Genomic DNA, 60948 nt, shown 5'->3' with positions numbered 1-60948 from the left:
TGATTTTAAAGTTTATTTTTAACATTAAAAAAGAAAAGAAAGCAGCAACAACAGACAATGAAAAGATTGCTCAAAAAGGAGTGGAAAGAAGTCAAAATTTCATCCCACCCCTTCATAAGAAAGAAACTGATCATTTGCGGACATTTAATATATTTTAATAATAGATTTTGTTTTGTTGGAGGAAATGATCCCTGTTAAAGATAATGGGCCTAATTGTCAGCTTTGCTGCTGGAAATGTGGAAAGTAGCCTATCATGTCTACACTTCATGGTGTTTGAGGGATTTTCCTTTTTGTTTTTTAAGGAGGGAGACTAGGTATATTTTTGCGCAGCTGTTAATTTCTAACACAGCTCAATATCAGGATGATTTTATTCAGACTATCAGTTTGGTGTTGATATGATTTAATTGTGGCGTCAGCTTTAAGCTTTATTGTAGCATATATATAACGTTATGACAAAGAAGACCAATTTATCAGACGCAATGATGTTAGACGATAATTGTAATTACACGCAATTCATCTGCGCAGTATTGATTTCATGGGATTCAAGGGTGTGATCAGTGTCAGATGTACAGGTACAGGTACTGTAGCTACTTGAACCAGTGATGAGTAATTTAACCTACACATAATTTTATTTGCTACCTTGTTTTTTCTTGATTTTTCCCTCTCTCCTCCTGTTTCTTCTTTCGTTTTTTTTTCTTCTCTATCATGTGATTTCATTGATGTTTTGACGTTTTGACAGGGGAATTTCTTTGATAAGCTTTTAGTGGCTTCTAACCTCTCCGGTACTTTTCTTTTTTTAATCTTGTAGATTTTATACTGTCTGTTTTTAACATTATGTGCAAATAAACTAATCTAAACTAAAAAAAAACATTATTCATCCCGTTATGCATTGCCACGCATGTTTCCTCCTCCTGCAGCTGCCACGGTGTTGGCCTTTTCTGTAATGTTGCTTTTCTCCTCCTCATATTTTAGTAGAATAAATCTCTGATCCTCACGAGAAATACTTTTTTTCCCTCACATACGGCGCTCTGTGAGGATGCTCAGTGACGCTCAGTGACGCTGCGCTTCTCTCATGATTGTGATTTGTCTGCTGCGTGCGCGTTCACAGCTCGTCATAAAGCAACACTGGGTTGAGTTACCGAGTTGATAGCCAGTGTCGTGATACCGATTATCCTGATTGCCATTGTTAGGGTTAGTCAACCCAGGATAGGTGTAGGTAACCCAGGAAAGGTTGATCTCGCTTTGTGATACAGGCCCCTGCACAAGTCAGCTGTATGCAGTTGCCTTTCTAGGATTTATAGATATTAAGATCCCCCTTTGGCATTTTTTTTAAAATAAATATACGTGCTCTATTTTGATGTTTTTTGATGCATTCCAACACCTAATTTACAAACAAAGTACAAAAAAATCCCAGTGTGAAACAATTTATTTTCATTGTGATTTAGAAAATGGTCAGCGAGCCAGCAAGCACCAAGTGGCAACCTTCTGGGCTAAAAATGAAGCCAACACATAAATGCCATAAAAAAACTGCACTTCCTTGAACAGCCACTTCAGGCTGGCTCAATCACCATAGATCCCCATGTTAAAATATCAAACTTTACAGCAGAAATACATGTTTACAGCCTGGTACAAAAGACGATTTTGGCCTCTAAAGCTAATTTCCCCCTTCATAACAACTGTACAGGGGTTATTTTTTTCATAACTCACCTGTTTACATTTTATCGAGGCTTAAAGTTACACATAATTAAGGGCCTGCTGCTTTGAGAGACAGGCTGTCTGCCAATAATCAAATCCACCCCTCAGCCTCTCAGTCAAAGTAGCTACCATGCCAGCCTCTCAGTCAAATCCACCCCTCAGTCCTCCACAGTGTCAACCTCTCGCCCAAATATGGTCACTGCTTGCTCAAAAACAAAACAAGATTACGACACCCAAAAGTCCTGAAACCGGATTTAAAACAGGAGTCCATGAACCAATGGGCGACATCATGGTAGCTACTTCCATTATTTTTACAGTCCATGGCAAGCACTCTATCATGAGCCACAGGGCATAAGTTAAGTATCACTGGTCTACTCCATCTATATTCTGAAGTGACCAAAAGAAGGGCCACATTCAGATCATACTGAATGGACATGGATTGTAGGGATGGAATAGATTCCTATTTTTGGAACAAAAGCACAGGTGTAATCAATGAAATGTTGACTGAATTCCATTGATTTGCTTCAGTTACCCTAAAATGGTGATGTGAATGTTGCGTCACCTTCATGCTTACTGGGACCCATTGATATTGTTAATGTTATTAATAATGGCTGCACTTATCCTGCTTTGACAGGTCAAAATGTCTACTATGAAAAATAATTAGATAACCATATCATAACTAAACAACATTGTCTACCATAAGGTAGGTAGGTAGGTGTTTGTTTGACTTTTCAGGCTGTTACCTGATGCATCTGAGCTCTCAAACTTTCATAACTCTCGTAATTATGACTTGGGTGTTAACAAGAATGCTCTTTACAAGACATCAATAGGTTATGCCAACAACTTAATCAATAATTTTATTTGTTACATGAAATCATAAAATATGATTTCAGTAAAATGAATAGTTGTCAGTTCCTTCAATATTTCCTAGTGGTAGAAATGAATAAATGTTAATGTTTAGGATAAAGCAGTCATCATTCAGTATCTTTGTGTCCTGAGGGTAGAAGCTCCTCCTGAGCCTCTCAGTCCTGCCGGGTGTACCCGTACCTTCTTCTCAACCTCAGTAGGGTGAAAAGGCAGTTACATTTAAATTCTTCTGTTGGAATTTTCCTCAAATAAAAAGGAATGCACTTGCTGGGAATTAATTCATTATTGATACTCATACAAATACAGCAACACATCATGTGTGTGCCATGTATCCTGAGAATTCCTCCTCCTCTTCTTCCTCCCCCTCCTCTTTTGTTTCTTCATGCTGTCTCACACCATCACAGGTGTTGAGAAAGCCAGACAAAGTGGCTGCACATCTGCCTTCATAGCCAGCTCCAGTAAAGTTTTGTGTAGGTAGCATTAGTGCCATAGTTGTCTGATGATCTGACTCAGTCTGTGAATCTGTGTGCCTTGAGGTCTGTTTTGAGTCTGAGGGCAGTAGAAGTTCCAGATCAGAGAGTTTCAAAAAGTCTGTGTGAGACTCACTTGTATTCTGCGACTCTTCCTCCTCCCCTTCCTCACTTAGAGTCAATGCAGCGAGGGTGACTGAGAACAAATTGATATTGCATGAGCTGTCACACACTACCTCTTTATCTTCCTCCTCCTCTTGCACCTCATCTGTGACATGTCCCTTGACTCCAGTGTGACCCTCAGGCATGAAAGAAACATCTGCATCTTCAGCTTTGGCCCTATCTTGATCAAACCCCCCATGTGTGACTTCAACCTCAAACTCTGTGTCCGGCACCTCAGCCTCCACAGTCAAACCCCTAGAGTTCCCTGAAGCAGCTACTTTACTGCTCACACACGACACATCAATAGAGTCCTGGCAGGAACTGTCAAGGGAGGAAAGCTCTGCATCTCTTTCCATGTAGACGTTGACCCCTTCCTCTTCCTCCTCTTCATCCTCCTCATCAGAGTTAGTGCCCTTGGTGGCAGGTTGTGGAGTTGTGGGATTGTTGTGCCTCCTCTGTTTCTCAGTCTCTATGCTAATGCAGATTTTGTCAGGGACTGTCCTCTCTGGTGTCAGGGTGTAGCCTTGGCTTAGAGCCTCCTATAGGAGCAAAGAGGGAACAAAGAGACAGAGGGAGGGAGGAGAAGTTGGGGAAGATGACAGTGACACAGTATAATAGATATCCCAACTCAAAGATGCACCAACCCTGCGTAACACACTAGGGTATTGTCTATTCAGCCAAATCAAATTATGGTGCTGGGAGTGATCTAACGCAGCAAATGTTCAGTTTGAAACTTGAGGGCTTAATTTAAGCTGCAGTTTCTCCAGCAGTTCACCAAGTGTGATTCACCAACAAAAAGCTGGGGTATCAATCTGTACACTGTCAGAGTATGAAGTAAGGTTGCAACAGTATGAGATTCTCACAGTACTATAGGCTTCTTGGAAAATATCATGGTTTCAGCATATATCGTATTACACAGCTATTATTATCAGTAACAATGACCCTTAAATCAATGAGAATAAAAGTGTTTTTTTGTTTGAACAAACACTGTTTTAATATTTAAACTAGAAAGCATTTTTTAATGGAAGTATGTGTAAAATAGTTAAGGAGGACAGGAGATGTGCAGGTGAGATTCTCGGTCCGGTTGCACATAGTATTTTTTACACCATGGTATGCCATTAAACAAGTATACTGCTGCAACCCTAGTATAAGGCATTGTCAATTTTGGAAAATTGCAAAAATTGTTGCACACAGATGCTATTTGACGATCCAGATATACACTTAATGAGGCTGAGATAGTTCAGGAGTCACTATGCTTAGAGCAAATTAGTCTAAGGTCTTAGGTATTTGTACTGTTTGTGAATGGTATTCAAGGTGTTGCTCTCAAGTGCGAGTCAAAGGTGACAGAGTTAGTGTAAAGAACGAAGAAGAAATGTTCAAACCCTGCCTACTTTCTGATAGATAGATAGATAGATAGATAGACAGACAGACAGACAGACAGACAGACAAGTTTCTTACAATGAGCACTCTGGGCAGAGCTGCCTTCAGTTTACAGAGGAATCCAGTGTAGTGGAGGCAGAAGATGGAGCTCATCAGGAACCCGACAGCAAAAATCAGAAGAGCAGCAACTACGCCTAAAATAACAGGGTCTGAAGACACACACACACACACACACACACACACACACACACACACACACACACACACAAACACACACACACACATGAATGGATGCACACATGAATCCTTCAGGAAGTGTTAGAGTCTTGCTCTGTCTATTTACTTCTCTGGGCCATGTAACAAAGTGTAACCAACATATAAGGCTGTATTTTTTGCACACTGTTACTGCCACAGCTGACACCCTCCCCATGTGTCTAGACTTCTTTGTAGTATTTCGATATGTGTGCCACTAGGATATGTGGTCCCCTGCACCTAATTGGTTCCACCTCCTGAGTTGTTGCCCAACCCCACCCCTTGCTTCCTGTCTAATGAGCCGGGGATCCTGATTATAGAGGCACCATGTTTCAAGATGATGTATGTTAATTGGTTATTTAACTTTAGGATGAGGTACTTGGGGACTGGGCAAGGTACAGCTTCCAAAATCTGACTACACATGGATGGCAGTACCAGTACACAGACGTTTCGACAGTAAAGTCTTCTTCACACTGAAGAAGACTTTACTGTCGAAACGTCTGTGTACTGGTACTGCCATCCAAGCTGGATTATTAAACTGAACTAAAAGGACATTTGAGAGTGATGGCGTTTTTTCCATTTTTAACTGTTTTTGGCCATGCACCTTGCGAGTTTATTTAGTTTTTGAGAGTGCTTGCTTTTTCCTACGTGATTTTGATACACACACCTCCCACCTAACAATATAATGCCAGAAATGAAAATAATCACAATACTAAGATATTTGGAAAACTGGAAAAATGCAGAAGTGCAGCAGTAATGACTTGGGTTTATCTCAACCTTCCATCAGCAGAGTGATCACACTAACAATGAGATCACTTTCACAATCAGCAGTTTGTTTAATTTCCCAAGGTGTGTCCACACTTTTCAGGCTCACAAAAGGGTGTGTCTGTCACAACCAATCACATCTGTTAAAAGAATGCAACATACCTAGCAACGGGGTCAACCACACCTCCTCAATAAGGTAAAAGTTTCTGTCTCTTCCTTGCTCAGAGTTGCTCTGAAAACTTTTCTAAATCACTCCTAAGCCAGGTCTCCTTACTAAAAATGTTTAGGTTAAGTTAGGGGCTCTCTGAGAGGCCTTATGTATTTTCCCTTTCCCTTTCAGACCTGGGTCGTAGCACAAGAGCATGGCAAGGAGTGTAGCTCTGCACTGGCAAACTGACATTTTCCTGAGGTCATTTCCTCGCCTGTGATGGTGTGATAACTTTCAGTGCCTATTAATAGTCTACCCTTGTCTTCACCCAAAAGCACCCTGTAACCGCCTAGTATATGAGTGATTGTGAGTTTGTGCGTACCCGCTAATGCAACATACTGCCAGATCATATGGCAACATCAGGATTGAATAGACAACTGTAACTAGTCAAATGTAAATAAAATAAACTTAGAAAAAAAAGAAAGAAATACAACATGCAAAACACTGGACCATATTTTGTTTTTTTGCCTATGGCATTATGGCTGTATTTGGCTCCATATGGTTAATGTATGGATCATTGTGCCGCCAAATTAGTATGCACTTTGTAACATAAGGAAACACAGAGGCTGTCAGACTATTAACATGTCCAGAAATGTGAATTAATTTTAAAAGGAGACATCATCTGCTCTTTGCAGTACATCTGAGCTGCTGTAAACATGTTTGAAACTATACACGCCCTCAGCATGGCTGTAGCCAGCTATGAGGTCATCGAGGTCCGGACCTCGGTAAAAATTCAAGGAGAAAAAAAATAGAAGAAGCCCCATCAGCATGGTAAACATATTAACACACCAGACAGCTTTTATTTTGAAACGACACGCAGGAATGTATCTGATATATCGGCGGAACGCGGAAAACTTGAATTCAGTTGACATGAAGACGACGATACTGCTAGCTGACAGACAAGGTGAGTGAATGTTATATATATAATGTTATATATGAGACAAAAAATATTGAACTTATTATTCTAAATTATGGTGATGCACCTATATGTTGTACACTAGATTTGATTCAGGTGGGTATTTGATACATAATGCACTGGGCAATAAGAGCATCCCTCTATCTATCTGAACACTATTCCGTGGCTTGAAACCTTAAACCACATCAAATAATGTTGTTACATTATGCAGAGCTTTATTCACTTATTTGAAGAGCACATGACCTCACAGGTTTGTGTCATCTACTATTTATTTGTTGTTGCTACTTTACTCTTGCTAGCCTAGAATTTGATAATAATCACATGCAGTAATTCAAATCCTTCATTCCAAATTATCTTCAAGCATTATAATGTAATGTAATAAATAAGGTCTAATCAAACAACTCAGAAAGTGTCAGAAGAGGGAAAGAAAGATGTCAAAAAGAAAACATTTTCTCCAGAATACATCAGATTCATTTGTTAAAAAAAACCTAAGCCATGTGACAACGAGGAGAGAGAGGATGAGAATGGACAGAAGAGAGAGGAGAACAGAAAGAAGTGTGGAACTGCACAGAATGGAGAATGGAGAGGACAGAGCAGAGAACTGTGTAGAAAGGCAGGAGAACAGAGAGATCAGAGTGGAGAACGGAGAAGAGAAGAGACAGGGCAGAGCAGAGAACTAAGTGGACAGGGAGGACAGAAAGGATGACGGAGAGAACAGGGCAGAGAACCAAGAAGAGAACCGAGTGCACAGAGAGGAAAAGAAAGAATCCAGAGAGGATCAGCACAGCGAGGAGGAGAGAGAGAGCACAGACAGCAGAACAGAGAGGAGGAGAGAGAGAAGAGAGAGGAGAAGAAAGCATCCAGAGTGGATCTGCGCAGGCAGGAGGAGAGAGAGCACAGACAGCAGAACAGACAGGAGGAGACAGAGCACAGACAGCAGAACAGAGAGGAGGAGAGAGGAGAAGAAAGCATCCAGACAGGATCAGTACAGAGAGGAGGAGAGAGAGGAGAAGAAAGCATCCAGAGTGGATCAGCACAGGCAGGAGAAGAGAGAGCACAGACAGCAGAACAGAGAGGAGGAGAGAGAGGAGAAGAAAGCAGACAGAGTCAATAGAAAATCACTCTCCATCCTCTCTCTCTCTCTCTCTCTCTCTCTCTCAAAAGACCATTATTGTTGTACTAAACCTACTAGTACAAAGTAGCCTGCCATAGAAAAACTATCAACTCACTGTACAGGATTATGTACAGCCTACTCTAAAGTAGCTACAAGCTAGAGCGGTCCAAACTGATGTTAAAGTGCATTTTTTTAGTCAAATAATATGAACATTTTCTGCAGCTGGGCCAAATCACCCCCTTAGTAACAATACAGTTGTTTCCTTGGAGGAAAACATGCTACAGGATTTCCAAACTGTCATGGCAGGGGAAGAAGATGAAAGCAACAGCAGCCCCTAACACGGCCACCTCTACTGCATGAAAATGAATTCTTTCTGATTCCGACATGTATCCAAGTACATTACAAGTGTGTTACACATGTGTCAGGTGAGCCCCTTACCTTAAGATTTCAGTTCAGCGTCTTCATAATAAAACGGTCACTACATCACAAACATCAGCTCTGAAAGTTCAGCTCACCTCTGCTTGGTTCCACAATGCTGGTGAAGGTGCAATGCCAAGCGGATGGCACAGTGTGTTTATTCACGTTAATCTTTGTGTCCACCTGTACACAGTACTCTGCGCCAATCTGTAGGTTGTCGACAGTATAACTCTTGTTTTGTGTTACGAAGGACTTCTGCAGGTTAAATGTGGAGAAATAACTTGGTTAAATGATTTCCATTTGAGCCTCGTCTGTGACCTCAGCACTCCACATGTTACTGCCTGATTTGGTTTTAATACTGGTTTTAAATCTTGGTGTCCCCCTGAACAATCATTACATCTTTCCAAGCAGTTGAATGATACCTATTGGATCATGAAAATACTTTTGGAGATATAAGCCACTATGTGACCAAAGAGTAACATGCAGAGCGCTGACCTCACAGATAGCACCATTTCCAATTTGAAGAGTTTAGTTCTACTGTTTTTTTAATTGAGGCAGAACTGCTCTGGAAGCAGAAATTATCATATAATGTTCAGTTAAACCTGAGAGGCCAGAGAGATAAGTATCTTGAATCTAGGTAAGAGAGATAAGTATTTTGAATCTTAGACTCTAATAGACTCTTTTCACAGCAGACCAACTTTTCAAAGCAGGAAAAGAACAGGTGTAATTAATACCACTACAGCTGCAGTCAGTGATTTTAATTCAATACACTGTCAAATTCAGCAAATATCTCAACATAGTCCACCAGCTGTCTGTTCTGTTTGTGCACTGATTAAAAAAAAAATCCAGTGTTTATACATAGCCCTGGCTCTGAGTTGGTGTTTTTAATGACTCTTGCCCATTAAATAAAGGCTTTTTAATTTTTCCAAACCGACCTGAGTGCCTTGACTTTGATTTTTTACAGCGCTAGCTCTATTGGGAACAAATAATGTGACTCAGACAATACACAACACTATGCCAGCTACTCTCCCTTCCCCACATTCTCACCCAGCAGAAACACAGCTGCCCTATGACAGTAATGAAATGTTAATAATGTCAGAACTTCTGAGGGCGCACTGACCAAATGGTAAGGGGAGCCATGACTGTCATATGGGTGAAATTTTCCAAAGATCTGACCATGTCATGCCAAGTTACAGCAGTTAATGTTGTCTTGTCGAAACACTGAAATTTGCTACGCTGCCATGGCGACACCCTTTGACGAAAACTCACAGATTTCATAAAGCATCACAAAGGTCTTATGGCTGTTTTGGACAATTTTCAGGTGGATCTGGGGAACTTTGTAAACATAGAATGTGTGGCAGAGCTGTTGTATTGGATTGTATTAGAATGCACAAGTGTACCTGTGTACAAGTGGCCAGTGAGTGAGTGTATGTATGTATGTATGTATGTAATATATTTAGTAGCTATAATCCAACATACACATAGGAATAAACTGTCCTTGTGCAAATATAGAAAATACAAAATGATCAGGTTTATTACCAAAACAAACTTGTTTTGATGACGGGAGTAACTGCACTAAACATACGCTGTTTGAAATCACTCTGCCCAGCAAGTACTGTATGTCTGGAATGTAGATCCGGCTGTGCATTTGGCTTCAAAACAACTCTGTCTCATAATATTACATTATTATTTCATAGCATGGTGAATGTGTAAGCTACAAATTGTCCACAAGAGCGTTTTGGAGTCATTTGATGGTGTATTTGATTAGTTTTGAGGGAGAGAGGGGGCTGTACCGTTCACTTCCATTTTGTGTGCTGAGCAGCGGGCAGCTCTGCCCCACCGATCTCAAAACAGCAGGCACCGACAATTAAAGGTTATGTACCTACTCATATGACTATACGGATTACAGCAATAGACGAATTTGCCAAAATGTCAAACTATCCCTGTAAGGTATGGTTACAAGAGACATTTTTGTATAGCTTGGTGTGTTACATGTGCCTACCAAGTTTCGTACATTTAGGTGAAAGCAGCTTTGGGGGCTGTTTCTTCTAAATTTTGTAGGGGGCACTACTGAGCCATTTTTTGGCACCTGAGTATGAGACCCTTAAAATATAAATTTTTTAAAGCAGGTCTGATGTATGTGCAAAGTTTCATGACTATTTGAGTACATTACGTCAAAAAGGCAATTCGTTTGGAGAAGAAAGAGGAAAAAGAAGAATAGAAATTCCTTGCATTTCAATAGGGTCCGCGCACTGCGTGGTGCTCAGGCCCTAATAATTAAAGCTGCAAGCAGCGATGAATGGCCAGTTTACTTTCAAGAAAAATAATCATAATTCCCTCAGTTTCAATAGGGTCCATGCACCAAGGTTGGTGCTCGGGCCCTAATAGCAATAATTCCTTCAGTTTCAAGCGGGCCTTCGCTAATTCAAGTTGGCACTAAATTGTTAGTTGGCTCCGTCAACTGTAGTGCAGTTGCTCTATGAGCCCCGTGATGTGGAAGCAGCGCTAAACATCCAGGTAATTTTTATACTGCAGAAATAGAGCTTTTTCGCTTAATGCACCACTGAGCAACTTTCATAGGAATCAATGGGATCCCACCTTCAATGCTCTATCCAGGTCTCTCAATGCATCCATGATTTTCACCTGTGCTTTTTTGCTGCTTTGACAAGTCAAAATGTCTGCTGTGAAAAGGGTCTATTAGTAAATAAATATAACCTTAGATGTTTAATATTCAGGGGAACAATCACACTGAAAAGCATGCAAAAAATCCCCCAAAAGAATAAGAACAAAACTTGACGTGATTTTTAGGTAATTTACCTAAAGTGAGTCCAGTATTGTATAATATCAAATATCTAACTTGCTGTAATTCATTGCCTCTGTTTACTCAGGGTTTACCCTAACCTATAAAACTATTTCTAAGTTCTACAACTAGGATATCTGATTTAGCGGTTGTGTCTATAGAGCAACTAAATTAAATTTAACACTTCATCAGAACATAGTCATGTATAGTTCAGAATCATTACAAGAAAAATGTGCTTTGATATAGGTGAGAAATGGATTTCTTACCGTTGATTCGTTATGTTTCTTCCAATAGATTTTAAACTTAGCCCCATAGAATTCCTGGATATCACTGATTTTTGAGCTCCTGTCAGCTTCAGGGAGTGAAATGTTGATTTGAATGCAGTTGCCACATCCAGCCAGTGAGACTTTTGGAGGACCTATTATGGCTTGTCACAAGAAGAAAACACATTCTTTTTAAATTCAGGCAATTTCTGCTTTGCTAGAAACATTTGTATCATAAAGGGTACAGAGAGTGTAATGTAATGTAACTAAATCTGAACTTGTACATCAAGTGTATGGTGTGTTTTTGGTTCATTCTGCTGCATTTCAACTCTTTTTTTAATAAACTTTCAGACAATATTTTGACCAATGCTCTACAACAGGTAAAATAGACAATGTAAATACATCTGTATTAGGAAAGTCTTAAGACTAGATTTAAGACTTTCATTTTTGATAAAGCTTATAGTTAGGGCTGGCTCAGGCTTGCCTTGGACCAGCCCCTAATACACCTCCTACAACACACCGAGCACCTTGTCTCCTTCTCTCTCTCTCTCTCCTTTGCTAACACTCATGTCCTGTTACTGCATCTTGCTAACTTGGCTCTACTGCGTGTCATTAACTTGGCTTCTTCTCCAGAGCCTTTGCGCTCCACTGTCTCGCAGGTTAACTCATATCACCGTGGTGCCTGGATGGTGTGACGTGTGTGGTTGTGCTGCTGCCATGGTCCTGCCTGAAGCCTCCTACTGCTGCTGTTATCATTAGTCATACTTCTGCTGTCATTATACACATGATTATTGTCACATACATATACTATCATATACTAATATATACCTACAACATATTGTACCGCAATAGCTGTAATTATTATTGTAATATTATTACTTAAATTAATGTTGTAAGCCATTATCATTACTGTCTGTCCTGCATCTCTCTCTCTCTCTCTCTCTCTCTTTGTATCATTTTGTCATAGGGATTACTGTCATCTGTTGCATGTCTATCCATGCTGGAAGAGGGATCCCTCCTCAGCTGCTCTTCCTGAGGTTTCTACCAATTTTTTTCCCCGTTAAAGGGGTTTTCTGGGGGGAGTTTTTCCTTATCCACTGTAAGGGCCCAAAGAACAGAGGGATACTGTCGTATGCTGTAAAGCGGCAAGAGGCAAATTGTTATTTGTGATACTTGGCTTTATAAATAAAATTGATTTGAATTGAATTATTAAATTTGATTCAGCTGCTCAGAGGTGCTCCTTCTCCCTAAGTATTTAGTCCTTGCCTAGCATTTTGTGGTTGCATTTGGGTAACAAAATACTTCTCCATCCAACAAAAAATAGGATATTTTTCAACTTGGGCCGAGTTTCGACCCCCAGTAAACTCCTATGTGGTTTGCTGCCAGAGGTGATATCTGTGTTTACTTTTCATCATATCCAAAAAAGCAACTGATTTACAGAAAAAGCTTAGTTAGAAAGCTTCATGAGGCTCGTTTTGCTGGTCTTAGCATATGTATTTGTTGTTTTGCTGAGGTCACATTTTGTGTATCAATTCAACAGAGATGGCAGGCGCAAAGTTCACACGATCTAAAATCAGAACAGTCACAATCATGAGAAGAAGAAAAAAAAAAACTTTGCTTCCCTTTCAAGAGACACAGTGATAAAACAAAGATGATTTGGATTTTGTAAAAGTTGGCTATTATCCTACATTTCTACGATTCTGATGGTGCACAATAGTGCCAGTTTCCTCCATCATCTTAGTGTAACATGTCAGCATGCTAACATTTGCAAATTCATTCATTCATCTTCTAACCGCTTCATCCTCTTGAGGGTCGCGGGGGGGGCTGGAGCCTATCCCAGCTGACATCGGGTGAGAGGCAGGGTACACCCTGGACAGGTCACCAGACTATCGCAGGGCTGACACATAGAGACAAACAACCATTCACGCTCACATTCACACCTATGGACAATTTAGAGTTATCAGTTAACCTAGTCCCCAATCTGCATGTCTTTGGACTGTGGGAGGAAGCCGGAGTGCCCAGAGAGAACCCACGCTGACACGGGGAGAACATGCAAACTCCGCACAGAAGGGCTCCCACGCCCAGGATCGAACCGGCAACCCTCTTGCTGTGAGGCGAGAGTGCTAACCACCACACCACCGTGCCGCCCCATTTGCAAATTAACACAGAAATTGCAAATTAACACAGTACGGCTGAGGCTAATGGGAATATCATTAGTTTGCAGGTGTTTGGTCAAAAACCTAAGTATTGGACATTATGACCTGATGATGGTGCTAAATGAAAAGTCAAGGGATCATCAAAGTCCATAGGATTCATTCTGCGGGGACCATTAATGTTATTATGCTTATGGCGCCCCAGATTCAAACGTCCAAAAACACATAATTGAAACCACAAAATATCTCCATACTGCTCGTCCGTAGTGATCTAAGTGTCCTGAAGCCCCAACATAAAAAGTTGTTTGGAAAAACATCATTTGAGTTCTGTTTTTAGCTTCACTGTAGCCTGTAGCTCTAACTGCCTCTCTGGGCACCACGCTCACGTGTGCACGCTTGAGCGAGACCGTGACATAGGGGCACCACATTCATGTGTGTGTGCTTGCTTTCGCTCGGTCTCGCGCAAGCGCACACACGTGAATGCGGTGCCCAGAGAAGCAGTTCAGGACACTTAGATCACTACGGACGAGCAGTATGGAGATATTTTGTGGTTTCAATTATGTGTTTTTGGACTTTTGAATCTGGGGCGCCATAAGCCTCCATTAGATGGAGTTTTGTTGCTACCTCCTCTCCCCTTGGATCTCTGCAAGTGTCGTGAGGACTCTAAAACTTCATCTGATCCTCCATCGGCATGAGGGTGAGTAGATAATGGGTGAATTTTCATGTTGGGTGCACTATCCCTTTCAGGTAAAATGAGAAGTTGTTCACTATACTTTCTTAAACTAACCTATATTGTTTTTATATGGTGCTGCAGGGAGTGAACTTTCCCTGAAATGAGTCTTTGAGTCTCAAAAAGACTCAGTCCTATCTGTGAGCAATAAACAATAATATAATATGTCATTCATTAAATCCAAGGCAACAAGCATGCAACTCAAAGTAGGCTTATGTTGACGTACTGTCTTCGTAAGGAGTGAAGGAGTATCTGCTGGACTCTGGAGACAGACTTTGGTTGTAGAATGCCTGGACGTACAGGTCATACTTCTCTCTGTTGCGTGGAAGCTTCAGCCTGAATGAAGTTGTGTTTGAGTACCATAGCTTTTTTTGTTCTTTCTTGTTCAACCTGCACAAAGAGAGAAAGAGCACACACATTTTAGTTCACACTTGAAGTGCTCTGAGCGTGGAAGGAAAATTGCTCTTGTTCTCGCAAGTAACAAAGCTATCACATGCCAGTTGATAGCACAGTATGATTATTGGCCAATATTGGCTTATTACAGATATATCAGCACCAGTTATCAACAAGATATTGCAGTACAGAAATTCCAGTGTTTGAGGTCACTTTTGGATAGTTTGTGCACCCGAAGGCACTGACAAGTTTGTATTTCAACTGTCTAATGTCCTGTCTGGTACAAATCTTTATCATAGTTCTTTAAAAAGATTCTCTGCTTATTTTCACCTAGCTTTGTATCACAACAATGTGGGGAGTATGCGTAAATGAACTGTGGTAAACTTCTCCATCTTAACAGTGCCCAGATCTCTCTGCTCACTGGCACTGCACTGTCTATTTCTCACCTCAAATGTTTACAGAAACAAGAAGTGAGCACTATACTGTGTCCTGTATTGTGTAAATGGAGGCTAAAAAAAGAACTTAGACAGTAAAATAGAAAGGTGATCAAATATGAACAGATATTATGTCACTGTGTTGCCTATTTCTCACCTCAGATGTTTTCAAAACAAATTTTGGCTTACTGTTTAACTGTAAGGAGATTGTTTGTTACATGCCTGCTACAACATCATTTTTGGATAGGCTATTGCATTATGTCATCCAACAGCAGGAGTGTTCATTGGTCTGATGTGGCGCAGTGCATTCTGGTAGCTGCAGGTTTTCTACCTCTTGAACAAAAGAGAATGCTACGGCCCTTTTTCTCTGTTTCCTCTAGCCATGTGGCACCGATGTAAAAAGTATTGCATCTTTCTACTGCATAGACAGCCCAGTTTTATGAAAAGACCATGTTTCGAGAAGGGAGATACTTCTTAATAATAATAAATAACCAAAAGTATGGCCTTCTTCTCAAAAGTGTTAATATAATGCATTTATGGCTGCAAAAATTTGTCCTAAGGACAGAGGGATGTCGTATGCTGTAAAGCCCTGTGAGGCAAATTGTGATTTGTGATATTGGGCTTTATAAATAAAATTGAAAAAAAAAAAAAAAAACAGAACTGAAAAAATTTAAAAAAAAATTCTCAGGCTTTTAACTCTCAAACAACTCACAGTATGAGTACTGGCCTGTATTGATTGGGATCTAGTTTTAATAGCACTCACATTACAGACATTCTGTGTTTAATATTATCGTATGTGAGAGTTTCGGCTGAATACAAACACTCTTAATTCATAGATTTGCAGATTGCACAAACTATGTAAAACTCTCAAGTCCCACAAACAGAGCTCACTACACACTACACAAGTTGCGTATTCTCTGCAAATTATGCAGGAACCCTAGCTGCCCTCTGATCAAAGCATGTCGATGTTTACAACTTCAGTGAGAGGATGAAATGAATCGATCCTTCTGGACACAAACACACACAACACACTGTGTTCTCTCATCTCCAACTTTAATGTCACAAATAACAGTTACATTAAGTTGATGTGCTAACTGTCTTGGGAAGGCTACTTTTGAAATTCCATAGGTCACAGATTTAGTTACCCTGTTAAAAATGTAGTAAGAAATGTAACTATTTTAATTACTTCATCAAAGTATGACATTTGATTACTTCTTAACTGCTTTTTTAACAAATGTTTTAAACTGGGCAATATTGCGGAAAAGTCCTAAAAACACAAGTGCATAAATGTTGCACTCAAATTTGTCCCAGTGACTTTGCTGACCGGTGTTGTCCAGAAATAAGCCAAAAAGCATTCCTGCATGGCGAAAAGATGAAAAGCAACAGAATTAATGTCACATTCTACATATGAACCTCTTATGGATTGTTCTTTATTTACTAGGGGAGTGAGGTGGCTGGAGTGTGACTTTGTTTTTGTTTTTTTAATATGATTATTATTTTGACCCTCCCCAAAGCTACAAATACTTTCCTTGAGCCTCCCTGTGGGACTGGGGGAAAATGCATGACCCTCCCTCCACCATAAATTAGTCATTAGATTTTTAAAACTTATTCTTTGATGTTTTAAAGTTAAAAGTTTTAAGTTGAAGACAAATTCTATAGTTGAAAAAAGCCTTGTTTTTTCACTCGTGTTGTGCACGCTGGTTATTTCTTGCAAACGGTTTATTTTTTGGCTAAATCTTTAATGAGACGTAGAATAAATGATTTTGATGAAATATCACTATTTTAAACTTAGATTTACCTTTGTGTTAATTTTTTCTGATGGAAGTATTCAACACACATGATGTGCCCATGGACCATCAGACATTTGAAAAAAAACAACAACAGTAATTTCTGTTGTTACAGTTTCTGGCTATGATAAATGGTGTTTGGTTTGGCGATTTTCAAAGAAAACATGCCTTCCAAACCCATGGGCCATGTTTTCTTTAAAGAATCTGCAGTACATAAATACAAAATACAGTCATTAAAAAAACAAACAAACAAAAAAAAAACATAAGCCCCTCCCCAGTGCTTAAAAAACTATAATAAATAAACAAATAATGAACAGTCCCTTTCCTAAGACTATGGCCTCTAGTTTCGCAAACCGGGCGAGGCGGAGGCGCAGCGCACCTGCGCTTCACCAACTGGGTGTGGCCAGGCAGATTTTGCAAGTTTGGCACACCGTGCGCGCTGACGCAGCTACTCTTCTTTCCTACCTCTGTTCCTCCTACCTGCACAAGTCGGAAAGAGGGAGGAGAGAAGACGTGTAGTGGGTTTTACACACATCACACCAATCAAATGAGCCCCTCTCCTCGCCCTTAAATGCGCCACGCGAAGGCGTAATGAGAGTTTACTCAATTCGTCATGGCTGAAGAGAGCAGCAGCGTCAGACGGCCAAACTTCTCCCAGGAGGAAACTGATGTTTTGGTCCAGGAAGTCTGCCTCCACGGGCTGATGATGCAAAGGTAGCCTGGGAGGAGGTCACCACAATTGTAAATCAATGTTGCGTTTCTCTCGTGCGCGCACACGCTCTCTCTTTCTGTCTCGCAGTCTCACTCTGTTTCTTTTCTTTTGACTTTTCTAAGATGACAGATGCTGAATATATACTCCCTATCGGATGCTGTGGCTGTTTGTGGTTGGCTGAGAGGGATGTGAACTCATTAGTTTGCAGCTGTGTTAATCAAATCAGGTTGGGTTTCCATTACGTGTGCCAAACGTGCCAAACGGTGCCAATCCCCTTTGATCTGACGTCAGATGTGACGGGACAGTCGATATAGAGATACATTTATGTGCTGATTGCAGATAGTTGCATTGAATAGTGGTTTTGTGGCTATTTATTTTATTGTTAATCTGCCTGACATTCTGGAAACCTGCCTGTGAGGTTTTGGTGACATGTGCACACTGTCCGGTTTGACCGGTCAGTCAAACTTACACTTACACCGGCTGCGCTCCGCCTGCGCTGACAGTAGACCTGGTTTCAGCTGGCAAGCTTTTAGCACACCTTCGGCGAAGCCTTTTGGCACGAAACTGTCACTGCGCCAAGCTGGATCTGTCGACACCTCCCACTGCTACACCGCCACACCCATCTCAGCGCACCTCGGTCTGCCAAACTAGCAAACTGAGCGCACCCCGGGTTGTGCAGCTCGAAACTAGCTCTGCGCGGGGTTCGCCACCCTGCGCCGCGCCGGGAAACTAGAGCCAAATATATTCATATGATGAATATATATATATATATATATACTGTGTTGAATCGATGCTGTACCTACGGCTCTCTGTTGACGTAGAGCCTCCACCATACCCTATGCCGTAGCCTGATGTGCACCTCCTCAGAAATGTAACCAATGTAATGTAAAAAACGATTTCCCTCAGTGGAAAAAAAGCTTTCCTTTACTTTAATTTAAGGGATAAGAAACAATAAATTGTAAAGACAATAAAGCCCCCACAAAAATAACATTTTAAATATTATGTGAGATTTATACTTGGGGATTTATCCTGGCTTCATATGAGCAGAGGAAATCTTCGCTCATCACTAGGCTAATTTATATAATGTAAAATGCCATGGGCTTGTGCTAATAACATTAGCATATTATCTTTGTTTGGAAAATGTGTTTAGTATCAGAGTTACTTTGTCTGTGAGCTTTGTGAGCTGTAATAGAGCCAAATTTTGAAACGTTACCTTTGTTAAATGTTGCTGTTGTCCCTGGCTTCATATGAGAGGAGGAAAAGTTTGCTAGCTACTAGGCTTATTTATACAAAGTAAAATGCCATAGGCTTGTGCTAACAACATTAGCATGTTGTATTTAAGGGGAAAATGTTTTCAGCAAAAAACTACTTGTACTTGTGTTTGAAATTGTCTCTCCTAAGCCGTATTTGTGTTTTGGGTGTGTTTTTGAATCAACTAAACTTTACAGCACATCACAGAAACCCTGCTGCCAAATAATGTTTTTGGATGTGTAACTGCAGAGTGACACACAGACACACCACCGCACAAGTATAAACGCTCAAAACGGCGTAGGCCACGTACGTAGGCTACGGCGTAGGGTCTGCCGCACAAGTATAAATCCCGCTTTTTTCACCAAAATTTTGATTATAATTTAATTGCATTTTTTCAGTAGCTGTACTGATTACAGTCCTGATAACAATTACATTTATTTTGCAATTTAATTCTGTAACTCTAGTTAGTCCTCAATACTATGTGCTAAGTTAGAAAGTTAGCTTTCAGTGCATCTGTGACGCCCCTCCCTATGTTTTTGAGAATGTTTCAGCCAGTCTCATCAGGCAACTGGCTGACATGGGAGGGTCGTTACCAGATTAGGCTCACCTGGGCTTCCAAGCTATAAAAGCTGCCTAATCTGTTCACTTGGTCTCTCCCTTCCTTTCAGCTGACATCTACTGAGCATCTTTGGTTTTGGTTTGCACCTTCAACACCTCCACAGAACACCTGACACCCACCCATGCATGGCTTTCATGACTGACTTTGCTGATCTACACACTCCATTGATCATTAAGTTAATTTTAGTTTAATAAATTCGGATTGTTTTAAGTAAATCTTTTGTGTGGACTCCCTTCTTGTCACATACTCTGAGCCAGTTTGTGACAGCATCTCTCTCTGTTTTGCTAGTTTAGCTGTGCAGTGCATCTCTTGGTCTCTCTTGCTTGCACCAATAATATTATCTATGATTTGTCAGTAGAGGGGACACTGCATCATCCGCAGGTAAAAGTAAAGACTCAGTTGATCCACATCCAGCCTCAGTCAGTGCTAACACAGGTCCAGTACAACTGCTTTTAACAAATACTAATACTGTTAAAATGTTTTAACTGTTACTCAAAATGTTGCCCTTTTCGTGGACAATTTTATGCTAATATTCTATTTGTACAGTGCTTACTTTGTCTGTCTTGCTCATTTGATTGCTGTACCAGACCTTACAAAATATTATATGATATTTGTAATGATTGTCTTGTGCATCATATCCTTTTGGTCATGTCATATCCTTTATTCAGATATCTTACACATTAAGACAGGTGAGACTCAACCATTTTCAATTAGACTACAACACTAAAATGTGCATTAAACTTAAACTAGATCAAGCAAAGGGTCTTAAGAAGGACTGTTCATGAGGTTAGTAGGTAATAGACAAATGTATCTACTGTTTACTATTAATAGGTCCCACTTAGGTATTTACATACTTGTTTGTACATTATGCGAAACTGAACCAATAATACACAAGCTGGTTCAGTGCTGTGTGAAAGACAACATGTGACAGTAAGGGGGGGGCCAAAACCAAATCTGCTTAGGTCCCCCAAAGGTATAGGACCGCCCCTGACAATAAATCAAATGAATATGTGCAGAAGAATATAGTGGCAATCCCACAATAAATTACAGAATTCTGCTGTTGCCTTTATTTCTACTAAGCAATAGTGACTTAGTGACTACCTGGTGAACACAAAACATTTCATAGCTAAAGAGCAGTTGAATCATCGCTTCCTTTAAACCTGATTGGCAGGCCTCTCAATGAACACAACTGCATTGCACGCAATCTACATGCCACACTGGATGCCCAATGGATGGAAACAAATGCTTCAGCCCCAGCCAAAGAAAGCAGAGGTTAAAGGGAGAAAAAGTTCCTCACAGTCACATATTTCATCAAGGAAGATGCTAAAGGAAGCCACAGACTGTCAGACAGAATATGTACCGACTGAAAACGTGACCAAATTAAAGCTCACAGTTGTTCCTCATGGTTGCTCAGAGAGGCTGATTAAACCTGAAAAGACTAATACACCATGACAAATTCACACTGATGTAAATCAGTCGATTTATTTCTGTTTATATCACCAAATTTCTAGATCTCAGCCATCAACTTATTGAGTACAACATTATCATAACCAATAGAAGCAAGAGCTGGAGCTATGAAAATAAAACCCAAGTTGCAAAATGTTTTAGTTTTCCTTTAATCACCACAGGGAACTGTAGCTTTGCACAATTATTTAAAAAAGACCAGTGGTTCTGGTAATATTGTTGTTGGGATTCACTAGACCACAGATGATTCGTAATTTTTTAAAACCTAAAATGGACATGTGAAGGTTTTTCTTCTTGCCATATGAAATGGTAAGAGACCTCATGGTCTTTGTTCTTCAAGCAAAGACAGCTATTTGGCCCTTATCTCCACAGAATGCCCCGTTCTGTGACCTAAATGAGAGACTAGTCTTCATGCCTGATTGGAGGCAAACTCTAAGAAAAGTCCTGCATTTTTCACTCTCTCTTCCTCTTTAATGCAGGGATGCTGACCAGCTCAGACCCTTGTTCCTTGCCCCCGAACCATCGAAGGAGGGGCAATTGCTCACAGACTCTCTTTCTCCTGGACCATGCCTTGCCCTCACTCACGCCAGGAGCAACCCTGAAACCAGAGAAATTAGTGTGCAAACACAAGAGCCCCTTTTCCACCAACATTTTCAGGAACTTTTATTACCAGGAATTTATTTATCTGGGTAAAAGAATTCCTGGTAATCTGTGTGGTTTGCGTTTCCACCGCACCTCAAAGTTCTGGAAAATTTATTCAAATTAGCATGATGACGTAGATGATTCGGCGTGTGCCCTGTATTTGGCTCTGCCAGCTTGGCTGGTTACATGGTGGTGTAGAGAGAGGAGGGGCTGTTTGTCTCAGCCTGCAGCTAAGTTTAACCCTATGGGCCCTAGGCCTTTTTTGGGGTATTTTTACTGCCTTTACTTTTAAGCTCATATAACAGTCATTATAAAGGCTACATACACATGCTATATCTTGGCGGTTTTTTTCAGGACAATCTGGGCTATCCAGATTTGCCATCATTACATGTCCTTCTATGCACCTGTATTTTATATTAATTTTTATATCAATAAAAAAACAAATCCGTGTTACTAAATTCTTACATTTTTACATGTATCTCACCATAGCAAGTTGGAAGTTAACATATTCTGCCATATATGAAGAGGGGAGACTCTCTGGAATATGGCAAGATAAGAACTATGATGCTGGGACATTCTGTCACTTCACAGTTGTCCAAAACATGTGGTTTGTGCCAGGCGGACTCATTCACAAGTCAAAAATGTGTTTTATCTGAAAGAAACATGCAATATTTACATCTAAGATAATAGAAAAATAGTCAACCAAATGCAATGATGCCCTCCAAGATAATATTTGCCACTTTGCAGTAAAAAAAAAAATTGGGGGGCATTGTGGGGAGATGTGTCCCCCTCAATGTATATGGTGACTACTGCCCTGTCATGAATGCATAATTAGGCCTCAGTTGTCTGGGCGCGCAAAGATGAAGTGCGCTGGTCTTGTCATACAAAGTTTGATGAAGCGTCAAATAGACAATATGGAGATATCTGTATCTTGAAAGCTGGACTACAAATGTGGATAGACAGGAAGAAACACATGCAAGCCTAAGACATGGTAAGATACGATATTCCTCACTATATGAAGTGACTGTAAACAAGATCTGTATAATGGATTGTAAAGAAATTTGTCAGGTTTTTATTTAGTAGACAATTGATCTGTATTTATAGCGTGATGGGATGACAGCACAATGATGTATGTGGTATCACTGGATTCGCGAGTAATCCATCCAACTGTAATGTGTGTGCAAAGCTGTATGAAAGCTTTGTTATACATAATTTTAGTGTAATTAGGGGCCAGGCAGCCGAAGCTGCCAGGACCCTATTGTTATCCTGCATGTTCTTCTTCTTCTTCTTTCTTCTTCTTCTTCCGAGGAAATCATACTTCCCATGCGCGAAAAGTCACCAAACTTTGCACAAAGGTCCAGTCCCTTGCCAGATTGCCCCAGCTGCAAAAGCAGGCCAGTAGTCCTGATGGTGGCGCTACAGCAAGTCTCTAAAGTTCAAAATTTTGAAAATTCAAAACAAATCAACCATATGTGCTACAGATTGGCAACTTTCACTAAAATGTAGCCCCAATACTGAAGAAACTTTGTACATTTAAACCTATTGCAAATTATGAAGTCCAGCAAAAACTGTAAAACATATTAAACCTATCTCCTCCCACAATTTTTGCTCAATTGACACCAAACTTGCTACAGAGCATCTTCAGACTGTCCTACACAAACGATCCACACAGATTTTTGATTTATCGAAAATTGAGCCTACAGTGCATCAAAATGTTTGACTGTAAACGGTATTGTAAACATATACTTGCAGATTCTTGCTAAATACATTTTCAATGTTCATTAAAAAAAAATGACAAAATTTTGGTGTCATGGTAGATGATGTTTGGAAAATATCAGAATTTTATCTCAAAAACTGAATTTTTTACAGCATTTTGAATTTCACTCTCATGCGAACAATTGGAGTCAATGCAAAAATGGCATTTTTAAACATCAGTTTTTCACTTATGGAGCCAATAAATCATTGTTAAAAACAAATTACCAACATCTCCATGCTGTCTAGATGCAATTTGTGTATTTTCGGATTTTTGTCTTAATAACTGAATTTTTGAGAACCGTTTGAAATCTGCCTTTACACACTAACAGCTGCTGTCTTGCACACAGGTGACTGGCTTAGTCAATTTGTGAAGCTACATGTGACATTTCTGTTTGCCAATTAGCTCAGTGAGATAGAGGATGGTTCCTGGTGTTGAAGATTGCGAGTTCAAGCCTCAGCTTGTGCAACATTTCCATATGAGAAATCTACCTAAACTTTTCATAAAGGTCCAGTCCCATGCCAGATGTCCTCAACTGGAAACGAAAGACAATAGTCCTGATGGTGGCGCTACAGCAAGCTTCTAAATTTCAAAACTTTGAAAATTCATAACAAATTAAACATATGTGCTACATCTTTGGAACTTTCACTTTGAAATTTGCTTTTCCATGGCATGGATGGCTACTGTCTGGCACCCTGATGCTTGGCTTAGTCAATTTGTGAAGCCACACATGAACTGTCACTTGCCAATTAGCTCAGTGAGATAGAAGACAGACCTCAGTCTCAGAAGTTGTGAGTTCAAGCCTCAGCTAAGGCAGAACAGACATTCTAATGTGAAAGTCCTATGTTCAGGCATCACGCTATGTCAGAGACTACTAAGGTTAAAATAATTATGATCCAGGCAGTTTCGTGGAGAGACAAATACTCTTTATCAACACTTTTCCCTGTTATCCTTTGTCTCTTTTCCCTGTTTATTTGGCTTAGCTATCAGTCAATATGCAGAGTCTATCCAATAGCTACTTTTACATTTTAAAAAATGTTTTCATCTTTGTCACCATGGATAATGTTTAGCTTTAAGCTAGATCAGGCCAGTTTGTTCATAATTGCTGGCAGTTAATGTTATTTTTACTTTCTTGTTCTTGAGTTTTTTCTTTCCTTTGTATATTATGAGTCTGATCACTTCAGCCACTCATCCACAACTTGAAGGGCATGCCATATGATGTAACTTCTATGTTATGATATACTTTGTTTTAGTGTGTGTGTTGCTCAGAATTGACTAATTTTGCCTAAAATTGCCCAGCCCCGACCACTGCTGCACAGCAGCTATAATTTTATCTTTTTTTTTTTTTTTTTTTTTGCTGTGAAAACATTGGACTAGGGTGGCACGGTGGTGTGGTGGTTAGCACTCTCGCCTCACAGCAAGAGGGTTGCTGGTTTGATCCCGGCATGGGAGCCCTTCTGTGTGGAGTTTGCATGTTCTCCCCGTGTCAGCGTGGGTTCTCTCCGGGCACTCCGGCTTCCTCCCACAGTCCAAAGACATGCAGATTGGGGACTAGGTTAATTGGTAACTCTAAATTGTCCGTAGGTGTGAATGTGAGCGTGAATGGCTGTTTGTCTCTATGTGTCAGCCCTGCGATAGTCTGGCGACCTGTCCAGGGTGTACCCTGCCTCTCGCCCGATGTCAGCTGGGATAGGCTCCAGCCCCCCCGCGACCCTCAAGAGGATGAAGCGGTTAGAAGATGAATGAATGAATGAACATTGGACGACCGATAAGTGCTTGGTCTTGTCGGAAAGCTACGGTTCCGCCGTTTCACGTGATGGCTTCTCTCTATGACGCACGGTCGCGGAGAAAATCCATAGAGAAGAACAGGTGTGAATTTGGATGCACAATGCGTTGTTCGGGCCCATAGGGTTAAAAGAATTTTATGATAAGTGTCAAACTAAGTTAGTCTACATACAGACAGCTGTCATTTGAGCTTATTAGTAACAATTCGCTATCAGCTGAACTAGCGTGCAGTCCTTGTGTAAGACATAACGTTAGTGTCGGTGGATGAGAGACTATGGACAGAGCATATTGAATACCGCTGTCTACATGTTTACATGTTCATACTTGCTGAACACATGCATTGATAAAGTATTGGCTTCTTACTCGCAAAGGATTAATGTCACTTAGTAGCTGCTGTCAACTCAAGTCATTTTCGAGTTACCTTTACTTAGTTTCCAACGCGGCCGCTCGGCTGTTCGCCAGTTACAGTGTCGCGTCGGTGTGGATGTGTGTGCTTCCTCAAATCTGCACCTTTGGAACAAGGACACAACAAAGACTGCTTCTGGAACCAAAGCTCTTTCCAGCCTTCCTCTGCCAGCTAACAAAAACAGCACACCTCAAACCAACTCTTTCTTACATCCATTCAAGGATTGGTAATGTAACAACTAGGCATAGCTTTATCACAGCTATACAGGCTAAGCAAGACTGTTTAACTTGTTGAATGTGATGTAATGCTGTTTACTGAGTCACTGTCGTGATTATTGCAGTTAGGTTATTGGTTACTTGGCTTCGCCAAAGCTAAGTGATGTTAGTTTGCTAATGCTGTTCACAGACATGCAACTAAACATCCTCTGCATTAATCCAAACCCTTTGCAACACATATCACATTCACATAGACTCATCTACAAATTTGTTTTCAACAGAGCTACACCCAAAGAGGCAGCTCAAAGCTCTGCTTCTTTTCCTTTGTCTTTGTCCTGACCACACGGTCAGACAAACACCTCCCCCGATCTGAAACCAGCTTTGATTCAGCCATCTCCATCTCAGCCAAATGGCCCTTTGTTTCACACACCTGCCTTTGTCTGTCTGTCTGCCTGTCTGTCTGTCTCTCTTGCTCTCTCTCTCTCTCTCACACGCACACACTTGCTTGTATATAGTTAGTTAGAATTTGTGTGTTTTGGTTTTGCTTTGCTTCCTTTATGAATAAATATATATTTTTGGAAACATACCTGCTGTCTGTTTAATACTGCACTAAGGTGAATTAAAAGTCAACCTCTGCTACGTAAAGAACTCTGAAATCCTTTAGCCTTTACTATTAATATAGTAATTTTGGTTATAGTTATTAATTTAATTATCAATCAAAATATATTATTGATAGTTTTGTAAACTTTATGAGACTGATATATTTAACTGGCTATCATTTTTCCCTTTTCGGAAACGGTGCCCCACGAGGTGATTCAATATAAATTAAGTCACATTATTTCACATAATTAAGAATTATTATTAATAATTCTTAATTATTTCAGATAGCCAATTTAATACTTTAATTGGAGATCTATTTAGAGGTCAGGCCTGTGTTAAGGCTTAAGTCCCAACAAACTGTGCTGCCCACCATGTAAACCTAGCACTGGTGCCTTGATCACAACATTTTGGGTGTCCTCGAGTGACACATAGTATTGTTATAGACTCCAAACAAAAAGTATCCCCCGCCTAGTAGATTCCCTACATTTTTGGTGCCTCCGTGTGATGCCCAGTATTGTTCCCAACATTTTTGGTGTCCCCCCATGAAGCCTACTATTGTAATTCCCAACATTGTGCACATCTAAATGTTCCCAAATATGACAACACTTTAAATTACTTTAATTAAGGGCATAAAATAAAAGCAATTCAAAATATACTGAAAACATGTTTTATCTGGCAGATCTGGTGAAGGTAGGATGAAATTTGGAGAAAGGAGGGAAAATTCTTAATGACAGACAGACAGACAGATGGCAGGATCATTATGAAATGATATGGCATGAACCATGAAATTGAGGAAAAATGTTTTCCTACAGCTCATAGTAATGAGCCAAAATGTAAGGTCTTCATAAAATGACACATAGTGGTGTTAATCAAACACAAACATTATTTGTGTTTGTTTAATAAGAACAAACACAAACATTATATGTTCTATGTTCTAAGTAAACACACAGAACAGATAACCAAAACTCCTTTGTGGAAGTTTCCAAACAAATCAAATGTGTCATGTTGTAGAGTTAGTCTGAAATGATTCAAAAGACAAGTGCAGTTTTAAAGTAATAGTGCTCAACAAAAACTAAAACTTTCTTTCTCAGTTGCACAACAATTAATGCTCTGATGAAACAGAACAAGTAGACAGAGTATATATATGTGAAGTTACCATAAATTATGGAATAAAAAATAGCAATTATGAACCTGCTTTTTGGGGACAAAAAACAACTTTTTTCAATACTAGTGTCAACATGCTGCCCAACTTAATGATATCACAACAGTGTTTTTTTCTTTTGTCCAAAAAAACCCAAACAACAACAACAACAAGAAATCTTCCATCAACTGCATAGGGAAGTGAAATATGTAATTATCTAGGCTTACTTTAGGAAAGACTACACAAAATAAGCTTGTTAAATAACGGAAATTGTGGCAGACACTGGACAATTTTTTGGAGAACTGTGACAATAGGCTACTTAACTTTCAGGGGGTATCTAACATTTATTATTGTTATTACCAATATTATTGTGTTTTTTAGTTAGATAAATAAATAAAATTGAAAATTAAAATAGTGTGTTTGTTATTGTTTATTGTTATTTTGCTGCTTTGCCTTGATAACTCTTTCTGAAATGATAATAAAGAAATGTTTTAATAAAAAATAAGCCAAACTTTACATATAAGCAACTGTATAAGAACTTTAGACTTAAAAAGAAAAACAGTCAGCAGTTGGCTAAATTTGTAATGTAATCTTGATGGTGAGTAAAATTTAATTATGAGTTTAACCAGGCATCCCATGCCACCTTTGGGTGCTTGACAGCTTACCAAAGAAAATAGTTAAGGTACGATACCCAGCCCAAAGAAACACTGGAGCTCAAGTGATGAATATTGAATCTTCAGATTACAGTCTGATAGGACATTTTCTCCTACCTAAAGACAAACTGGCATTAGTCAGTGTCATTAGGCCATGTGTGTCAGGAAATGAGAGCAACCAACAAGATGGTGGACAGGGAAATTACCTCCTGATGATCTTGTATTGTGTTCCTGGAGGGGTGCTGGGCCCAGGATCCCAACGCAGGACATGGTGGAAATTGTCAGAGCTGACAGAAAGGTTGACTGGAGCAGGAAGGGAACCAAGCACTATGGGAATAAGTTAACACGTGATGCAGTCTGACTCAAACACAACTACGGAGACAGCACAAGGTACAAAGATACACCTGACAGGGAACTTTAATGAGTTGTCAGCTTGACAACAGTGAGTGGGTGTGGAGAATGGTATCTGAGGTATTCAACAAATATTACTGTAAAATGTAATTTTTTTCTGACTGAACTTGGATTACTCACCAGAATATATAAGAAATACGAGATAGAGGACAAGAGGCAGACAGATCATCCTGTCGTCCTTATAAAGCTCCAGGTAGAGTGTCTATCTCACCCTCTGCAGACTGCATTGTCACTGTCCAGAAACAGAGAACAGTATTCCCTATAATTATTAGTATAAATGAAGCATTCACACATAGGCTACTGCCTATTGCAAACGAAAGGTATGTTCTCCCTTCACGCTATTATCATAATGGAGTCAATTACGTTATTATCATGCTAACTTTACCATTTTTGAGCTGATATAGCTTAACCGTCGAGTTGACCAGTTTAGACGCTGTCAAAACTGACCCACGAAGAGTTTACTCTGGCTAAAGTTACTTAATTCTGACACCATGGTGTATTAATCCGATAAACAACAGACATTGTTGCTCTTCTGACAAAGCTGACTGCTAGTTGCTCATATTAACAATTGTTTTTCTTGTAATGGCCTAAGTTAATACTTACAGGTCAGTGTTCCCTGGCAATTTGTAACGTTAGCTAACAGCTAACAAACTAACAAACATCTCTTGTCATAACATTAAATGTTGCGTGACTTACCAACACACTTCGTCTGTGATCATTCTTTCAATGTCGGATAAGTAAAAGCGGAAGGCAGTCTGGGGTTGGTGGTTTCCCTGCGCTGTCAACAACACTTGTCGACTGTAACTGCACACTGACGTAAACTTCGATACAAGACACTGCTACTTCCTCTCTTACCTCCAAAGTAAAAGCCGTACTGCCGAATACCTTTTGCATCATTTGAGTGAATAGCAAATACAGAAAAGATAATCACCTTCTCGGCAAGGCAGAAGTCTTCTTTAAAGTGTCTCAACACCTTGTCATTGGTTTCACATATTTTCATAGGCTACTTTATAAAACAATTTACATAAATGCCACAGAAAGACCCACATAGCTCTGGTGGATGAATTTTGTTAAACAAAAAGAAAACATCTTTTCGCAGCTAATCGAGATTACTTGCATAATTGTAAATCTCTAAAGCACCTGCAACTGCTTTGCACAGTTCTGCTTGATCCTGTTTTTCACATAGTATTTTATATTTTATGTTATCTATTTTAGGCCTATCAGATCTTATCCCCCTAGGTTATCAGGGAAGCATGGATAATATTTTATAAAAATGTCTCTATTGGCACGAAATTTCCTTAACATTGTCACTTAATTAACGATTTTGAGGTACAATTGAAGCTGCGAAAATGTGATGACAAAGCCATGGGTGCACTGACCAAACGTCATTCGGTGTTTTCCAGGCTGAGCACCGTTTTTGTTTTTTTTCGGCTCTACTGGTTGAGAAGCCACTAGAGGGCGGTGAAAGAAAAGGTAAAAACTCGAGGCAGTTCTCTCTGACTTCCTGCAAAGCCATTACATAATACTGACTCAATACCTATGAGAAAATCAAATCGGTGAAAGATTCCTACCAAGACTTGCATTGGTCCAGTGGAATCAATGTGGTGATGTGTATCTGCTATTTGATATGTTTGCTGTGATGTTTTTTTCTGAGATATTAACTTTGCAGGATTCTGATCAGAAACTGTTGTATGACACATCTGTTGACTGCAAGAGTAAAACTGTTACAGTAAGAGATGAAGAGTCTGAGCATCATCAGTCCAGATATGCCAGCATATTCTGCAGTCCTTTTGGAGAAAACAACGTGAAAAAATCACAGTTCTTCCTTTTTTCAACATCTGTGTTGCTAAATGTTGCTGCTAGTGATTTAGTTGATAGTATTTGCTGATCTAAACAGCAAATAGTTTGTTTTTTTTGGCAATGTGTTGTACACCTGGAATTCAGGAAGTTTCTGAGAGCAACTCTGAGCAAGGAGGGGACAGAAACTTTTATCTTAGTGAGGAGGTGTGGTTGACCCCGTTGCTCGGTATGACGCAGTCTTCTAAAAGCTGTAATTGGTTGTTACAAAAAGGAAAAAAGAAAAGAAAAACAAATGCCCTCCTAGTAATGAATGGACAGTGAAATCAACCGATCATAGAACTTAGACTGTATTAAGAAATATGTAATCGTGAAAATAATTTTATGTCATGATGATGAAACTCAGCAAAATTAAATTAATTGTTACACAGTTTCAAAATGTTTGAACGTACCTCATTCACATGCCGATTATTATATTGATTTGTTATGTTTACTCACCATGCTGGTAATTTTACTATTTAATCTATTTGATATTAATGGTGGAGGCAGACTCAGCTGTCAGCAATCACTGTGATTGCTGGCCTCCTTGTAAAAAGCGGTTTGATTTGGCAGGATGACCAAAACAACGAACGAAATGGAGAAAAAAAGAACGAGAAAGCTGAACTGGACAGAAGAGCAGTGCCTGCTGTTGGCACAGCTCGTCCAGGAGAACAAAGGAGTTTTAAGAGGGAAATTCGGTCCCGGGATCACGGCACAAGGGAAGAGGCAGACCTGGGAGCGCATTGCCCGACAAATCAATGCGTTGTTCCCTCTCCTTTTACGCACAAGCGATGAGTGTGAGAAGCGCTGGTACGTGCTGCAATCCAAAGCGGGCGTTATTGCGTTACTGTGCTGGGTGGGAAAAGTAAGCTCATCCCTGATGAGGTCAACCACAAACATTATCCCTGCATGATCAAGCTGGTAGCGTCTTATTAAATCACCGTCGTTCAATAGGCCTATACGGAGAATATATCTCCTTCCTCTCTGTCTTTCCGCCATCTTCTCTGTTTAAGACACTCTTAGGCTTCTTAAAAGTCCTCCTCCCTCCTCTTAAGTTTTTCACCTTGGGAGCTCTCTTAGGGCCTAAGATGCTTTGTGAATAACTTATAACTTATTATCTTACCGAAGGAAAATTCTAAGAAAAATCTTAGAATTCGAGGAATTCTAAGATTTTTCTTAAAATGACGTCACTAAGAGCTACTTTTAGTCTTAGGATTCTTTGTGAATATGGGCCCTGATATTCTACACTTCATATTCAAAAACATCAAAGTTGTTGATGATGTCAGAGTGAGGGGGCTGCCCATGGACAGGCACCCCTTGCTCAAGGGCACCTCAGAGGTGCCCAGGAGGTGAACTGGCACCTCTCCAGCTACCAGTCCATGCGCCATATTTTGGTCTGGGCAGGGACTTGAACTGGTGACCCTCTGGTTCCCAAGCCAAGTCCCTATGGACTGAGCTACTGCCACCCCAGTTGTAATGTGTAAATAAGCTCATAGATCTGGGATGTCAGTCCTTTGCAGTCCAAGCTCAGTCTAAGAATATGGTCAGCTCAGTCTAAGAATATGGTCAACATGTGTTTTAGTGGGCTTATTTGGAAATGAAATGTTTTTTGTACAAAGCTCCTAACTTGTAGATAACGGAAAAAATGGCTCTTAGGTAGATCGTAAGTTTGTGATAATTGAGAAAAGGATGCAAATATGTCTTCTATGTACAAGTCATTGATTGACCTAATCCCTTTGTCAAACCACAAAGTGAAGGTAGGGTCTGTGCAGGAGGGAACAGTAGAATTAGAATTTTAACGCAGTACAATCACAAAACCAGTTTTCAAAAACTCTTTTATTATCTCTGACTATACAGAGGGACAAAATTTGTGGACAAAAGAAATAAATCCACTTCGTGTTTTCATGAGCAACAAATAAGAGCCAGGAATTTGCTTAATAAGTCAAATTATATACAAATCAAACACAATCTGTTCCTTAAACAGTACATTATTCACTCATGAGATGCTAAACATGTCGAAGTTTGTAAAAATGCAAATCTGCAATGTGTACAAATCATCTGAAGGCGCATAGCTGTGGGTTTTACATAATCATAACAAATCTTTACATTTGAATACTTATATTCCCTGATACAAGTACTTGAGGTGCTGTAATAAAGATTTAGAGAGAAGAAAAGAAAAAAGGAAGTTGAGGCTCTAACACAAGACAGTGATGTCAAACCCCAAAAACCCAGTGATCTCATTTTCACTCATATTCTGGTGGAATATTCCTGACATTTTAAGACTGTGTGATGTGAACTGATGAGAGCATTAGCACAAAGTCTCATGACCTGTTATAAACATCCTGTCTGCAAACCATTAGAAGGTGGCTTGCAGAGGTGTGTAATCACCCCATTCACCAGATGGCAGTGACTAAAGGCAGATTTCTGGCTGCACAAAATGCTCAGTGAGAGCCCCCTTGTTATGGGTGGATGAACTCCTAGTCTGTCCTGTGCTACATGCTGGGTGTGAATTTTGGCTTAAAGGTAACCCAAAGGTGGGCAGATGGCAGGACCAACTCTTTTAACCATACGGGGCAAATTGCTTTTCTAGCCCAGATGGTACTTGTAGGTATAAATGAAATTCAGCCTGCTGCATAATGAAATCTGTTCCCACTTAACAACCAAAGGGTGACAGTTAAGTCTTGTCTTAAAGAAAGGGGTGTTTTTAAATAACCCCAGGCCCAGGTGTCATAGTCACCATACTGTTTCCATCTTTATATTTTGAAGACACAATAAGAAAGTGCATTCAGTGCCAGAATGAAGCCCTGCCTGAGAGTCACAGGACAGAGAATAAAACAAGAAGTATACATTAAGTTGAATATAGATCTACTAACACAGAAAGGTCTTCATGTTGTTGCCAGCAGGTGATCAGGATCAGGATAAACTGCAGTTTCTGGCAAGTATCATCTTTAAAGGAATACTTCACCCCCCAAATGAAATGTTTGTCAGTTACTCGCCATTTTTTAAATTAAGTGAAGTAAACAGTGGCCGCGTTTATCAACAGCAAAACCATATCGAAACATCCATTTACAAACTCTTACCCAACTTGTGCAGTATAATCAATGTAATTATCCAGTTGTATTGTTGTATTGGTTGCCCCTTGTGTTCAGATTTCCATACTGCCCAGTGTTTGGTTATTACGTCCACACTTTATCTAGCTGCTCTGTAGCATACTCACTAATCCTGTTCGCAGTTCTGTCAGCACAATTCAACATGTCTCCTTCCATAGGGCAAACAATGGACAGTCATACAACACCTCATCAAACTCTACATAAAATGTACTATATAGAGCTTTTAGTGCACTGCCACCAAAACAACCACCACCTATCGCATTCATGACATAGTTCTATTTGGGGACACATCATTACACCTGTACTACAAAAGATATTGGGTCAAAAAATGCATCCCAGAAAACCTCGCTAAGTGGTTATTAGATGGATCCGATCAAAGTGCGTCTTGGTGGTCATTTAGACTTGTATTTAGAGCTGTTGATTTAAGATTGGATCACCCAAACCGAATGTTAATATCAGGTCTAAACAGGCTCAATAAGTGCACAGGTGTACACAGCAAATGCAACCATGCTATGGCGTATCTGCAATTGTTCATATCATTTGTTAAAAATGAACAATGATCATGAGTAATAAATCCACTGTGATGTTGGCTAAAGGGAGATAAATGAAAGCACATGCACACAAACACACACAAAGAAATACCCTGTGCTCACTCTTGCATGCTTATATGCGCGCGCACACACACACACACAAACGCAGATACCCAAAGCGCTCATTGAATGATCTGCGGAACATAAGTGTTGGCCCCAGACTGTGTTTGTGAGAGCAGTTTTAACAGTCTCCCACAGGATATGAGCTGGAACCAGAAAGAGAAAGAGAGTATGAAACCAGTGAGAGAGAGGAGAGTTGTTACTTATTCAACTTTTTCAAATTGTTCTCTAACTCCTCTCTCACTATGTAATAGTGTAAGTGTAGAAAATATCCAGAAAACAATAAAACACAAACCATTCAAGAAATTCAGACTGACTTCTGACAAACAGCCATAGTAACTGAATCAAATCCAACATGATTCTGACCAAATTTATTTTGGTCTTCCCCCACAGAGCCCTGCCAACTTGGCTTTGAGTGGGTACATATCTGCAAGACTCATCCAGCTAAGCTTAAGTCAAAGTAATTGTTTTAGTCCGAACAGAGTGTGATTTGTTGGCTGGTGAGAGAGGATCCTAACCCTGGGGCTCTTGTTCATTGAATGTCCATTTTGAACCCTTTTTTGAAAAAAAAAAAAAAAAAAGTTTTATTAGGCAATTTGCACTCAATTTTTTTATTATTATTATTTTTTATATATATACTTTATTAATCCCCGAGGGGAAATTCAATTTTTCACTCTGTTGTCAATTACACACAGGTCCGAACACACACATGCACAAGCAGGACCTATACATGCACTAAGTGGAGAGATGTCAGAGTGGGCTGCCCATGACAGGCGCTCCGAGCAGTTTAGGGGTTTGGTGCCTTGCTCAGGGGCACCTCGGCAGTGTCCAGGAGGTGAACTGGCACCTCTCCAGCTACCAGTCCACGCTCCATATTTTGGTCCGGACGGGGACTTGAGCAGGTGACCCTCCAGTTCCCAACCCAAGTCCCTATGGACTGAGCTACTGCCGCCCCATCATTTTATTTTCAAAATAAAATGATAGTATACACGGTGTGTTGCCACAGACAGTCTTCCTTATATCTTGACAACACACCGTGTATACTATCATTTTATTTTCAAAATATCCTCAACAAAGTGGCATAATGCTCAAAACTCCCTCCCAGGCACAATAGTATCATCCAGCTCTGGTGCAGATTTTGACCCTGCTCTGGATTGTTTGGACTGGTTCCAGTCAGTGTTCACTGCAGTCAGCTGCCACAGTACATCTTGTTTTTACGATGCTCTGTTGATCCCTGATGCTGGAATATTTTCTTTTGCTTTCGCCTTTCCCCATAGCCCCTCGTTCACTGTGACCGAACTGCACAGTATTTCAACACATAGTGAAATACAAGACCTGCTACATGTTGCAATCCACCCATAGAAATGCTGTTACATATTACGTAACCAAGAAATCTAAAAGCCTTTTAGATTTTGCCAAGTGTGGCCTGATTTTAGCCTAAGAGGGTAGACATCTTTTCACCCATAAATCCAGGACTGGATCAATCTTCTAAGGGCTGGGGCCCTGTCTTTTCTGTGCAGATGAGGCCAAAAAAAGGTACTATCTGCTTCACCCCCTTCCTTTTCATCAAGTACTGACACTTTGGCATGTGGTATCAACACCAAAGGCACCTTTAAGCATCTTTATGAGACACACCAGGCTTTCAACTAACTCTAATAGAAAGCCATCCGCGGCAATAACTGATGCTAATAAACAATGTAATATAAAAAGCAAGAAAGTCGGCACCACCAAAAGTCAACATAGTTTCAATGTTATGTTATGCAATTTACGACTGTTCACTGTAAGTGGTGAATGGACTGAACTTGTATAGCATTTCCTAGTCTTCTGACCACTCAAAGTGCTTTAACACTACATGTCACATTCAACCATTCACATACTGGTGGCTCAGGCTACCACACAGGGTACCACCTAATACTCAGTAAGCATTCAGTTGCACTCACAGTGATGGAACAGCCATTGGGAACAATGTGGAATTCAGTATCTTGCCAAAGGATACTTTGGCATGTGGACTGGAGGAGAGAGAGAGAGGGAGAGAGAGAGAGAGAGAGAGAGAGAGAGAGAGAGAGGAGAGTGGAAGAGAGAGGAGAGAGGGAGAGAGAGAGAGAGAGAGAGAGGGAGAATATTTAGAGCCCAGGTTGTACAGAGCCATACAAATGCAAGTACAACATTAGGACCATTTTTTTCAGTTTTTAATCGTGCTTTGGTGGTAAGTGTTGTCAAACAAATCTGTTTTTAATCAAATAACCCACAGAGCACACAGCTCCTCACCAACAGAAAACAAAAATCCTTTACAGTTAAGTTAGGCTGTCACCTTTGGGCCCCAAATTATTGAAGTGTATTCTGGTTTGGTCAGGCCAAGGAATCCCTGATCTCGACTGTTTACGTAATGGCCTCATCTGCTCCATGCAAAGGTGGGTGACAATGTGATAAAAAACATCAAAAAGTGTTTAAGTAAGGTGTCTGCCCGCCTGCCTTAAGGACAGCTTCAATGTTTGAACCTGGAAGCTCAATGTGACAAAAGAATCTAATGTCAAGGTAATGGTCTTCATTAGCAAGTGGAACTGGCTCAGGTGTCAAATATCAATGACATGTAAGACAAAGATTACATGTCCTGTCTCTCTCCCTTCACCTTTCTCTAGCCGTGCACTGACTACTGGTCACCAACTTTGACATCTCTCCAGTTAATGTTGTGACTGTTTTTTTTCCCCCTTACCTATCTTTAGGGTTTACCAGCAAAGATCTTATGTTGCTAAATGGCTTGTGGCAAGTGTTGACTTCCTGTTATTCACCCGTCTACGTGTATAACTTAAGAAACAATTGCAGCCAAGGTGGCCAAAGTCAAGTCCAGGGTCTCCACCCTACTGTCCATGCTATCCTGTTGCCCTGATATATCTGACAACACCTGGATGGGAGCAGATGATGAAGAGTTAACACCCACTTTGCAGATGGGAGTGGGATCTGGAACATCTCACCCTTCTCTGGGAGCAGGCGTGTGGTTTGTCTCCGACATTGTTCTGGCAGCAGTGTATCAGTCCACAATCTCTTCTGGACAGTTGTGGCTATGGTTACACTCCTCACACGTGCAGTTGCTGGGTGAAAGGTCGGGATTTGCAAACACCAGCTTATATTAGTATTACTCATTGGATCAATTGTGAAAGGTGGCAGATGTAAAGACGTTATGCAGAAGCAATATTTTCAGGGCTGGATGTGGACACACAGTTATATGATCTACATAACCTATGTTGAAATGTCTGGTATAACTGTAGTAATATTAGTGTTTTCCAGCACATCTGCAGACTCGTGATTTTGGGAGTTGCTAAGTACTCCATATAAGAGCTATGTATAAAAGGTATAAGCTATCTTCAAGACTATTAAAAACCTTGATATGATAGCTGGATGTGCCAACATTAGCTTGAATACTGAGCCATGTTAACAGCTTACTTTTACTCTACCTTTATAAGCTCTTTTTCTATTGAGTCATTAATCCCTATAGTATGTATTTAGGTGCCACTTTCTAAAAAGACACCATTTTTAAGGCTTTAAACGTAGTAATTAACTACTTTATTCCTGGTTAATAAATCATTTACTAATGCTTTCCATATCCTTTAGCTGGTGTTTACCTTTTCAATATCATTTTCTGAGCAGCCCGTTATTAGTTGTAACTCATAGTTTTAATATGAATGAATGAATTTTATTATATTATTATATTAGAAAGTAAGATGCCAATGAGCATTTATTAAAGGATTACCAACATTAAGATATGTATTATTAACAAACACAAAGGATAGGCTAAACACCAGCCAACACAAGGTTTCACAAGGTAATAACTCGTTACCATAAGATAATAACTTGTTTCACAAGATAACTTATTACAACAAGATAATAACTTGTTTCACAAGATAATATCTTGTTTCATAAGATAATAACTTGTTACCACGAGATTATAACTTGTTTCACAAGATAATATCTTGTTACCACAAGAAAATAACTTGTTACCACAAGATAATATGATTTTCAATAAGATAATTACTTGTTACCACAAGATTATAACTTGTTTCACTAGATTATAATAAAAAGACAATTAAAAAAACAAAATCACCTTTTTGGGACTTCAAAATTCAAACCCTTGTTGGATATCTTAAGAAATTAAATAGTCACACTGTTGTTATTTGTTTGAATTCAAAGTGCATGTTATTTGATCTGGTTTCACTGTTCACAACATTATGATCTATTAAGCATTAGCATTAAATGATTTGTTAACCAGTGATATAGCCATTACTTACTACTTTTAAGCCCTTTATAAAGAATGCCTTATTGCATTGAATTATTGGGTGCTTTAAGCGGTACTAATATTTGTAATCAGAATGTGTGTGTACATGTGAAACACTCTCCGTATTTTGGGATAACAAGGCTTTGAGATAATATTCAACATTTGTGAACACTGTGTACCCAGAAAATTAGCACAAGCAAAGCGTCACTTCTAGTTGTAGCATATAACAGTTTCCCTGGTTAGAAAATCTACAATACTTATGTTATAGGATAACACCTGAAATATACTGCAATTAGACTTGAAATTGTACCTGGTGTGAATATTCCCAAACCTTGTGTCTCTGCGTTATGAATGCAGAAATTGGAAAGACAACAGCAGAGACTAAGAAAAAAAAAAAGAAAAGAAAAAGGTTCAGAGAGAGAAAGATGTCAGCCACCTTTGGTTCAGACTGACAGTACAGCAGTCAGTCATACAAGAGTTACTTTATTCTACATGTGCAACTTTTCCTGTGCAAAAGGAGAACAAATAACATCTAGTTGTGTTGTATATATAACTCCCTCGCATCATTTGTTACTTGCACTGCAAACCTGACCATGCCCATAAATGAGAACTTGTTGTAGTTAGTAGACAAACGTAATAAGCAGGTTGTGTGAAGGCTCTGAAGCCTGCTCACTGGGGTCTGTAGGGTTATCAGGAGTAGCAGAGAATGGCAGAGCAAAGTGCAAGGCCAGGCAGGGGAACTGCTGGGACAGAGTGTGAACAGGTGGTCCCACCACACTATATACCTTAAGGGCAGAGAGCCCACTGAGAACTGCAACATCCAGAAAGGTCATGTGTAAGGAAGAGGAGAAGTCAAAGGAGAGGGCCTCCAGCTCTACTGCAACCCCTGCTGTTGGGGAGACTGTAATTTCCTGGTTGGGGTAGGGAGCTTCTGGTGCTGCACTGTGAATCCTGAGGGTCTGTAGGCCTAGCAGGGCCACGTACTGACTGTTCATTGGTTGTATTCCACAAAAAGACAACTGCAAATGACCAACAATGCTCCTGTTCAGCAGTTCCTCCAAGACCCAGAGTTCTTTCACCCAGACAGTGAGTTGCCCAGGCTCTCTGAGCCCAGCAGAGGGCAGAGCGGAGCGCAAAATGGTGTGGCATCTGCACAGTGAGTTGGCCAGAGCCTCGTTGCAGTCCTGGATGAGCGTAGAGCAGCTGCAGTTCCGCAGGTTGTGGCCTGGGGCGCCACTGTCAAACAAAAGCGTGGTATTGACCGGCACAGAAGTTTCAGATTTAGGGGCAAAGTTGGTTGTCTGGGTGACAGGGGTCTGGAAGAACAGCAAACACAGTGACCATGGCAACAAGACAGACAAGACTATATTTGGAGACATCTCCATGGAGACCAGACAGACTACATCTTCACCAAGTGGAGGGAGAGGATTGTAGAGAGATGGACAGAGCTGTAAACGGATAGAATGAGTAAAGTTAGCATACATGTACAATTAATAAATGGTGTACAGACAGAGAGTAGTAAAACTCTCAAAGAGCAAAGCTCAGCAGCATCACAAATGTAATCACCCCTCCATTACTCATTCCATTACTTCACTAAAAGCACATGACGCTCAAAGAAACTCTCTCTCTTGCTCTGTGCACTAGAGTAACCTGCTTCTGCTTTGCATCTGTTTTTTTTTTCTTTTTACAACATGTGGAGGCCAGCTTAAAACCAACAGCCAACTGAATTCAGCTCTTTACTTGCAGTCCAAACCTCTCTCTCTCTCTCTCTCTCTCTCTCTCTCTCTCTCTCTCTCTCTCTCTCTCTCTCACTCAATCACTCACTCACTCACTCACTCACTCACACACACACACACACACACACACACACACACACACACACACACACAAATTAAGTCACTGATTTCCTGCCCTGCAGTTTTACTGGGGAGACATCCTTCCAGGCCCCAGGCTACTGCAGAAGGCGCACAGCTGCTTACAAAAGTCCCTGGTCCAGAGACCATACTCTCATCTGTACTGCCTCCGCATCACTGGGCCCATACAGTATGTGCACTAGAGACTCAAAGCTGCCAAGCACGGCTTAGCAGCCAATTTCCGCCGGCTGCTTGGCTGACTTCTGAATTAGCTTTACGTTAACTTGAATGGAGATAAAATAATTTCATTGCACGACTCTTAGATGTTCCAAATGTTATCGGATTGAATTAATTAAATATTGATAGCTGAGCAAGTCATTTAGCAGGGGTTGTGAAGCTAAAAAAAATGTATCCATTGATTTACAGATGTTTCTTTCCCAATTTAAGTCTATTGGAAAAAGTCTTTTTGGGTCCAATGGCATCACATGATGGACCCACGTAATTGCAGTAACAACTACTTGGCAACTACAAAAATGGGCTCATTATCCACTTTATCAATGAGACTTTTCCTCGCTAATGTGAAACTGGAGTGAACCAGCAGGTTTATGAGGCACGAGCACATTTGATTCTGTCTGAAGTGCTTCTACACTTTGTTTCTCCAGGAAGCACTTCTCCTTTCACTACAGCCTGTTTAGTGTAGAATGTTATGTGTAAGATGTGTAAGAATGTTTCCTTACTTTGATGTGGAAATGCATAATGAAGAAAATCAACTCAAGCCCCAGAATACTCTTCAGGGATCATAGTGTGTTGTAACTGGTGTGTATAAATTGTTGCACATTTAAAGTGAATCCATCCTTTTTCTTCCAAAAAGTGGTGACTCTTACTAATTAACTGTAAGTTACACATTGTCAACTCTTATCATTGCAGAGTTAAAGGGGCAAAAAGCGAAATCGTTTCACCGCTAGGTTTGCTGTTGTGCACTGCCTGTAGACCAAAACAAAGTGTGTCATGAGCCACACCTCCCTCTGCCTCTGCTCTCCACCGGTTGGATCCAAACTGAGAGCTGGGGCTAGCTGGGGAGCTAGTGGAGGCTAACTGGAGGCTAACTGGCCATGCTCCCAGCTAGCTCCGGTTTGTTATTCAGGTTAAAGTGTGAAGAAGCAGCGAATCTGTCAGGCAGTTGAGTGAAGTGGAGCCTGAGGAGGAAGCACCGGTTAGCCCCGGTTTCACTACAGGCAGATTCACACGCTACAGGGGCAAGGGAATAAAACCTAAACAGCCAACTTAGTTTGGCTTAGTTTAGCAGTTAGCGATGTCTTTCACTCACTCTCGGTCTATGCTGTGTTTAGATATTCCCCTGCCTACTTCAATGATGACGGTACCTGTAATAAATCTAATATATTTGCTGAGATGGAGGCAAGGCTCAGTGACTAGAAGCGCTGGTAGAAGCGCTCCATAGCTGTAAGCTACTCCAGTAGCCAGTGGCAGCCGACTAGTGCTACCTGCTAACGCTCCCGGGAGCTAACGCAAATGTTCCTACTCTTCTCCGTGAGCCTGTGAGCCCTCCAGGCCCGTGAACCCGTGAGCCCACTCACGGAGAAGCGTTAGCGTTAGCTCCCGGAGTTAGCACTAGTCGGCTGCCACTGGCTACTGGAGTAACCTACAGCTATGGAGCACTTCTACCAGCTCTTCTAATCACTGAGCCTCGCCTCCATCTCAGCAAGTATATTACATTTATTACAAGTACCATCATGCCATCTGCCATTGCTCACTGGCTGTAGCCTTTTATAGGGAGGGAGGGCCAAGGGCTCCAAGAGGAGGGAGGAGGCAGAGATTTACATGAATGTACATGAACGCGCAGCTGGACCGGCTTGTAAACAAGGGGCTAGAGATCAACACAGAGAGAGGGTGTGTGAGGTCATGCTATACTCCAGATGAAATTACACCCCTAGTTCTTCACATAGCGATTTTTTAATTCCTTCAGTCTAGAAATGATGAATTTCACTTATTGCCCCTTTAACATTTTACCTTTAATCCTCTTATGTATTGTTTTATGAACTGTGCATTGTAAACCACCATATGTCAAACAGACTTTAAGTGTCCAAACTTAATTTTCCCTGTTTTTTTCTGAGGTGCAGATAACAGAGATTATGTTTTCTGTCACATTTAAATCTATTAAGTCCAAATAAGAACAGTATATTTTCCTTAAGAAATTTAATTAAGTTAACTTTTGCTAAGTGCTATGCCCTAAGTGCTACTGGAACCAAGACTCTGTAGCATTTGCTTAACATTTGCCACTGTGGCCATATGTTGCAATTGCAGAATAATGATCAACTAGTCCATACCCATTAGTAGCTTTGTTACCTTCTACCTATGCCAATCCTCAATGCCTATGTGCAGTTTCACACAGAATGACCACGTCAGTGAGTAGAAAAACGTGGGACAGAATAACTGACTGACAGAATGACACACTGACCAGTCATACCAAAAATTAGAAAAAAAAAACCCCAAAAACATTCGGCCACAAGGGAAGCCACAATGATCGGTTGCAATGTAGCCATTTTTAAGCATTTTTCTGTTATTATAGCGCCACCCAGTTGCCAATTAGAGTTAAATTTTTCCAGTCACCTTGAGGTGTCCTGTTCTACATATCTACCAAGTTTAGTAAAAATCGATATGGCAGTTAGGCCTAGATAAGAAATTAGCTCTCTAGCGCCCCCATTTTGTTTGATCGGGTCAATAATGGAGGGGTCCCCTCAGATTATGTGTGGTCATGTGCCTACAAAGTTGCGTGGTGATTGGTGAAACCCTTGAGATGTTATACACCTTTATGTGATGAGCCACGCCCTCCGCAATATTCATTGCCTTATTGAAGCTCAGTTTTAGTAAGTTTTCCAATTTTGCCAAGAGGGAACTTTAGATATTGGTCCCTAGATTATGTTCACTGAGTTTCATGCAGATCGGTCAAACTTCCTAGGAAGAGATTGATTTTAAGTGTTTTTCAAAAATTAAAAATGGCGGAAAATCTATATAACCGGAAATTATGGGTTCTTGGGGCAGATTTGTTCCTCATGAGAAGAGGCATCTCTGTGCAAAGTTTCATGTCTCTATGACATATGGGGCACGAGATATGCCCATTCAAAGTTTGCAATTTCAATTGGTTGCTATAGCGCCCCCCTTTGGCCAATTGATGTTATATTGCTTCATTTGCATCCTCTCATTACCCTCTACCACTGTGCCAAATTTCACATGGATTGACCAAGTCAGTCAGGAGAAAAATGTGGAACAGAGACACAAACAGACACAACCACAGACAGAGTTTTCGTCATTATATAGTAAGATGTAGTAGTCACTCCTGTTGCACAAGCAAGAACTGTTAAAAAGTCAGCTAATATAATTTTGCAACAAGGTTGGGGAGTAGGGTAATACAAGTAAGTAAGTTACCTATTTTGAACACTCGTTGGCAATATTGTATGTCATTTCCAGTAAATATCAATGTAATGACAATATAAAATGTGTGTTTTCTGAAGTACAAATGTTTAAACATAGAAAGCACTTGCCTATCTTTTTAGAGGTTAAGTCAAGTGCACATATTTAACAGATTCAGTGTGGACAAACAGCGATGCTCTTTTGCTATAAGGGCATGGTGTAAAATTAATGAAGAATGCATTTCCCATAAACAGACATTTGAAAAGTGTGTGCAGTGCACCTGCCACACGACAATAACAAACGAGATGCATGGCCAAGACACTATCGAGTGTTTTGGCATGGAAATATAAGACCCAGACAAATGAGCTCAGCAAGACCATTGTGAAGTTTTCCGAAAGTAATCTACAGTATTTAGAATATGTTATTTAATTTGAGCAATCTAATAGAATATGTTACGGATAACATTTTAGGTCAAGTATTCATTAATTTGTAGTGGAATTCATTGTAAAAGTAACCCTTTTAACACTGTTCAGCAATGCCAGTTACACAGCAATATCTCAGCTTTTCATCTGCCAATTTTAGCTTCTGGCCATAACAAACTGAGAAAGGCTGTAGCAGGGAAATCTTTAAGTGTATTAATGTGAGTATTTTATTGCTTGTGAATTTCATTTTTCATTTGTAAGAGAATGAATTTGCTATTGCCTATTTCAAAAATAATATTGTCCCACTTTCAAAAATTAGACGTGAATTTATAATATGCATTAATTGCAATTAATTGTATGGAAAATGAGGGCAACATTCTATCTGACTCTGATTGATGTAGCAGTATCAGATAAATGTGGTACAAACTCTGTCTTCTTGTTAATCCACAGTGTTTACAGTTCACTGCTGGTCCAGATTGCGCCTAGGTCTGGTGCCAGTACCACACATAAAAAGGAAATACATAACAGTGGTCAAGTTTCTATCCAAATCTTACAAAAGATGTAACAGAATATCCAGAAAAGTGGGAAAAATAACAATTTGATTTAGTTTGTGCTGTCATCCACTACTGTGATTTGAATATAAGGTGTTGAGGGCATTGAGAAAAACAGTGGTGCTAATTCTCTGATTGGGTGTCATTGAATCATTGCAGAAGGAGAGGGTGCAATGAGATAATGTATTTAAAAGAACATGAGCCAAATGACGGAAATAATGCATTAAAATATTTTTTTCTTGTATTAATTTGAAGAACCATAGTCTCCTCATCATTGCAGATCTGTTTGTGTAAAGTCTGTTTCCATTGCACTTCGTAGCATTTGATTTTTTTCATCTTAGCTAAATGGAAAAACCTTCTTGCAATGTTTTGACTTTTTTTTTTCTTTTCAAATTTTTGTGTTTCCACTCAGATTTTTTAATGCAAAAATCTAAAATGTGCATAAAAATTGGTGGATGGAATGGATGCAACTAAATTAGTTTCACTATTGTGATGTACTTCCAAGTCTGATAGGCAAGTGGGATATAATGTTGGGAGGAATTTGATTTGGATGGTCACAACAAACACGAAGAACTACAGTAGGTGAGGCCCTGACAGTGTACACCAAGATGATAGTTGTAACCATCTGGGTGGGAGAAAGAGAGACAAAGCCCACCATATGCTCCATGTAGTTGCTAAAGCTGTCCTCTGTAAAATGCCTTACACATAATCAAGAGATGAGGCGAAGAGAGGCACAATACCTGGAAAAACACAAATCACAACTGGTTTTATTGTTTGTTGGTCCTGAACAGTGGTTTGCAGCTTGGCAGGTGTCTTGCCTAGTTAACAACATTAACCACACCCTCCACCTCCAGATATCAAAGTCAGCTCACTATTTTCCTTTTCCTAAACCTAACCTCAGTAACTTAACTTGCTCAAACCTAACCTCTTTAACTTTAATTACATAACTGTACGTTAAGGACGTAATGTCATTCTTTAGGTGCTTACTTGTAGGATATCACACAAAGTGTTCCATTATGATTTGTTGCACTTGAGAAACCTTGATATGATACATATGAAACATGCAAATGTTAATGTATCTGTGGGTTGCAGAAAAATACAATGTCAACCTTTTCTTTTAGCGACTAGGCTGGTGATATTGTTAAATAGGTGCACAATATGACCACAATGTGTTCCGAAATGGATAAAAGATAAAATTTTTTATTTCATCTTGACATTAATCCACATTTTACCTTACTAGTTTCTTTGGTTTGTTTTTATTTTGGCATTTCAAATCTTCCATTTAATACACAACCTCCTAATATGGAGTATAAAAATAAAACTGTATTTTAACCTTAAGGGGAACCAAAAGCATTAAAAGTGAATGCCATGGGTTAAACTACAATTTGGCATTAAAGTGCCATTTTTGGTATCATGACTATGCTGCTATAAATACATTTGACTTCACTGTGGTTGGTTTACAGTGGCAGCTGCCCTCCATACACACAGCCTGTCCTCTCCATCCTCCACCGTCTTACCTCACTGCTAATATTAGTCATAGTCTTTATAGCTGTTCCCAGCGTCTGGCTCTCCCACACAGTATGTCACTCACTTTTTCTCTCTTTCCATCTGTCCTTGTTCTCTCTACCACTCCCTTTCTTTCTGCCTGTCTCCCTTCTCCTTTTCTCTCTATTGCTTTCCTTTCCTCCATCTCCATCGCTGTAATCCCGGCAACAAGCTCCACCTGCGGGACCGGATGCTGGGAGGGAGGGCAGAACAAAGATGAAAATCGACCACTGAAAACCCATTCCACAATACTGACATGGCAATGTAGTCTGATATTAAATTCCTAAGTATTTATTTTATTTAATCGATTATCAAGCATTTATGTACAGTATATATCATAGAAATGTACCTCATAAAGTTGCTTGCAGTTGTTTTTGTTGAATAAAAATAATTTGTTTTTAATGTTTTGTTTCACATTCTGATCCTGAGTGTTAGAGAGTTACACAGGGTGAAAATGTTAGTGTGTTTTTTTGTGTGACTGAAAGCTCGAGGTAGCCAGCGCTTCTACGGCTCCAGCTTGTTAAAGGAGAGGCTCAACACATTCCTCTGACATCATGCTCCACCACAGGCACCCACCCTAATCCTCCCTTCCTCTCTCTCCACACCTCCCACTTACAGTTCCTCACTTCTTCTATGTCACCCATCTCTTCTCAATGCCTCTCGCTCCTCTCCTTTTCTCTCAGCAGCTGTGGCTCCACATATGACGACAGAGAGCGAGTGATGGAGTTTCACTCAAAAAAGTGAAAATATATTTTGAAAAGTTTTTCCTATATCCTATGTCCTGAAATGTAGAGCCAATTATACTGTTAAAATATTTAAAAGTCAAATTTACTTTTAAACCCAGTTTAAAACAGCACAAGTGTATTAAAATGTTTCAGCATTGTCCTAGTGACTCAGTAGGCTACCAACTGGGACCAACATACGAACTTCTATTTATTGTAAGTGCTGTACTTCAAGGATAAGGTTGGTGTTATCCTATGTTAGTCCATCTCTCAACACACGCCTACCCTGTCTGTGGCATTCAGTCCCAAGTCTAACTGAAATCATTAGAGGGACCATTTTGGGTAATATATTCTTTTGGTGTTCCTTCCAAGAGTGAGATGTCAACGTCAATACCCCTCTTGTGTTTGTTTGTTAAGTACAAAGCTAGAGCTGAGATACAGAAAGCTTAGCTTAGTATAAACACTGTGAACAGTGAGAAAAAAATACCTTTTTCTTCCACCAGCCAATATCTAATCTCAACATTGTGAAATGACAATGTTTATATGGACAAAATGTTCTTTGCTCTTATTCTAAAGAAGAAAATATTCCTACTAAACTGTTTACATGGTTAAAGAATTAATATTCTACTTACATGCAGCCATGCACACTCCATATCATGTTAAAATATGGAAAAGTTGGAGCCATCTGTGCTACTTTGCTTCTTCGCATCAAAAATATATTTTTTTAAAGTTTTACAATGAATGGTGAATGTATTGGACTTTGAACACAGCCTCCCTATTATTTCTTCAACCACCTTCTTGAAAGCATTGTCATGATATTTGGGCATATTCAAAAACCTGTTAATAGCCAAGTCTTTCATATTGCTTAAAGTTTTTTCTTCCAATCAGAAATGTGGACCTTTCTTTAGGGCATGCATTTCTTCACTAGCCTCGCAAACTGTTGGCTGGTTGGTTTGTGTACAAGGCCTCCATGACAACATTAAGCTAAACAGACAAGAGGCTAAGGCTGGGCGATATGGCCTAAAAAAAAATCTATGATTTTTTCACAACAAATCCAATTCACGATTTAAATCGATTTTCCCCCCCTACTTAAAATCAATTATCAGAAAAATATTTGCGGCCTGGTAACACGTACCTGGGCTCCAAAACTTTCAGCATGTTACAACAGCAACGGAAAAAGGGAACATTGTGTAGAGGAAGACAGGGATGGTATATTAGCGTTTGGTGCACCATTGTGAGGGATGTGCATGGAAGTACACCAAAAATGCCAACCTGACAGCATCACCAGAGGTGCAAATCAATGGGACAAGGAAAAACAAACCAGAGCCACTCTCCTTATCCCCACAGCTTTCAAGCAGCCTTTAGATGGAGCAATTGTAGATTGATCAAATTTACCTGCCACCACCCAGTTCATTTGGCTGCTGGTGGTTGCCAATTTCCATTTCTAGAAAACAGTTAGCCAGGCTTGTTCCAAAGTTTAAAATACTGTCCACTATCAACATGTTGTTTCTTGTTTTTTATTATCTACATAAGTGATAACCTGTTGTTGTAAGTCTGACATGAAACATGTCGGACGTTTAAAAAAGAGTGTGCAAAAGTCTGTTTTTATGTCTATACCCAGTATATTCCAGTGTGTGCATGCCTCAGGCTTTCCCTAAACATGCATACAAATCTTGCAGCTGCTGAAGCATTTTTCCCTGCATTAGGACTGAAGGCGGATTATTTCTATTGACTGTTGTACAGTAGAATCAAGTTAGTAGGCTGTAAAACAAAACTCCAGAGTCTTATAAGCAGCTGATCTCCAGACCATTCTTGTTAGTTTGGTTGGATAGAACAAGATCAAAATTTGATTTTCCCAACCTATTTATACTGCGTATGACACACAGTGCAGCAGCAGTATTTCAGTAAAAAGCAGGACTTTTACAGCCTGCATGTGTCAGAACACAGCACAAACAACTAAGAATTCCCTTTAGATCACATTAGATTGCAATTTTATTGTGACAAAATACATTTGATGGAGGTATATGACATGTAGGTAAAAAGCCATTGATAGGTTGTAAACAAACTACGCTCAGGGTCACATGATATACCATGTTTACCACAAAAAAGCTGTAAAGCCTTGGTCACCGTAATGATGTTCTGTAGTCTAATTTAGCCACACTTTGTGTGTGTGTGTGTGTGCGTGTGTGTGTGTGTGTGTGTGTGTGTGTGTGTGTGTGTGTGTGTGTGAGAGAGAGAGAGAGAGAGAGAGAGAGAGAGAGAGAGGGAGATCAGGATGAACAGACCCTGAAAGGAATACATAAAATAGGCAGAGTGTGTGGTTTGAGCTGAGAGATTACATCATAACACAGCTGTCTGTAGGTTTATCTGTGACTTCAGTGACCATATATTTCTACTTAGAGAAATATAACCCGAATAATTTCACACACCAAATGTATAGCTGCAATTGAAGATCAGTTTGGGGCCACCAATTAATAGCACCAAAGCACAAACATCATCATTTAGAGAATGTGTGCAATATCAGCAACACACATGTTCTGTATATACAGCAGAAAAACAACTGATGAAACAAGCCTATATATATACATATGCATGAGAGTGGAGTGTACTTACGTGGACAGCTCAGCGCTGGTTAAGGTGGCACGCTGCTGTCATCTGGCTCCAGGCTGATCTATCCAGCAGATGGATAGATAGTCAGGATGGAGGGAGAAAGAAGAAGAAGGAGAGAGAACCAGAGAGAGATCTTACTTTCAGGAAACTGGATGGACAGCACAACACAGTCACACACTCCATTTTCTCTGCTACCTTCTCAGCTTTCTTCCCATTCCTTAACTTGCCAGCCCTGCTTTCCTCCGATTTTGGGACCCACCTCTCATTTTCCAAGGCAGCTATTTCCTGATCATAGAATGGCTGTGTGTGCTGCCATCTTGTGACATAAAATATTACTACAAATGATTTGTTTTTATCAAAGCAACATATATCAGCTCCCAGTATGTGTGTCTTTGCTGGGAGCAGTGTTTGTATTTGAAGATTGAGTAACAGTCGTAAAGATGACACACAGTTTGGCCTGATTTATTTTTATCATTTATTTTATCTCTCTTTTCTCTAACCACAAACTTTCTTAAAGGAGAGAAGCAGACAGTGTTATGGTGCTTGGGCAAGTGCCAGGTTACATATTTTTATTTGGCCATGGTCTCAAGGTTTGGTCCAAATGTGGGTTATGGTGAGACATTGCACATGAAGGCTGTCTGTGGCTCAAGAAGTAAAGCGCATTGCCAGTTGCCACTGTTACCATGTGTGTGTTGATTCCACAAAACTTTCAGTCAAGGATGTCCTCCCCCCATTCTATTTTGCAATATTAATTGAACCCCTAACAACAACACTCCAGCAAAATAGCAACGAAGAGATAAAGACATCTTCTACAGGATATAAAATTATTCTTTTTGCAAATGATGTGTTATTACTCTTTCAGGACCCTCACTCACCCATGAAAGAATGCTTTATGATTATAACATTTTTTTTCCAGAACTCTCTAGCTATACTGTGTATTGGTCAAAATTTACCATCCTACCATTCTGGATGGATGAAAGGGATGTGGCAACTCTGGCATCACCTTACCACCTCCCCACAGGCAATATCATATATTTAGGCATCAATATATCCCCCAAGCTGACAGAGTTCTTTAATCTAAATTTCACACCATTACTTAAATCAATACGAAATGACCTAAAAATGATGGGCCAACCTACCAATTTTCCTTTCTCGAAGAATAGAAACAATTAAAATGTCAGTCCTACCTAAAAAATCAGCTATTGTCAATGATCCCTATTTTCCCCAATAAATCCCAAAATTCAACCATTTCAAAATACTATTAGTCCATGAGCCAAGACCCCAAAATTGACCCACGACAATAAAATGGGCAATTTCTAGTTTGCTTTTTTGACTTGCTACACATCTCTAGTTCACAATTTCGCATGATAGCCATTGCAGACTTGTAGCTTAGTGATATTATCATGCGTTGAATATAGGGACTCCTGTAGCGGAAATCCAGTAACTGTGTATGGTGCCTGTTTGGTACTATGGTGTTTGTTAACTACTTGTTGACTACTCAGGCTGTCTAAATCAATCCAATACATTCTTAAGATATTTGAGAACTGAAAAAATGGTATTATTGGCTACCCAGATAAAAATTTAAAATAAAAATTAAGACATTAACTGGAGCCTTGAAGCTTATCACAAGATCAGAGCATTTCCAAGAAGTATTCCATGAGCTGGGGCAGTCCTGGGAAGTATCCCCTGACCTGTTCAAGAGGCTGCAAGCATTCTCATGTAAACTGTACTCAGCACCTGTGACGACAGAGGACATCAACACAGCCCGCTACCAACTTTTCTGCGCGTGGCGTTGGGAGTTTGAATCTAGCTAGCTACCACCATGCGAAGACTGCCTCTTTATGCATGCTATGCGTGCCAACGACCAGGCTGGCATTTGGAGAGGTAGTCTCCAGCAACAGCTGCAAGTCCCAAGCCCAGTTGAACATGACTGGGCCAGAAATGATGATGATGGTCAGCTCACCCTGGAATGGATTTGGGGATCTCCAGCCCCTGAGGCAGTGGTGCAGCTGCTGTCCTGCAACTGCAGTCGTAGATGCAAGCTTCTGGAATGCCAGTAAATGTACCAACCTGTGCAAGTTGCAAACATGTGACAATCAACCCCAAGAGGATGACCTTGACATGATGATCACAGATTAATGCTGCACGATTTGAGAAAAATGTGCGATTGCGATTTTGGTGGACAATATCGCCATTTGCAATTGCGATTGCAATTACAATATAATAAATAGGCCTAAATGGTATCATGAGTCTTCTTGCTTGATTCAGTGTTTCCCCTACCATTATATTAGGGGGGCCTGGCCTGACATAGTTATTTCATATGGACAGTGTGTAAATGACCATCAACAGATTGCTTTTAAGCACAGTGAAACAGCTGCTCACACAGCAGTGCAGCACGACACTGTACACACACTGAGCAGAGCCTGTGTTGCGTTCAGGTGTTGTCACGTAAATGACAAATTCCAGTACATGAACAGACAATTGCACAACACAGCAGCATGTCAGGTGGGCCGAACCCGAGCAAAACTGCGCTCAGTTTTTCATTTGTTATCATATAGTTTGTTACAGAGTCCGTGATTTTCCTGTGTCTCTTTACAAATGTTTGCGTAATTGTGCTTTGTTGTTGTTTTATGAGGCTCTGGCGGCTTTCAGTTGTCTCTTTGTCTCTAACATTACTTGGCTTGGCTTTCTCTTGCATGCATTCTTCGTACTTTCCTCTGTGCTGTCTCGAGTGTTGATATAGATTGGTCGTGTTGCCGCGGGACGTGGGGACTTTACCTCGTAAAGTTTTACACAGCACGTCTTTCTGTTCAACGTCGCCATACCTGAACTCAAAGTATTGCCATATAACAGACATCGTTTTTTTTTTCCGCCACCAACTCAGCCTGTTTTTGGTTGTGCTCATGCTCTTCTACAGAGGCTATGTTGGTCACTGCTGCACGCCTGGTGGTCACGTGACCATATGTGCTGCACACACCAGGATAGCTTGTGGGACAAACTCCGCACACTGTAGGAGAGGCAGTCACGTTCACTGACACACACATTAATATTTATTCACATTAAATTGCAAATCACAGCCTTTTATGCGGTTATGTAATCGCACAGCCTGACATCGCGATTGCGATTGCGATTACGATTACAATTGGGATTAGATTAATCGTGCAGCACTATCACAGATGCAGACCTGACTGACTCAGAAACTGACGACTGATCTTGAGTAGGGCCTTGAAATACTTACTAAAGTATATACTTACTAAATACTGTACTAGTGTGCTCCACGTTCTTTGGCTTAAGGATCATAGTCTATTTTTTCAAGTTCTTTGTTCAAATGATTGCTTCAAAAGTAAAAAGTGTTGATTTGTTTCATGAGTATGTTATCATTTTCCTTAAATTCAGCAACATCAATCTTGCAGGTGAATCATATGGTTATTATTACCATAGGCATAGGGATCTTGATATAAATAAACCTTTCATGTGTTATGGACATTCCGCCTGAAACACCATACACATCCATAAATCTGGTACCTGGTGAAAGGTAAGACTTTTGAGACTTCAAGTCTGGGCCCGTATTCACAAATATTCTCAGAGTTCTCTCAGAGAGCTCTTAACTTAGCCTAAAAATTCCTAGCAAGGAATCTTAGCTTAAGAGTGATTCAGGAAGTTTCTGAGAGCAACTCTGAGCAAGGAGGGGACAGAAACTTTTATCTTCGTGAGGAGGTGTGGTTGACCCCGTTGCTAAGTATGACGCAGTGTTCTAAAAGCTGTGATTGGTTGTTACAAAAAAAAATGCGCTCCTAGTAATGAATGGACAGTGAAATCAACCATCATAGAACGTAGACTGTATTAAGAAATGTGTAATCGTGAAAATAATTTTGTCATATAATAATGTCATGATGATGAAACTCAGCAAAATTAAATTAATTGTTACATAGCTTCAAAATGTTTGAACGTACCTCTTTCACATGCCGATTATTATAGCCTATTGATTTGCTTATTGTTATGTTTACTCGCCATGCTGGTAATTTGATATTAATGGTGGAGGCAGACTCAGCTGTCAGCAATTACTGTGATTGCTGGCCTCCTTTTAAAAAGCGGTTTGATTAGGCAGAACCAAAACAAACGAATGAAATGGAGAAAAAAAGAAGGAGAAAGCCGAAATGGACAGAAGAGCAGTGCCTGCTGTTGGCGCAGCTCGCCGTCTTCTCTGTTTAAGACACGCATAGGCTTCTTAAAAGTCCTCCTCCCTCCTCTTAACAGTTTTTCACCTTAGGAGCTCTCTTAAGGCCTAAGATGCTTTGTGAATAACTTGTATCTTACCAAGGGAAAATTCTAAGAAAAATCTTAGAATTCAAGGAATTCTAAGATTTTTCTTAGAATGACGTCACTAAGAGCTACTGTTAGTCTTAGGATTCTTTGTGAGTATTTATCAAGCTTCTTAGAATTACTCCTAAGAGCACTGCTAAGAGTCGACTTATGACTAAAAAAATTCTTCACTGAAAGCTGCACTTTATCAAGCGTCCTACTCATACTTTTAGTGAAGTGTAGGACTGAATCTTAAGTGTCCGTCTCAGAGCTGAATCACGACTGCACTATGTGCCATAAACAGAATTTTAGGTGACGTCACTTCCAAGTCCATAGAAATGACCAATCACTGAAGGGAATCCCTTATCTAAGAATATATAAATATCTTAGAAATGTCTCAGTGAATAGTTAAATGGACAATGGGAGTGTATACTTTGACAATAATCTACAAACAATACAAAACATAAAATATGCATTGGTAATGAATCAAAAATAAATGTTTCCTTATCTTTTCAATTCATTAATTAGGCAACTAACTTGTGTGCGGTTAATTGAGTGGCTCTATATACTGCAGCCACAGTCCACCAAGCTGAAACCAACATGGAATCAAAAAGAAAACCAAACTGGAGAGAAGAAGAGATACTATCAGATGGATGGATGTTGCCAGGGAAGCTCGCATCTCCATCTCCTCCCTCATCGGTGTAGTTGGGAAGTCAATGAAATGCATGACGAGGTGAGGAGCAGTAAGAGCCATTATTGTTTCCATAACAATTCTGCTAATTGATGGTTGTGATGGCCCCAAATAATCAGCGTTACACTGTTGCATTTTTCCAGTGGCAAGATATAGAAGCATTGTAATGACCTTTAATTCTGCCGTGAAAGCTCTGCTGCGTGATGTTACTGATGAGATGACATCCCTTATTGAATCTGTGACAATAATAATACCGGCTTTGTCCAAACGATACCGTTTGATCAGCTGCTCGTCATCAAACAAAGCCAGGACATCCTTCCGCTCCCGGAACGTTCGCGCACGTCTCTCTCGCCTCAGTGCCATCCTCTACTGGCAACTCCTAACCACTGAGGACACCTCTGGAGATCTCTTAAATATCTGGGGGAGTAGGAGTGATTCTTAATTCTTAAGTTTGAGAGTAGGACTAAATTTCACAAATTCTCAGCACTTAAGACTAAAATGGCACTCTAAGACACTTGATAACTATAGCTTGATTGACTATATGAGCAATGTAACGTTAACGTAACATTAAGCTATACTCGTGTATGTAAATTAAAAAGTGGCGAACTGTGTGAAATTACAATAAGGTGTGTAACGTAATTTAAAAAAAACTAATGTGACATTTGACTGTCACATGAAAAATATTAAGAAAATAAGTGTAGGATATAGGCCTGTAGCTACACAACAATAGATACTGCACAGACAGAATATGAGGACTGTGATGGCCACCACCTTTTTTTTTGCTAAAATAAATTGATTATGATCTGTTGAACATTGAAGTAATTTAAGTTGTATTGTTTGCATGTAAAGGAGTCTGTGAAGTAGGTAACCAAACACATATATTACTTTTAATATCTATTTCTCTGTGTAAAGTTTTCCTCTAGGTGACCCAAACAGACTGGACCAGTGGACACTCAACACGAGAAGACAGAACTGGACTCCAAACAAGACTTCCTGTCTGTGCAGTGAACACTTTGAGAGTCACCACTTCAGCACTGACTCCAGGATAAAGACACTTTTTTTCATACAGTACCTCACAAAGAATCAAGAAACTTATTAATTTAAAATGATGAATTTTTAAATGCATTACATATGTTACTAATTTTCATACATTACTAAGTACTCGATTAGGGCACAGCTTGCTCTGTACTATCACTGATAAGGTGAAATTACTGACACACCAGTGCAGTTTAGTGTTCCCCTGATGCAAAAGGCCAAATGAAGATTTTATCAATCAAGGAACATGATATGTATTTACCAACTTTAACATTTCAGTGCATTTTATGTAAAGACCCTTTATCATAGTGAGAATTACTACTTTTTGCCCCCACATACAGTGTGTGAAGAACCAATGGAAAAAAACTATTCTCAAAATGAGACAGCCGAACATAGCATGATTCCACAGTGGCAGTGGGCTTTGAGAACAGTTCAGTTTCCTTTTAATAGCAACAATTATTTTAATGTGGATGAATTACGTACTGTACATTCATACTCCAGTTGTCTTGGTAGTACACTGTTAAATTTAAAATCACATTCAAATATAAAGTCGAATATCTACAGACAGCCACTTACTCAGCAATAAGATCATTTTGGTGGTGAGTGGGCTTTTAACCAAGACAGGCTGTAGTCAATGTTCTACCTGTGTTTTTAACCTGTCATCTTTCTCTCATGTAGGACACTTAAGGAAAGTTAAAACGCCTAGGCCAATGTGATATTTACTCCACAGTAAAGAGGTTGTTTCACAAGAAATTAAAATTTTGCAAATTATGACACTGGGTCCTAATCCATAGGTTTTATAATTACTGTTACAAATCTTTTCATTTATTTCATGTGTACTTTTTGTAACCTTTTAATATGGATGTTTTCATGAATGCAAGCTTTGACTTTATTTTGTTAGACTGTTGCTTGTGTAATGGTTATATTTTTGTTATATAAAATGGATCAGACAAAATTTACTTTAGAGTAAAAGCACATTTTTTGAAAGCTGTCGTTCATCAGTTTCCTGTGATGATTGGAAATGTAGTGGTGATTTAAACCTTTAACAAAAATATAATAGTTATTAATGGCATCTTAATGTTTTCATTTATGTCTTAACATTTACCCAAGTTTGCATTTATCTTAGCAGAATGTAAAAAAAAATGAAAAGCTGATGTTATGTGCTGGTTTTGTTTGGACATGTCTTTAAGACAAATGAAGAAAATATTCTCCTTTTGAGAAAAACAAGGAATTATCTGCACACTGAATAGTTTTAAGCCCCGTAGGTGGTATCATTTATTTGTGACGTTGTGACATATGAGAAGGTTCTGTGGGTATTGCTCGGTATTGAGGCTTATATAGTGCGGCCTCGCTAAAAAAACGTCACAATACCTTTGCCTGAGGAAGACCCTCTCAGAGTTGGCAACATAGCGAACAAGTGATACCTCCTTTTATCCAGTCACTTTTTTCTGTGTTAAAACTAGACTTCTAACAGAGCAGCAAACAAAGAGTACTCTCAAAATCTTCTCAGGCTCTGCTGCTGGGTGTAAGGTGCTTAGTTATCTTCAAGTACAAAGTTAAAATAATCAGGCCCACACAGAAATGGACTGCTTAATTATTTGTCAATGTCAATGACAATGTTAAACATTAATGCTTTATGTTTTATCTGTAGTGTATGATTTGCTTGTCCTTTCAATTGACAGTCAGATTTGATTGTGAAATACAACATTCAGTCAGTAATACAGACAAAAGGAGTGCAAATATAAATAGAATTTATTGAAATTTTAAACAAGTTATAGATGAATTGAATGTTTTAAATAAAAGGACATAACAAAAAAAAAATATACCCCTTTAGTCAAAAACAGACTGAGCCTGTGAAAGTGGTAGGGGGAAAAGGGGATAAAGGGTGGGATTGTAGGGATGAGGAAGAGCAGAGGTGCTAACAGTGTTATGGCTACAGATGTTGTTGTTTTTTAACAAACAAAGAATATAAAAAACTCAACATTAGCCATGACAGCCTGGGCTATGTTTAGACCTAGCAAAATGAGTGCTAAAGGCCAAATTCAAAGCAGTGACGGTGCCAACTGTAAGCAGTTCACTGCGTTTGGAGGTGGTCTTTAAGACAATTAACTAATTTACTTAAAAACATATACTTTACCCTAGGTGTAAAATGAACTCCATCTTTCAAAAATAGCCCAGGACTGTCATGTCTTATGTGAGGGTGCTCAATTACGGCACCATTTAAACTATGAACAAATGTAGCCATCACACTGTTAACAAATTTCCTGGCCTTATCAATCTTTGCTGGATTGCCGCCAGCCTCCCACCTGCACCTTTGGGCCAGTGAAGAAAATATTATCTTAATGCCAGGATGCTGGAGGTGAAGCTAGTGCAGGTCCTCCTTCATCATGCTGACCAGCTTGACACTGCTGACCTTCCCCATGTCATTGCCGCCACAGTGGATGATGAGGACATCTGGTGCTGCTCTTCCTCGCAGGGAGTGGGAAAAGAAGGATAGAAGGCCTCTCCACTGAAGTCCACCCCAGTCAAACCAGCAGACACGGACACCCGGCATGCTGAGGTTGCTTCCCAAGGTCTCTGCAGCTCTCTGGGCATCACGCTGGACATAGCTGTCACCAATGATCCACACTGTGCCTATGAAAGTAAAATTAGTGTAATAAATGCTTTAGGTAATGAAAAACATGAAGTTAACTATAAAGGGTGAATCAGTTATTTTTGCTGACAATACTATTATGTCACATCTGTAGGATAAAATAAAACAGGGAGCAACACCTCAAAATATAGATGACAGTCTTTTAAATGCTTTCTTTTTGCCTTGGAAGACAATGTCATATTAGCTGTCTAAAGTCAAGTAGCCAAAACTAGTAGTTACACTCTCTGCTGTGTGTAGCTCTGCTGTGTGTAGCAGGCGTGGTGGAGGTGGTCACAAGTGACCATGACCTCAACACCGGTGATGTACTGAAAGAAATTAACATCTTGTATCAAGTATAACACTGCCTTTCTTTCACAGTTTCTACATTTTTTTTATCATGTTCTAGATGATAATCTCACAATACGCTGTTCATAACAGTAACGTTAACGTTACACATACATTTCAGTCCCCTTCGGACTTTTATCAGTGTCAGAATCATTAATATGCGTGCTGTTTGCAATAGCGGTGTGGGTACCAGGATATTTATCATTAATGTCAGCTGTTATGCACAAATCCAACAAATCCAACTACTAACTCGAATTTCTTGTTTGGTATCAACAAAACATTCATGGTTGGAAAGAACACTACCGTTAAATGGGACTTTAGTTTATTAACATTATCTTATTCAAAGTATAATCAAGTGACATCCAAATAAAAAACTTGTTACTAATGTTATGTGAAAATCTAAATCCAGGTCAATTGATTTGCTTCAAATTATTCGTTATATATGTATTAAATAAATGTTACGCTGATTCATTGTAAGCCTGGCCAAATTACTGCAACACTCGACAAAATCAAATGTTGCAAATGAACGCAACGTTGCCAAAATTAACGTTATATATATCTAAGCTTCTCTAGATGGCATTGCTCTGGCCTGTAGCACTACCGTAAGAAATCACAGAGTAATATTTGATCAAGATCTGTCTTTTAATTCTCATTCAAAACAAACCTCACAGACTGCATTTTTTCATCTGCGTAATATTGTGAAAATTAGGCCTATCCTGACCCAAAAAGATGCAGAAAAATGGATCCACTCTTTTGTTACCTCAAGGCTGGATTACTGTAACTCTCTATTATCAGGTAGCTCTAGTAAGTCCTTAAAAACTCTCCTGCTAATTCAGAATGCAGCGGCATGTGTACTAACAGGAACTAAGAAACAAGATCATATTTCTCCTGTTTTAGCTTCTCTGCACTGGCTCCCTGTAAAATCCAGTCTCCAAAAGTAGATCAGGAGCCAGAGCCTTCAGCTATCAGGCTCCTCTCCTGTGGAATCATCTTCCTGTTGCGGTCCAGGAGGCAGACACCGTCTCCACATTTAAGACTAGACTTAAGACTTTCCTCTTTGATAAAGCTTATAGTTAGGGCTGGCTCAGGCTCGACTTGTACCAGCCCCTAGTTAGGCTGACTTAGGCCTAGTCTGCCGGGGGACCCCCTATAATACACCGGGCACCTTCTCTGTTTCTCTCTCTCTCATGTCTTGTTACTGCATCTTGCTAACTCGGCTCTACTGCGTGTCACTAACTCGGCTTCTTCTCCGGAGCCATTGTGCTCCACTGTCTCTCAGGTTAACTTATATTGCAGCGGTGCCTGGATGGTGTGACGTGTGTGGTTGTGCTGCTGCCGTGGTCCTGCCAGATGCCTCCTGCTGCTGCTGTTATCATTAGTCATATTTCTACTGTTATTATACACATATGATTATTGTCACATATGTACACTATCAAATATTAATATATACTTTCAACATATTGTACCACAACAACCAGAATTATAATTATAATATTATTACTTTCATTAATGTTGTTGTAAGCTACTGACTACCGTCTGTCCTGCATCTGTCTCTGTGTCTCTCTCTCTCATTGTGACATACGGATTACTGTTAATTTATCATGTTGATCTGTTCTGTACGACATCTATTGCACGTCTGTCTGTCCTGGAAGATGGATCCCTCCTCAGTTGCTCTTCCAGAGGTTTATACAATTTTTTTCTCCTGTTAAAGGTTTTTTTTGGGGGAGTTTTTCCTTATCTGCTGTGAGGGTCCTAAGGACAGAGGGATGTCATATGCTGTAAAGCCCTCTGAGGCAAACTGTGATTTGTGATATTGGGCTTTATAAATAAAATTGATTGACTGATTGATTGAAAAACGTTGAAGCATTTTCCGAGATTGTGTAATCTCAATAACAGATGAATCATTGTTTCAAATTTTGTTGCATAACATTAGTTTGATGTAAACTCAACTTACCTCAAGTTTCGTGAAGGAGCTGGCACCAAGTGGGAGCAGCCAACACCACAGGGTTAGCCAAAGTAGCCTAGCTTGTTAGCCTTAGCTAACAAAGCAGCGTCGAGCAAGGTGGGTGTCTTTAAGCAACCAGGCCTCTTTGCCCATTGTTGATTGGCCTGGAGTTGGCACTGTGAAGAATGTGACGGCCAGAGTCGACTACTTCAACCCCGCTTCTCAGAAACCAATGGGTGACGTCTCAGTGACTACGTCAGTATTTTTATACAGTCCATGGTTGTAACTTAAGCTGTGGCCTTCTATCAGAAGCACTGAGAAACAATTTTCCAGGCAAGAAACATGTGGCTGGGAGTCTTCTCAAAAAAGCTAACCAGTTTCCTATAGTTTCCCCCAGTGGTTAATCAGAAAACAGCATAATGTCACATTTTGCGTTTTCAGGACAAGAAACGCGTTTTGAGAGGATATTGTAACTTAAGCTGTGGCTTTCTATCAGAAGCACTGAGAAACAAGTTTCCAAGCCAGAAACAAATAGTTTGGAG

At 39.9% G+C, this 60948-nt stretch overlaps 2 protein-coding genes and 1 long non-coding RNA gene across 5 annotated transcripts; all 3 read right to left on the bottom strand.

Annotated features, from left to right (window-relative positions):
- Positions 1–1408: 1408 nt before the first annotated feature.
- crfb1 (cytokine receptor family member b1) lies at positions 1409–29399 on the bottom strand. Its single transcript, XM_049594849.1, has 8 exons — positions 29155–29399; positions 28579–28690; positions 28254–28374; positions 14419–14582; positions 11313–11473; positions 8345–8501; positions 4653–4783; positions 1409–3733 (listed from the first exon to the last, which is right to left on the bottom strand). Exons 2-8 carry the CDS (start codon positions 28625–28627, stop codon positions 2876–2878), a joined length of 1641 nt encoding a protein of 546 aa, XP_049450806.1. The 5' UTR covers positions 28628–28690; positions 29155–29399; the 3' UTR covers positions 1409–2875.
- Positions 21426–28153, bottom strand: LOC125900128 (uncharacterized). Its single transcript, XR_007450819.1, has 3 exons — positions 28060–28153; positions 25454–25542; positions 21426–21450 (listed from the first exon to the last, which is right to left on the bottom strand). It is a non-coding gene; the product is annotated as an uncharacterized LOC125900128 (long non-coding RNA).
- A 6674-nt stretch (positions 29400–36073) lies between the features above and the next one.
- Positions 36074–49725, bottom strand: LOC125900110 (uncharacterized protein C21orf62 homolog). Of its 3 annotated transcripts, none has more exons than XM_049594897.1 (3): positions 49652–49725; positions 49460–49517; positions 36074–39772 (listed from the first exon to the last, which is right to left on the bottom strand). In XM_049594897.1, exon 3 carries the CDS (start codon positions 39707–39709, stop codon positions 38945–38947), a length of 765 nt encoding a protein of 254 aa, XP_049450854.1. In that variant the 5' UTR covers positions 39710–39772; positions 49460–49517; positions 49652–49725; the 3' UTR covers positions 36074–38944. The 3 variants fall into 3 exon arrangements, with proteins under 3 accessions (XP_049450854.1, XP_049450855.1, XP_049450853.1); XM_049594898.1 differs by having other exon boundaries at positions 36074–37143; positions 39110–39772; positions 49460–49683; XM_049594896.1 differs by having other exon boundaries at positions 49460–49683.
- Between the last annotated feature and the right edge of the window lie 11223 nt (positions 49726–60948).

Source organism: Epinephelus fuscoguttatus, linkage group LG13, assembly GCF_011397635.1.
Source record: "Epinephelus fuscoguttatus linkage group LG13, E.fuscoguttatus.final_Chr_v1".
NCBI classification, from domain to species: domain Eukaryota; kingdom Metazoa; phylum Chordata; class Actinopteri; order Perciformes; family Serranidae; genus Epinephelus; species Epinephelus fuscoguttatus.
Note: the sequence above shows the minus strand (reverse complement) of the source record. Positions and strands in the feature narration are given on the sequence as shown.

What these genes read in the sequence shown, in the direction of transcription:
- crfb1 (XM_049594849.1), bottom strand. Translation starts at nt 28,627, where the DNA reads ATGATCTGTCTGCCTCTTGTCCTCTATCTCGTATTTCTTATATATTCT. An exon ending in CAATACAAGATCATCAGGAG is followed by an intron (nt 14,583 to 28,253) that starts GTAATTTCCCTG and finishes CTCTTTGTGCAG; the next exon opens with GTTGAACAAGAAAGAACAAA. An exon ending in AGAAACATAACGAATCAACG is followed by an intron (nt 8,502 to 11,312) that starts GTAAGAAATCCA and finishes TTTAACCTGCAG; the next exon opens with AAGTCCTTCGTAACACAAAA.
- LOC125900110 (XM_049594897.1), bottom strand. Translation starts at nt 39,709, where the DNA reads ATGGAGATGTCTCCAAATATAGTCTTGTCTGTCTTGTTGCCATGGTCA.